A 72,089-nucleotide genomic window follows, 5' to 3' on the forward strand; every position below is an offset into this window, starting at 1 on the left:
CAGTCCTATAAGATGTTTTCCTAAGATTGGTCACTACAGTTACCTTTGTCCCATGGGGGCGGTCAGGTCTTGAGATTCTTGGTAGTCAACCACAGCAAAGAATTCCCTGCCACGATTGGGTATCCCTAAGGAGAATTGCTTGCACGATGACCTAGCGTAACCTTCTCTGAATTGGGTTTTTGACGCACTCTAGCTTTGACTGTGGGATAGTGAAGGCTTTTAAGCTCCCTAATATGTCAACTTCTATGTCTCAATGAAAAGTGACCAATGGTTGTTATTGGAAGCCTATCCCACAGACCCTACACCTACACTACAAAGATTGTTTGGTCCTAATGCCCAAGTGGTTTTAATCTATGTGTGTTGATTTATTAACGTGTAGAGTTTAAATTCTTGGCTTGGCAGTGTTAACCAAGGTCACATTTTCTTTAAGGCGTGAGTGTGTGAAAATGATGTGTCAAGTGGATGAGTTAATTAATCATGTTTCATGATGCCATATGTTGCTGAAAGTAAAATGTTGAAATATTGTAAATAAATCTGAAAATGACAGAAAAATAAACATCCAATCAAGCACGCAAAAACCCACCCACAACTGCCATTAAGAAGTTAAGAAAGAGGAGGAAAAACAAGAAACTCAAAGACAAAAATAAGAGGCGAAAAATATCTAATGTTAAGGACTTGAGATCTAAAGGCTCTATTTTGTTGTAAATGATGAAGACAAACAACAAAAATCAAAAGTACAAAATGCTGCAAAGGATAGGTGTTAATCTCAAAGACCCAGGATGCTCAAGTGGATCCTAATGGGAAAAAGGCAAACCCAAACTCTAAAGTGAGAGAAGGTAAAATAAACATATCCGAGAGATATGAAAAGTAATGGATCACATCTAAAACATAGTGGATGAAAATGCAGAAAACTCTAGACTCCTCACTCAAAAAATCTCTTCCTAATAATGTGAAGGTGTACTCTAAACCCTAGGGGGATTTTTCCTACATCAAAGAGTCTCATGAATTCGTTTATATTAGAAGAAAAATGAAATATAATATGAAAGTTTCTCCAAAATAGAGCATTACAAGAATGAATTCTATTTATTATCTTAGGAAACAAGCACATGAAACATGGAAATGGAAATGAAAGATATAATACATTCAAACTTATCATCATAGAAGGAAAAACACTGCTAAAACACATAGCATAGGAACCCCACTATAATAACTGCAAATTCTGTCTATTAGTTGTGCCAAGTTCTCAATTACGCTAGCATCCAAGACTCAGTTCCACTGCATCCAACCTTTGAAAATGATTACAAAAGGCCTCATATAGGCTTTAAAGTCGAAATCCTCCCCGAGAGGTTGAATTTCTAGCAAGTAAAGTCAAATACATGCACGTATCTGATCATTGCTACATACTAGGGAGGTTACTCAACCATTTCCTCTTTTATCTAATTATCAAAAGATATTTATCCAAAGAATTAAATGGAGGATAAGACACCTATTCACCCCTAATTTTACCCATTTACATTTAATTTTACGCATCACATTCATTTACTTTAACCTTTTTACCTTTACCAAAGTCAAACTAGAAACTCTAAAAAATTACACAATGAAATTTTTAATTAAAATCTCAGAAAAATGTAGAAGCACAATGCCAGTTTGAGGCCATATTTAGGTGCCTATCTGAAGTCAAAATTGAAATATGAAAGTATGGTAAACTATCCATGTCTATCTAGTTTCCAGAACATCTTTAATTTTTGAAAATCACCCATGGGAAGGCCTCCAAAAATGCATTCTCCCAAGGTGTCTAGAGAAGCGCAAAAACCGTAAAAAAAGAGGGGAAAAATGTTGATTTTTGACCCCTTTTTCTTATTTTTATTAAAATTTGAGGCTTGTTTGAAAAATACAAGGGAATGGTTTTTTAGAGGAGGCCATAAGCTTTCTAAAAATTTAAACCATTTTTCATTTATATCTCTGAGGAAAAAGTGCAGTGGCAAGGCTCTGCGTTTTTGAAATTAGTGAATTTTCTTGAATTTACACCAATTTCACCAGAAACCAAAAATGTTTAAAAAACTCCCACAATTGGTCCAAAAGTGCCAAATTAGGTGTATTATGCTATCATGGATGTCTCAACAAGTAAATTCCAAGTTTTCCTTCTCATCTTTGTCTTTTAGGGTTTCCTTAAGCTTGCTTTGCATTTTTTTGACCTTGATGTCGCAATTCTTGTTTCTGGTTTGGTAGTGGTGGGCCATGTGCCTCAACATCTAGCTATCCATATGGAAAGATAGATGGAATAAATTGAGAATGTGAATAAATCCCTGAAATGGTGGCCTTCTCTCCTTTCTGATTGGTGGAAATCAATCAGTGAGCTGCTCATGAAAACTTACCTCTCCCACTCTTTGACAAAACCTTATGTAGTTGACATCTACAAAGAATTGTCTTATGAATGGTTAAGAATTGATGTCATTGCAATTTTTGGGCTCATACCTTAGAATATTCCCCCCTTTATGAGGTTTAATTTTCTCTGATGGTAAAGAGTCTCCTTCCACTTTTGAAACCCCAGATGATATGAAAGGGTAAAAAACAATGAAAAGTGATTGAAGTGGTGAAATGAGGGAGTTAGGGAAGGAAGATGGGAGTAGGGAAATTTCGAGATATGGTTAGGGGTTTTAGGAATCCTTAGGAATTTAAATGAAGGGAAATGAATGAGGGAGATGAGATATGAAATTTAAACACAATCCTAGCTAGGGAAACTAGCCAATTTAATAGATTAAGGCTAGGGTTTATAAGGAGGTGAAGTGGAATGAAGGGAAATGGTTTGTTGGTGAATGGGGATGATAAGTTGCATGAAAATAGAGGTATAGAGATAGTGATTTTAGGGTTTAAAATCCCCAACTGATCATTTGCAATCTCAAAAATTGAAACTCATAGAAAACCCTAGAGGACCTACCTCACAATCATTTTGTTTGTTTTGCCAAAGGAAGAGGGGATGCAAAGGAGTGTACTTACCTATTACTTACCTATTATGAAGCTTAAAGGATAAAAAAATGGGTTTAGAGGCTTGAAAACTCAATTTTGAGTGATTTTTTGCAATTCTAGGAGACCATGTCCTATGTGTAGTGCAGTTCACTGGTGCGTAGTGCCACCTCCAAAAATGTAGCGCAAGCTTTCTATGCGCAACGACTATCTTCCAAACTACATTTGGAGGCCTTAAAATTCTCCAAATTTCGAAATTTATAGGTCTTTGGAAATATCTTGAATTTTTGTACAAGATGGACACCTAAAGAATGTAGTTTGGACACTCCAGTAGGGAGAAAAAATTATTTTCCCAAGGTCACTCCAAAAACGTAGGGTGTCTCTAACAAAAGCGCAACGCCAACTTGCAGAGAACTTTTGACTGCCTTGCTAGAGGAGCTTTTGGCTGAAAGTGGTATGGTTAGAAATATTATGATTTTTTCCACACAATAGAGTCCTTAAGCACTGACAACACCTACTCCAAATCCCTAAAAAATTGTCTTGAAGTCAAGTTGTCCAAAAGTGCAACAACTCTCTCGTAGCAAGTGTAGTTTGGGAATTTCTCTCAAATCACAATCCCTGTGCATAAACTGAAGGCGGATTTTGTTCCTTTGCCTATAATTGACAAAAACCTCTTTCACATTTGTAAAATTCTTCTCCATTTGGTCAGAAACATATTTTGAAGAAAAAGTTTCCTTATGAGAAATGATGAGATGAGGTAGTGTACTGCAACATTGTCTTATTTGAAATAAAACATTACTTTTACCTTTATTTTGTTTTCCCTAAGATACTAACTCCATTTACCCACTGACTCACATGATGGACATTCTTTTGTTTTGACATATGGTATCATGATGACACATGGAGTGAAACCCTAGACCATGACCTAAAATGAGGAATTTAACCATTTCATGACCAAATACACTTAAATGAATATATGATACCTCGAAAAAGACAATGACCATGATGAGTGATGAAGACCATGAATAAGTTAAGGGAGTAGCAGTGACCTAGACACAATAGTTAGTGACCAAATTTTACTTTGAAACCTAATGAAATGATAAAATTTTACCTCGAGACCCTAACAAACCTTGTAAGAGCATATTTGGTAATTGGTGATAGGCTGAACTGACTGACTCTAACACACATTAGAGGGTTCGATAGGGACTTGGTGATAACCTAAATTCAAGTCAATCTTGTTGAAATATTTGGGCCCCTTGAGCTAGTCAAGAAGGTCATTAATCCATGGGATAGGGTACCTATTCCGGAGAGTGATCTTTTTTAACGCCTGATAGCCAATATAGAGCCTCCAAGTCACATCCTTCTTCTGTAACAATACAATCGAGCTCCCACATGGTGATGAGCTTGGCCTTATGTGCCATTTCTGCAGTAGTTCCTGAATCTGCCTCCTGATCTCATTGTTCTCTAGAATAGAGCACCGATAGATCGGCCCATTGGGAAACAGCATGCCCGGGATCAGATCGATGGACTGCTGGACCTGGTAGTGCAGAGGTACCACTGTAGGTGAGGCAAAAATATGCTTGTACCCCTCCACAACCTTGTCCACATGTTATTGTTGTGCAGAGGAGCCCTTCTTGGAAGCCGTGATCACAACCTTCTTCTTGCCCTGAGGGCGAATCATAAGGAAAACAAATTTCCTGGTCTAGGAAATGATCTTACTGCATTTCTTTGTAGTGATCAAAGAAATGGCAGTAGGAGGGGATACCTTTGGTATCCTGTACAACTTGTTGGCCAAGGTAATAATCACAAATCAAGGCCTAGACTCATATACAACATGTCGCTTCTACAAGTATGGTTGTCCTAAAAATACATAACAAACTTCAAGAGGAGAAACATCACACAGTACCTCACCCGTGAAGGGTTTGATGCTGTAGGGAAGGCAGCACTGTTGGCTGATGCGAAGATCTCATCCTTGGTGAAGCTACCCAATGGTGTACAACTGTGGATGTGTTGTAGTATTTAGGCCCAGTCGCTTCATTACCTCTACTAAAATGAGGTTATTTTGGCTTCTGCTATCGACAATGAACTGCAACAGAGAACCCTTCATACATGATGGCACTGGGCTCTGCATCAATGATCTTCTTCCCTTTGTCAGTTCCCTTATCGGGTTATGATTCAGAGTCCGAGCATGTGTTTGAATCAGAAGCCTTTAGCTTGGCCACTAGTGACTGCTTGGCCCGAAACTCACTTGCATTGTGAGTGGATCTCTTATGGAACTCATACCATTTTCCCATGTCCTTGTTTGCCTTCATGGTGTTACTCTTTTCTTGCGGCTTTGACGGGATTTCTTCAGTAGCCCCTCATTAGCTTGGTCCTTTTTTCTATGGTTTGGGGGCGCCTTTTCCTTGCGTTGGACTCAGAGATCCAAAGTCCCACTTCTTTTGTTTAAACTTCTGCTCAATCTTGACAGCGTACCGGTACACCGTGCTGAGCGAGGAAATGTCCAGGAACTCCATCTCGTCCTCGATGTAATTGTGTAGACAATCGTAGTACCTGAGATCCAAATTCCATTGAGTATCCTTGATACCCATCTTCATGCGAAGGGTATGGAAAATATTTGTGAACTCCGACACATCTTGCTCCCTTCCTTGCCATAGCTTGGTCCACTTTATGTATCTATCTTCATAGCTCCCAATAGGGTAATATTGTCCCTTGATGGCGTCTCAGAAAGAATCCCAAGTGGGTGTCGCTGAAAATAGCGAGGGTTCACTCTTGTCCTTTTGTTCACAGTATGTTTCCCACCAGTCCTTGACGTGTGGGGCAACTTTAAGAAGTACAAAAATAATATTTTCCTAATTGGAAAAGTCATGAACTAAAAAATATCCTTCCGATAGATTTAACCATTTATCTAGACATCTGCACCTATCAGGCCTTCAAATATGGTAATATTGAAGTCAAATTGTAGCTTAAAAGGAGTGGTGCATCTAGAGTGGTTGTTGGATAAAGATGCATCACATGTGGGCAGCCGTCGAAGGATCTGGGTAAAGTTATCCATCATCGCATCCCTCTATCCCTCAAGGGCTTCCTCGAGAAACATTTTGGAAGGATCTCCTGCACCCTTATCTTTCTTTTCTTGCACCATGGGAGGTCGTTGGGTTTTGTGAGGCTAATCTTGCAACAATTAAGCTAGATTGAGCCCTAACTCCTTATACCCTGACCTCGTTGGGGACATGCAACTAAAAATAGAGAAAGAGAAAACCTCTCTGATACCACTGATCCAGACTTAAATAGGAACGTAGAACCTTATTGATATAATCATAAATATAGAGATGCAACAGAAAAACACTTCATTTCATTAATAGAAAAATACTGAACTATGCTTACAAATAGAATGGAAATAAGATAGCTCGGGTGATGGTAGCTTGTCTTTGAGAAGAGATGTGGCAACTACGTGCCTCTGAACTATTTTACAATGAGGCTCAAAGGCCTATTTATTATTAAGAAACAATGGAAAACCCTAAAAATCCAAAAACCTAACCTTAGGAGATGAAGTGGCAAAACTGTGGGCCCCGTTTGGGTAAATTGGTACATCAACTTCCTGACATCGTAACTTTGGCATACGATCTCCATTTGGCTATCATAATACCTCGAAGAGAAGGCCGAAATTTGGGACATTTCTAGTTTCCCCATTTTCCCTAAAAACGTCATTTACGGCCTCAAAATGGCTTCGGAAGTTCAAGACCTGAAAAGCTGCCAAAAATAGTAAACTGTGCTACAATTAAGGAAACCAAAAACCTGGAAGATGCAGTGTTGGGGGTCCAAGTGGAATAGTCGGGTGGCTAACAATATCCACTTGGATCACAAACACAATGGGTCAAGTGGTTAACTCTCGCTGAATGCTGCTATAACACTTCTGTTAGTGTGAAAGGTCTTGGAAGGTGTCCCAAAAATACTTCACTTAAGCCACTAGGTGACAAGTGACCCTAACAACAATTTCATAGTTTTTTTCATCTTAGATCTCAAACACAAATAGAAAACCTACAGTAAAAGAAGATATAACCAAAAACAGAAAGCTACAATATAAAGAATCTAGTATAATAACCCAATTGGAAAGAAATTTTGAATGAACAATTTTTTTTTTTTGATAACACATGGTGAAGGAGATCTACATATTGGTTTGTAAGTCCACCTCTGTGGGATGGGTCCTTTGATATCTTTGACGGTTTAGAAAATTGATCTTCTCTCTCAATGTGAAAGACCCAAACAAAAGTGAAGAACTCAAAATGGGAGCTCAAGAAAAATGACAATAATGTTGACGATGATTATGATCATGGTGAAGAATGAATGAAAACCCTCTTTTATACAGAAAAGAATGGACTTAATCTCAAAAAAAGGAGAATAATAAAATATTATTAACCAACTTCAAATCTAACTACTTGGAATACTTTATTATATTTATTGGAGAGAGAAAATGAATTTAAAATGGTTAAGTACCTTTATTTAGAAATAATTAACAAACAAAATGATTTATTAATTATTTCACAAGAAACAAGAAAGGTGTGAAATCTAATTAATTATTAAATAGTGATTTAATACTTATTCTAATAAAAAAAAATAAAAAAATTCAAATAAATAATGATTTATCTAATTATTCTCATGGGTTTTTTTTATTTAAATTGGAAAATAATTTAATAAAAGTGGTTTACTAAATTATTTTCCACACTGAAAGTTACTTTACTATGGTAAAATTAAATCTACATGGTGTATTTCGATCCACCTAGTTAGAAATGGCTAGGTGATCATTTTTTGGTGATAACAGATTTCCCCCACATGTATGAGTGTTAGGAACAAATCGTATGACCAAAATATGTTGTAGATTACACTTACAAGAGACAATAAAAGGGGAATCAGAGAGAGAGAGGGAGATCTGAAGAAAGTCAAGGACAAACAAATAATGAAGGGGGCGAGACCTATGAAATTGATAGAATTCTCCTTTTATGTGGTAGTACATGATCTCAAATGAGGCGGGGGAGGCATACCCATACCCGCCGAGATAATTGCGTACAAAGAATAATGGTGAGCCCAACAATGTGGGTTTGAGATACAAAGTACATGATATATGATGCATGATACAATGGCATCAATGGGTTAGAAAATAATACAATGAATCCCATATACAGGATGTGCCTAGAAAACATAGGCCAAGATTGAATACAATCACATCTGAGTACATGAGATATAATGCCCCTAAAGCTGACATGGGGATGGGGGATCACAACCAAGGAAGCCCTGTTGAATAGGAAAGGGCTATGAAGATATGAATGGATTGTCTGAAGGAGACATGCATGCTTTAGGGGCTCCAAGCGGTGGAAATCCAACCCATCAAATATGTGGAACTCCATTGGAGGATGGATCAACATTTGGGGTCATTTGGGAATGTGGGGCGCTACCTGATGGGCCACCCCCTCATGACATTTTAAACCTTTCACACACACTCGAGAATCACTAGGAAAATTGTTTGGACATCGAACCGTCAAGTGTACGAATTTCAATCGTGTAATAAGGAGATAATGTCGAGCACGTGAGAAAAAACCAAGGCAAAGGGAAACAATGAGTCCCTTTGCTTGATCTGAGGCACTCAAAAAATATGGAAGCTGGAACCAAGGTACAACACCCTATAGACCACTCTTCTAGAATAAATTTGCTGAGGTTGATAGAAGAGAGCTTGCCAGAGTTAAGGCAATGAGGAAGCCTCAACAAAGGCATGAGGAAATATAATAGAATGACTGATGGAATGACACCAGTGGTAATGATGGAAGGAAACAAGATGGCTAGCGGACTAAATACTTATCTTATTAGAGCATAATAAAAATGGTTGACCAGGTAGCAACTGACTCGATTCCAAAGAGGATGGTCGATGACTCAAACGAGGGTTCAACGAAGATGGAGAAAAAGGACTGGAGGCCAAAGATGAGTAAAATGGGAGAAATGTGATACGAAAATGAATGATAAAATGTAATTGGACTCAAATGGGGGCTCAGAACAGACTCCATAAGTACAAGGGTGACACATCTCTGATGCTCTAAACAAGGGTGACTCGATGATGCTATGACATGGGGGAGGCCTGGTGGGGACCATGAAAACATCACTATGGTTACTCATGACAAAAATTGACACGTGAGTCAACTAGTGTAAAGGTATAGTGCTACCAAAGTACGGGTGGCTCAGATGAAGAGATTCGGTTTTAAGAGGCAGAAAAGTGAGACCTCATGGAAAAAATGGTTTCTGGGTGAAGTTTCAAATTACCAAAACAAAGAGAGACCCATTATATAACTTAGTGATAGATTTCCAATGGTGCTAACAGTTCGTCCAACAAAGCTATGGTTTGGTCGCAATGGGCGATGGAAAAAATAGGTTTTTTCTTAAAAAAGGGATTTTTGCCTCCAAATCCAATTCATTTTCATAGTGAGTTGTGGAGAATTTGGACAGGAGGAGAAGGCCCTAAACCTTGACGATATCGTAGCAGATAAACTGACCATCGGAATTAGGATATGCAAGTTGGAGGTAGGTGGCCTTACTTGTCTAAAGATGGCCTTAATGCTTCTTAGAAGAATGGTTCCTAGTGAAGAAGCAAGGTAAGTAAGGAATATAGGAATGAACTGCTAGAGAAGGTCAAGGGTCATCCCCTCCCACCTAGTAAAACTTGGGGACCAGGTGGTAAGTATGGCATCACATAGAGTAGAATTTTTGAATATGTGGTATCAATGATCTACACTATGTGATGTGTAGATGGCTCGCCAGAAAGGCTGGTAGGACAAACTATCCAAGGAAATGGAAGGATAATCAACCATACCTAGATCATTGGGGTGTATGAAGAGACTTATGTTAATCAAGTGAGAAGGGGGCTAAGGGCCATCATGCTCCCAAGCATGGGATACTTCCCCCCAACATATGTGATGGAGGGAACTAATCTGGTATGCAACGATGGAAATGATGCCCCTTAGGAGGAGGAGTTTATGGAGCAACATTGTGTTCCAAGCACTCAAATAAGGGATTCATGCATCCCAACCCTAATGGCACAATATCATGTAGAGGATCATGAGGTGAGATATAGGGGTATATATGTCCCCTAGCATGCTATGGGCATACTGGATGTATTTAGAGTAGTGGACTCAAAACACATTATGATGATGTGGTTCACCATTTGTTTATGATTTTCTTCTTATGGAAAGACTGGATAGATATAGTAAGAGAAAGGAAATGGTGGATTACCAATGTCATTTGGCATACATGAAATGGACTGAATTTATGGTTTCATATACATGGTGTCACTATACCAAAGAGTGACTTCAGAGATAATGAACTGATGCTCATTTAGAAAACATGGTGGTTAAACAACAATAATGTCTAATGGAATGGGTTGTTGAGGTCATATGGAGGAATGAGTAAGTGGATCATCCCAAGTGTAATCTAAAGTGATATGAAACTCTATAGGTTCTTCTAAATGGGGAAGAATAATAGTACTAGAGACAGATGCACTAGGAGGGTTGGGGATAATTGCTTCTCCTTGACATTTAAAATTGGATGCCCCCTTACGCAAACATTGAGTGGTAATGTAATGGCCAACAAGGTGGATGTGGTTCGAATTCATAGGTTCGAACTAAGGGGTGATTGAATCAATCAACCTCACAATGAATGAATTCTTTGCACTCCATTGCATATTGGTCATGGTTTGTTGCGGAAGGAAGTACACATGATGGTGTATATCATCCCATGGATAATTAGGGGTGGTCATAGCTTCCATGATGTCTTCATCAGTATGGAAGATAGGTGGACTAGAGGAGTAAAGACCATATGATGGGAAGGAGTTACCTGAAGCCTCTTCATGAGAGATAGGGTTCACATACTCGTCATCAAATGTGGGAGACATATGACTAGTAGATGGAATATCTTCATATGTTGAGAACAATGCGTCTGATGAAGAAGGTTCAAAATAATCACAAATGGCGACATCAGGGGGAGGGATCACAATGGGTGTTGTAGAAACCTCCTGTTCTGGTGTAGAACTGGGAGCAGAATTTGTAGGTAAAGGAGAAGTGGACTCATTATGAGCGGCCTCCAATTTGCGAATCACTTGAAGTGTATCTTGAAAATATTTGAGATGGGGAAAGTGATGGGAATAGTGGCCATAGTTATCAGACAAAGCGCAAGGGTAGTTTGTGCATAACGATAAGATATTCTTAGCTGACTCAGGTCACATGACATGGACCTCAGGAATGGTAGAATCAGGGAAGGTATCAGTGACCAAATCCTTAGCATGAGGGAGTTCAGGACAATTATTGGTGGAATGACCAACAACATCACACAGAGCACAAGGAGGAAGAGGCTTCGATGGCTTAAGAGGAGATGGAGTTGCAGGGGGAGCCTTGTCTTGAGTTCCCTTCTTTCAGTCTTTTCCCCCCTCGCTAGATGCTTTCATAATAGGAGTAGGCTCCTATTGAGGTTGTTGAGGAACTAAAGTGAAGGCATGGGTGGGAACAACTGGTTGGACCGAGGTCAAAGCAGTGTAAGGTTTCAATTGATTAGGTGGAGTATTTGTGGGGGGATCGATGTACCAGACTGGGATCCCTGGGATGATATCGGGTAGACTCAACGTAGCCATGACAGATGTAGAATAAACTCTGGGAGGTGGAAATAGGAAGGGTATTTGACCAAAAGGAAAATGGCCTGGAGGAACTGCTCCACAATAGTTAAGGCCACGGGGAATAATTCTAGGTAGAAATGGATTAGGAGAGATACTAGAAGAAGGAAGTAATCCTTGAGGAGTTGTACTGGTAGGTAGGGTTGAGTCAGGCACAACAAGTTGTGAAGGTGAAGACTATCGTGAAGCCATATCACACCATTTGTGGGAGTCCCGTGTTTCTTGGAGCATGCAAACACTCGATGAGCTAGGTTCAAAAGGAGTAGGTAGTGGCTCATAGTAAGAAACAAGCAAAGAGGGATATTTATAGACTCTTGGAGAAACAAACGAGACACTCTTATTGTAAGCCACAGAAGAAATGTTGGTATGAGGTGAAGTCTAGGATTTTGGATCATAGTACATCAAATGATCTATTGTGATGATCTTTCCATTATGGGGAAAGCACATCTTACGATGGACTGCAGATGCGACATTTGACATGGCGTAATTATAGCTATGACCCAAAATGATGTTATAGTCTAAGGGAACATCAATGACTTCGATATCAATACAAACGGTCTTGCCAGCAAATATGACTGGGCACTTGCGGTTTAAGCCAAGGGGATATGAAGGATGACCGTCCCATGCACACAGAGTGATGGTGGATGGGGATAGGTCAGGGGATCCAAGTTGTTTCCAAATGTTGGAAGCCATCACAAAAGTGGATGTGCCTTCTTCAATGATACACCGTTGCACAGTGGCATTTCAAATGGAGACAAGAATTTAGAAAGAAACAAATGAAGGTAAGGGAGGGTTATCCGACTTGTTAACATGAAAGACAATATTTTGTTCATCTTGATGACCCATAGTGCCTAGAGAAAATAATAGAACTTTTCATTTTGATGGGCACATTTGGAGAACTTCCAGCATTGACATGGCAATAGGAGCTTGTGCCAAGTCATCTACTATGATCTATGTATGTGCGACTTTGGCAGAAGAACTATTTCGATGTAACAGACCTTTGGGGATATTGGGTATGACCTCAAACTTAGGCTAAGGGATACGTAAGGTACTGTTGGGTGATGATAGAGGCTCAGTAGAGCCTTTGGGTTGGGACTCAGTCACAGACTTAGAAGGTGGCTTGTCATATTGGCGCAATCGAGTTTGGAGCTTGACTTGCTTGATATTTACCTCATTAGAATTCATCATGAGAATTTGATAATCACATTTACCAGGTTATGGAGTTGGATTGGCTGCTTGACCTTATGTAGGTTGAGTAGCTATGTATCCTTATTGAGGAAAATGGTTGGTAAGCACAGTCGGTTGGGATGAAGCAAGAGGAGGAGGAGCGATGGGCTGTGGTCCTTGAGAAGCTACTTGAGCTTCCCATGCTTGTCGCATCTAAGGTAAAAGAGGACACTCATGGGTATAATAACCATAGACTCCGCAAAAAGCACAAGGTTTTCTTGTACGAATATTCTTGTTCTGTTGGACTAACCCCCTTGTTGCAGGGTTGCGGGATTAGGTTGAGTACCATGAGGGGCATTGGGTGGAGGACCCTGGTTGCCTTGATTACCTTGAGACTATTGATTCCTATTACCCTTCCCCTTATTCCTTTTATTTGGGTTAGGGGGATTAGGTCCACTCTAATGAGAATATACTTGTCCTTGTGGAGGATGTGGTTGTTGCGGCAGAGGGGGAGCAGGCATGGGAGTTGGCACACTAGTGCCAAAGGGGTTGGAGCACTAGGCTATGCATAGTGATAATAAGGATATGGGGCAACATTTGTATAATCATAAGGAGGAACAATTGGTCTTGGTATCAGTTGATGCGAAGGGGGATACACGTATGGCATGCTAGGACCTGGATAAGGATTGTCGTGTGCAAGATTAGGGGAGGGATAATTGTACAAGGAACTAGTCCCTCCCTGGAGGTGACCATAACTCATCTGAGGTGGAGCATATGGCTGAGGGTGTGATATGGTTCCAACTATTCCATCTACAACATGAGAAGCCCCAATGCATTAGCAACACCAGGTCGATGCAAATTGGGGGTGATAGTGTAAACATAACTTGACTATGTGTAAATTAGATCAAATTTGAGAACTATTTGGAGTTTTTCTTCCTCAAATTAAGGAAAGTGTGATGCGACATATTTTTCAATGGGGTCCAATAGAGATCTAAGAAACCAATCCATATAGACATGGTCTTTGAAGTCAGGAGCTCTACATATACTCCTTCTACACCATTCTTGAACATGATCAGAAAGGCAGGTGGAAGAAGTTTGACAGAAATAAGTAAAAAGTTCAGTACTAGTATCATAACAGAGAGGTAACTGGAAATATGAAATAAAGGTTATGGAAAGTGTTGCTAAAGTGGAATGGGTTGCTCTGGGGTGGTCGACATACCACTTAGAAGCAGCTTCAGTGAGCATGTGTTGGAACAATCAAAGATGAATGGAGTCTTCAATAATAAAATTGGATGAACACTGCATACAAAAGGAGCAAACATGATTAGTTGGACCTTCTCTAGGATTACCTTCAAACTTTGGGATGTCTGAAGGGAGTTTAGTAGGAATTGTTAGCCATGTAGGATTGTGGAGAAGAGGATCATTGATAAGCTACTGAAAATATGGGAGACGTAAAACAACAGAAGGAAGTATGGGAGTAGGAATTATCACAATAGTTGGGGTTTTGCTAGTGGGGGGAACCCTGGTTAGCACCTGGGTTACTGCCTGGGTTCCTGCACCTGCATTAGTTCCTGGCATGATGACGAATGGGGTTGAGAAGATGCAGAATCAGAGGATGAATGAGATGAATCTATAGAATCATAATCAGAATCAGAATGATGAATATATGGAGTACTGGGAGGATGACCTCGAACTCAATGGGGAGGGGTAATATGGCCTAATGAGAACTAAGGGTGAAGCCCTTGAACTCGATGTGACAAACGCCTTGGAGGTGCTATGGTGTCTAGACTAAAAGATAATGATATAAATAAAAGAGCAACTAGCAACAAGAAAAATAACTATTTTAATGATGTTAATCTAACACAAGAAAACATGTCCTATCAAAGAAAAATACCTCTAGCCTATAGGTGATTAAAATAATCAAGTAATCCTAGATCTAATGTTTTAGATGGTCTTCCGAAGAAATTCTTGCTTGGCAGAATCTCATCCCCACAAGAAGAGCTATCTAGAAAAAGGTGGGGTAGAGGACGAACTACTTCCCACAACCAATCCTATAAGGTGTTTTCCTAAGATTTGTCACTACAGTTACCTTCATCCCAGGGGGGTGGTCAAGTCTTGAGATTCTTGGTAGCCAGCCACCGCAAAGAATTCCTTGTCACGGGTTGGGTAGCCCTGAGGAGAACTTCTCACATGATGACCTAGCCTAACCTCCTCTAAATTAGGTTTCTAACACACTCCAACTTTGACCGTGGGATGGTGAATGATTTTAAGCTCCCTAATATGTCAACTTCTATGTTTCAATGAAAAGTGACCGATGGTTGTTATTGGAAGCCTATCCCACCGACCCTACACCTACACTACAAAGATGGTTTGGTCCTAATGCCCAAGTGGGATTAATATATGTGTGTTGATTTATTAAGGTGTAGTGTTTCAAGTCTTGGCTTGGTGGTGTTAACCAAGCTCATGTTCGCTTTAAGGCATGAGTTTGTGAAAATGATGTGTCAAGTGGATGAGCTAATTAATCATGTTTCAGATGCCATATGCTGCTGAAAGTAAAGCGCTGAAATACTATAAATAAATCAGAAAATGACATAAAAATAAACATCCAATCAAGCACACAAAAGCCCACCCACAAGGGCTACTAAGGAGCTAAGCAAGAAAAGGAAAAACAAGCAACTCAAAGACACAAAGAAGAGTCGAAAAATATCTAATGTCAAGGGACTGGGATCTAACGGCACTAATTTGTTGTAAATGATGTAGATAAACAACAAAAATCAGAAGTAAAAAATGCTGCAAAGGACAAGTGTTAAGCTCAAAGACCTAGGATGCTCAAGCATATCCTAAGGGGAAAAAGAAAACCCAAACTCTAAAGGGAGAGAAGTTAAAATAAACCTATTCAAGAGATTTGAAAAGTAATGCATCAAATCTAAAAAATAGTGGCTGAAAATGCTGAAAACCCTAGACTCCTCACTCAACAAATCTCTTCCTAATAATGTGAAGGTGTACTCTAAACCCTAGGGGGATTTTTCCTACGTCAAAGAGACAAATCAAGTGGATCCAGGCCTAAGGGAGACTAAAAACAAATATGAAGTACCCAAACGTTTCTGTAGACAACACTCTCACCATATCTAAAAAGAAATTGAAAAATTTCTGGAAAAGTTCCAGAACATAGGTAATAACCTCGAATCGAGGAAAACAAATTTTTTGAGCTAAAAAGTGCGCTATGTTCCTAGGAGTCTTGGTTTGTATATCTCACATATATTTTATCATCTCCTCCTCGGATGGTACTTGTGACTTGCGGAAAATGCCGAAAGCCCAACATAATCTGAAAAATTGAAAAAATAGGGTTTAATACTATAAATAGAAATTGAGAGAAAAAATAGCTGAAGAAAACCTTGAAATTTTCTGAAACTTCAGTCACCCAAGAACCTCGTTATTACACTAGTTGAGTCACCATTTGTTGGATGAGAAATGTGTAACTAAATACCTAGGGGAGTCTCCATTTGTTATTGTGAAAATTCTTGGAAGGTGTACCAAAAATACTTCACTTAAGTCACTAGGTGACAAGTGACCCTAAAAACAAGTTGATAGATGATGTCGTCTTAGATGTGAAACAAAAATAGAAAATCTAGAGTAAAAGAAGATATAACCCAAACCAGAAAGAAACAATATAAAGAATCTAGTATAATAACCCAATTGGAAAGACCTTTTCAATGAACAAATATTTTATTGATAGCACCTGGTGAAGGAGATCAACTAATTGGTCTATAAGTCCCCCTCTATGGGATTGGATCTTTGATATCCTTGATGCTTCAAAAAAATGATCTTCTCTCTCAATGTGAAAACCAAAACAAAAGTGAAGAACTCAACAATGGGAGCTCAAGTTAAATGACGATAATGTTGATGATTGTTATAGACATTTTTGGGCCCTATAACCCCAAGCATGAAATGTCCATAAACCAAGGGCTCCTAAGTCCCTAAAATTGTTGTTCTAACCCCTAAAGGAACAAGGTCAATAGATTACAACTTCTCCCAGAAGTTCTCAAAGAAAAACTGCTCAGAATTGGTTAAAAGAGGATGATTTCAGCTGCTCCACTGGCCAAGTGCGTTGCATCTCACCTAAATACACTGTGTGGGTGCGTTGCATTTCAAAAATCCCTTCTATGGGGTGCGATGGGTGAGAAATGACAAATGGCAGTGTCATTCCGCGAGGTGGAGAGGCAATGGAAGCTTCTAGAAACTTCTCCTGTGACACTTGCCTTTCTGAATTCGACCAAGGATGAGTAAGAGATCATCAATCTCCAAGTGGAAGCAAGAACTATCAGAGAGAAGACACTAATCAAATCATAAGCTGACTCATCTCCATTACAGATATCTATATATGGATCCCTCATCCCAGAGATCTAGAGGCTGGAATTTTTCATATGGTAAGGAATTACTGTTGGTTTCTTGAGACAAACATCAGATTGTTGGGTGATCTAAGCTTTGTATGAGGTGAAGAGGGGCTTCTTTGCCGAGAGGTTGATGTTGGGTCAAAACAACTGGTTTAACTCTTCTTGGCTCTTTCTTGTTTATCAATAAAAGCTATTCAAGTTTTCCTCCATGCTCTTGTGTAATTGATGTTTGCTACATTTGTATGGTCAATTTACATCTGATCCTAGATTGTTTATGATTATAGATCCATGTCTTTGTATAGTGCTATGCTACTGTGATCTTACAGGTACTTTGTGAAGCTGGGTGTGCAAGGGAGCAGGTAGCTAAAGACTATCAAAGAAGAGAGGAATCAAATCAGGAGATTAGCGCAAGATAGAGGTTGGTCTTTCTATTCCTCTCTATCTATAATTCATAAAGGAAAAACAAAAGTAGTTTTTCTCTGTTTGTTTCTGAGGCAACTGTCACACCTTAGTGGGATAGAGTAGTTCTATATAGACACTTTTACCTGTAACAAAATGGCGACTCCACTGGGGAAGAATTAGTTTGTTTGTTTATCATTCTTTGTTGCCTGTTTCATAAACTTACAGGTAGTATTCAAACTGCATTTGCCATAACAAATGCAAAGTAGATAAATGCTACTTCAATCCATCTACTAGATCTGTTTATGATTTGAAAAACTGATTCACAAGCTATCTGATTGCCCTTGTGATAGCTCTTAGATCCTCCTTAGATCTACCCCTGATTGTTGCATTACTGATTGGTTTTTGCTCGGCCAAAACCCAAGAACTGAACTGCAAACTGTGACCCAGAACCCAAACAGAGTCTCGTTTCTGGCCCAGTGTAGGTACTGTTCAGAGAATCTGAACTTCAACGCACTTCCCGAGTGGACAAGGTGCACTGCATTTCAAATTCTTTGTGTTATAGGTGTGCTGATCAGACTAGGCTCTGTGCAGTTTTGGTTTCTGTGATTCATTCTTTCTAGTTCTATTCCTGAATTTTGCTACCTGTGATCAGTATATGTCTGTTTGAAACCCCTTTTCCTTGCTGTTATTCCGCCTCCTTTGTACAAAAGAATTGTAGATGTTTTTGTGTGTTTGTTGAGTCATTTTCAGTTCTCCTTTGCAAAAGTAGCATAATCGTACTGTCGTCCTTTGATTCGAAACTGTCGCAAGTGTCGATTTCAATCGTAAGAAAGAGTTTGATTGCTGTTGATGGTCGATTATCCTGCTACTGTTTTTTTTGGTATGAATTTGTAATTTTCTAGTGTCAAGAACAAGTACTCATTTCAAAATCATAAGGTGTTGTGATCGTCTCCATTTTTGATTTCGAAAAGAAACTTGTTGATATTTGTCACTTGAAAAGAAATTCAGATTTGTGCATCAACTTTCTTTTTAGCATTCATATACTAAGAAAGTCGAAAACAAATACATGCATGTGCATTTGCATATAGACAGTCTGATTGGCTTGATTTAGGAAAGTGCATTTAGAGTGTGTTCTTTGCTCTTTGTGAAAAGATTCTATCTTTCTTTTCCTTAGTAGCTAGGATTTTCATTGCACAAAGAAGATAAAAAGTTTGTTTATCATCTTAGATTGCATTTTAGGAATTACATCTACATCTCGCGGTGAACCTGAAAGGAAAACTTCATAAACAAGATGAACTTAAAATAAATTCAATGAATCTAACAATGCTTTGGAACTCAATGCACAACATTAGAAGTCTAGGCTAGAGACGTATTCCGGCGTCGTAAAGCCTGGTAACTATTGTTCTGACTGATGGTTGGGTGATTCCTCCACTTTGAGACTATAAGTGCCAGTATGGACTTGTGCTCCCATGTACCGTCGAGTATATTTTGGGAGACCCCAATAGGCTTAATCCTTTATCCATAGGAAGCCGTGTCTGCTGCCCTATCGATCGCAATGCACTTAACACAACATTCAGGAAGATTGACTGTCGTACCGTAAAAGGTATTCTGAAGTTTTGCAATTGGTTTGGTAATCCCTCTACCTAGATTTCCAGAGAAGTCCCTTTCATTCCTTTTCAGACTCCTTAATAGAAAAGGTCCATATGAGCACTTGTCACTTTAGGCTCATTAAAAATCGAAGGAGACTAGAATCATCTTTTGTTTTTTCTCGACTCTTAAAAATTTAAAAAACAAGTTGTGTCAAAGCGTCTAAAATTCATTTAATTCGGAAACATACTTCCCCTTTATTTTTAGTTGATCGAGTAATCCACAATCATGGAAGAAATTCAATTGAAACCCCGTCGTTCGTGGAGGCTTACGAGTCAGCCGTCTTTGTCTCCGGAATCGAAGCTAGTACGGACAAAGCGAACTCATTTAACCAGTTCCAAATCTCCTGTTAAAGTTAGAACAAGTGTTCCAACAACATCAGAGACTCCGGTTACTCCAAACATTTCTGGAATCCCTGCCTCTACAGAAGAAGTTCAGCAGCCACAGAAGGACAGTAGTACTGATCCTAGTCTGAGGATAAGCACTTGTGTTACCGAACCAGTTCCATTTACAACCGGTTCGGAGAGCCTTGCTCCTCAAACATCTGTCACTGCTGATTCCATACCTTCTTCGGCACCAGAAATATTCTACGGACCTGATGGTCTTCCCCTTTCACCTGGTCTGATCGCCATAGAAGAGATTGTGGAAGATCCTCCAACTAGTACTCCATCGCAAGTTGGAGTCGGGATCACTCTATATCCTTCTTCATCAGAAGTTAGTCTACCGCCAGCGGAAGCTCCTGTAGAATCTCTAGGTAACCTTTTGGATAGACTAGAAATGTCTGAACAACCGTCAACATCTAGGATTGTGTCGTCTGACACAGCGACGACAGAACTCCCTGCTATCACTCCAACAATGTTCGCCGGTATACCATTTGTCCCAACTAGCTCTCAACTGCTAGAAGGAGCCCACTCAGGGGCCATTTTGACAATATAGTCTGTTCCTGTTTGTTCATCCGGAATAGTATCTGGAAACTCTTATGTTGAGTCTCAACAAATTGATCCATTTGGAGGTCAATTTGGGCAGTCTGGCCCTCAAGGGCAAACCATTCCCTTGAGTTCTAGATTACCACCGTATGGGGGGTAGTATACCCTTTCATTATCCCCTCCGGGAGGATATCCATACGGGAGTTCACAACAACATTGGGGTTATACTGGAATTACCTCAAGCGGTTGGATACCGATACTACCTCAACAACCAAGAGTTGTATATTCGATGCAACAATGCTTACCTATGTCAAATGTAACAACTACGCCAACTATTGTGATGGTGTCGCAAGTTCAAGCACTACCTGTTGTATGCCAACCTCAGGTTTCTCAGATTATGATGGTGTCGCAAGTTCAAGCGCTACCTGTTGTATGCCAACCTCAGGTTTCTCAGGTTGTAATGAAACAACCCCTTGACCCTGCGACTCAACCATAATCGCAGACTGGTGGAATGACACAGGTTCAGACGGGTAAAATTACCCCTCATCTTGGTCAAACTGTTAGTATCGGGCAACAACACATGGCTTCACAACCATGGCTGGTACAATACCAACAACCGCAATTCCAACAAGTATACCAAGGTTCTGAGCGACAAATCTTTGCAAATAGTGGACAGTCGTATATTCATAACGGTCAAAATCAACCATTTTACAATGGTCATGCCCACCAACCTTACCAAAGTTACCAGCATCAAATGCATTATGCCGATATGCAAAGACCAACTGCTCAAGCAATCCCATCTTATCCTGGGTATGCTTCACCTAACCTGAATCAGCAGTTACCCTTTGTGGCAACTTTAGAGTTACCTGATTTAAATCAGTTAACAAACGATCCAATCACTTATGCCCCTTTGTGGCCAACGATTCCGCATAAGCTTCCATCATATATTCCTAAATTTAATGGAAATCTAGGTGAAGATCCATCGAATCATGTGATGACCTTTCATCTATGGTGTTCATCAAACACCCTAAATGATGATTCGATAAGGCTTCACCGTTTTTAGAGGACGTTAATTGGTCCAGCAGAAAAATGGTACATCAAATTGCCTAGAGCTTCATTTGACAACTTCAGTACCTTAGCCACAACCTTTTTAACCCATTTTCAATTACCAATAAGGTACGAAACGGGAACAGAACTCCTCACCAACTTCAAACAGACGACAGCCACTCACATATCTGATCATATACATGAGTGGGGACATCGTCGTGGAATGGTAAAAACGTATGTTCCCGATCAGCTCTTAGCTCAATGGTTTATCAAGTCATTACTACCTTCCATCACGGAAGATGTGGCAAATGGGGGAGTCATAACAAAAGAGCAAGTTATCGCTCGTGCGTAATATTTGGACTTGATTTACACTCAGTCCGGCACGCTCTACGATAAAATACCTGATGCTCCTAGACCGGAATTCTCAGTTCCTCCTCCCCCTAAATCGAACAACAACTCTCATGTCGGCGATGGCGTGATTGGCAAAACAGACACGAAATCGACAAAGGCTACATCCAAAAAGGCCCATAAGATTTCAGGTCAAAATGCAAAAGATGAAATTCTTGCCTCAGAAGTAAATGCTGTATCGACAGATAAAGGCAATGAAACCAAACAACCAGGGGGCAAGAAGAAAGGCAAAGGGAAGAAGAAGAAACAGGAAAAATTGTCACCTGAAAAATCTTTTGCAAACCCTCCTGGAAATAGGAAACCAAAAAATCCATGCTTTATATGCGATGAGGATCATTGGACCGAAAATTGTCCACACAGAGCTGAGCTTAAAAAATTCTTCAAGAATTCAAAAACCTTCGCAGTGTTAACTGATCCGTTCCCAAATCCAGGAACAAATCTGGTTGAAAGTGGAAATGCTTCCCCATCTCATGTGCTAATGTTGTCGGTTTCAAAACAGCAAAATGATGCTTTGATATCGACAAGGAACAAAGATTATGGGAATCCACAGCTGTTGAACAACAAGGATAAAGATCAACCTAGTAGTTCGACAACAACTTTGACAGAAGTTACACCACCCATCATTCCTGAATTGACAATAAAACCGCCAAAGGGAGTAGTACATAAGTCGACGTTTCATCCCCACGCTAGAGCGGCAAAACATTATAATATAGTGGAAGATTTGGCCCAATCGCCATCCGCTATGTCGACTCTTGAAGTACTACAAAATTGCCCATCCCAAAAGCAGGCTTTATTATTAGCCATTGGTGGGATAGGCCCAAAGGATTTCAATCTTGTATCCTTCAATTATAAAGGATACGATCCTCAATTACCAGCTCAACTAGCTTTCCTTGTTCAAGTGAAAGCCCTCAACAAAACTGTTCATCGAACAATTATTGATGAGGGGGCATATACATGCATTATGTCGATGAGTTGCTGGAAAACTTTAGGATCTCCAACCTTGTTGCGATCTTCGATGACATTAAAAGCATTCGACGGAAGGACATATAACCCATATGGTATTCTAAGTAACTTGAAAGTTGAACTAGGAGGGAAAACAGTAGAAATAGATGTTGAAGTAATTGATGGAAATCTTGATTACAACATCCTACTAGGAAGACCATGGATATATGCCATGGTTGCTGTTATGTCGACCTATTTTAGGAAGATTGCATTTCCCTTTCAAGGAGGGATTACAATCGTCGATCAACAAAACTTCCTACCCAATGGTTCTCAAGTTACAGGAAGCATTCCTATGATCCATGGAAGCCCCCATTTGCTTCAAAATATCGGATTAGGCCTACTAAAAGATCCTATATTAATGGGAACTTTCGCCCTTCCACCACCAATCAACCTGGCGGAAGTAGCGTCGGTAGAAACCTGCAATATGATATCTTCTAAAAAGATCTCAGAAAACGATATCAACATGGATCATGCAATGGTTTTGCCCCCAAGCCCAACGGAAATATTGTAGCAATCAATGTCCCTAGCATGGGAGGCAAACCCAAATCAACGCTCATTAAGCGTTTGGATCGATAGGTCTAAAGAATATGGTACCCCTTCAGATCCTTGGTCGCAAGTGCATGTCACCGACGAAGGAATTGTCCAATCAATGGTAATTGAAGGGGCACCATGGAATGATTCCCACCATCATTCCCTTCTTCTGGATTGTAGAGAAGATACTTCTGATGACCTTTATCATCCTTCAATTTTTTATTTTCTATCAAATACTGTAAACACGGTGGATTCCAAGCGAAACTTGTCCAACATTGAAGAGACTATCGCCATAAATATCTCGACCAAAACAGATGTTGTAGAGAATATTTATGTTGGAAAATGTTGTTCTCCTTCAGAACTGGAAATATATGACGCTCTTTTTCATGAATTCAGAGATGTCTTTGCTTGGTCATATAGTGAAATGCCAGGCATTGACTCGAGTATCGTTGAACACGAAATTAAGATGTATCCAAATGTCAAACCAGTACGACAATGGCTACGACAGGTGCACCCCAAGAAAGCCACTGCCATTAAGGTAGAAGTTGAGAAACTTCTCCATGCTGGTTTCATTTACCTGGTTCCTCTAACTGATTGGGTATCGAATATTGTCCCTGTTATGAAAAAACAAGGAACAATTAGAGTGTGTGTTGATTATAGGGATGTAAATCAAGCTTGTGCATAAGACAACTACCCTACACCCTTCATCGACCAGATAATTGATGAATGCACCAGATGCGAAATATTTTCGTTCATGGATGGATTCTCCGGGAATAATCAAATAAATATCCGCACATAGGACCAGTCAAAGATTGCATTTATTTGTCCATGGGGCACATTTGCATATCGAAAATTACCCTTTGGCTTAAAGAACGCAGGGGCGACGTTTCAGAGGGCAATGAATTATGCCTTCCATGACATCAAAAACATTGTTCAACCATACCTCGATGACCTTCCGGCTCATTCTCGAAAGCGGAATGATCACCCACAACATTTAAGAGCGATATTTCTACGTTGCTGACACTACAAGATACGACTCAATCCACACAACTGTGTATTTTGCGTTAGTTCTGGTCGTTTGCTTGGTTTTGTAGTCTCGAAGGACGGGATTCGTCTCGACCCATGTAAGGTCCAGGCAATCGTAAATTTACCTCCACCTTCGAATTTGCTTCAGATTCAAAAACTCCAAGGGAAAGCAAACTTTCTGAGGAGGTTCATTCCAAATTATGCCGAACTTGCTAAAGGTTATACGCGTCTTTTGAAAAAGGGAGTACCCTTTGTCTGGGATCAGGTTGCGCAAGCTTTCTTTGATGCTTTAAAAGAATCCCTAATGAAAGCATCATTAATGTACACTCCTGATTATCAAAAAGATTTTAACCTGTATCTGGCTGCAGCAGATACGACCATTGCAATGGTTTTAGTTCAAGAATTCAATGGAATAGAACATCCTATATATTATTTAATTAAAACTTAAATGATACAGAAAGAAAATATTCTTATATTGAAAAGCTAGCGCTCGCAGCTGTTCAAGCGATACAGAGAGTTTGACACTATGTCCTCTTTCGAAAAACTACCATTCTGTCAGATTGCAACCCCATGACTTATATATTGTCGCGATAGTTGCTGGGGGGCAAATATTCAAAATGGATAGCAATCCTATAAGAGTTTGATCTGGAATTTGTAAAATCCAAGTCAAAGAAAGCTCTGGTTTTCACAGAATTATTATGCGATCTCCCATCATTGTCCAACGATGAAACATCCGAAGAAACAATCGTGGACGAAAGTTTGTTTCTGATATCTTCAAGAAATGAATGGTATGGAGATATAATAATTTATCTCCAAACCCAAAAATACAGGCCAAACACCTCCCACTCCGAACAAAAATGTATCTAATACCAAGCAAAAGACTACATGATCGTCGGTGATACACTTTACCGTCGCGGTATCGATACAGTTCTAAGAAGGTGCCTCACGCATGAGGAGGTCGAAAAAGTCCTAAATGATTGCCATTCAGGCGCGTGTGGGGGGCATCAATTCGGTTATGCTACAACGCAAACAATCTTACGAGCAGGATACTTCTGGCCAACAATGTTCAAAGATTGCGTAACCGCAGTTAGAAGTTGCCATGCTTGTCAAATTTTCGATAGCAAAACCAGAAGACCACCCGCATCTCTACAACCAATAGTTGTTGTTGGGCCATTTTCCAAATGGGGCATCGATTTCATGACATGTAACCCCACCTCAACTGGGGGGCATGGGTCTATCATAGTCGCAGTTAACTATTTTACCAAATGGGCCGAGGCGATGCCTAAATTAGATAATACTGGTGAAACAGTTGCCCTCTTCTTTTTCAATCATGTAGTCGCCAGATTCGACGTACCACAAGCTATAGTTACATATCATGGATCACATTTTCGCAATCACATGATGGTTGAATTAGCTGCCAAACTAGGGTTGTCTCACGACAACTCTACTCCATATTATCCGCAAGCCAACGGACAAGTTGAAGCAATCAAAAAAGTCCTGAAACACATGCTGCAAAGGATGATTGGAGTTCACAAAATAAGCTGGCACCTAATCCTGTACTCAGCTTTGTGGGCTTGCCGAACATTCGTAAGGAATGCAACCGGGTTTACACCTTTCCAACTGGTATATGGCCTGGAAGCAGTCTTACCAATCCAGTGCGAAATCTCATCTCTCAAACTCGCAATTGATCTCCTCCCCGGAACTTCAGAAGAAGAAGCTCATTTCTTGGAACTAATCCAATTGGATGAAACCTGTCATGATGCCACTTTGGCTAATGAAGCCCATAAGAAATGAGTCAAAGCGTAGTTTGACAAAAGTGTCAAACCCCGTGTCTTCTCAGAAGGTGACTTGGTCTTGCTTTATGACCAAGAATCCGATAAATTGGGAGCAGGTAAATTCAAGTCTTTATGGATGGGCCCCTATATTGTTAAATGAGTGTTAGCAAAAGGAGCCTACGAGTTAATGGATTATGAAGGAATTCCACTGGTGCAACCTCGTAATGGGTTATACCTCAAGCGTTACTATGCGTAATGGTAACATGTATGCTTTTGTTATGTTTTTGTTTTCACTAAAGTGTTTATTTTCGTCAAGTAATCCACTTTTTACATTTTTTGCAGATGTCAAACCTATTGGAGTCATGTGTTGGATATGCCGACGGAGCGAGTCGTAGTTCGCGGAACCTATCTTCTGCAGCCTGGGCCATTTTTGGTCCAAGCGGCGAGTTAGTAAGTTTCAGAGGGGTATGTATTGGTCGATCAACAAATAACATTGCCGAATATAGCGCGTTGATAGAACTTCTCTCTGATGCCATCACACATGGTATACGCCGACTGATTGTTAGGCTAGACTCACAACTCGTAATACTACAACTCACTAGTATCTATTCTTTCCGAAATCCAGCTATTTATCGCATGTTCCTGAGGGTTAAGATTTTGGAAAGACAATTTGATTTTATTCAATATCAATATATTTCCAGAAAATTAAACACATTAACTGACTCATTGGAAAATTATGTGTTAGATAGACATTTGCAACATTTATAAAAAGAAACATACCATCAATGTTTGCATTTGGATCATGTAACTTAACCAAAATAAAACCCCGAAAATCAAAAATATATATAACTGTTTATGGTTTACACATAATGTTCTGTAACCAAGACAAAATCGGTCAATTGACCAAAAACTCAAAATGCTAGGGGGCACCCTAGTCTAATGATGCTCGTGATAACAAGTCCAGCCTGTGCAATCATGCGTAAGAGACGAGTCCATCATCTTGGCACACCAGTAGTATGCTACTGCAACCTCAAGGGCAGCTCGTCAATCCTCACATCTGGAATACCAAGAGTGAGGCCCTCAACCTGCTCTTATAATGCTGTGAGAGTCTCGGCCACATCGAGGTCACGAAGGATAGCCCTTCCAACAGCCTCTCCTGCTGGGGCGGCATGCGGCACTCTCAGGCGTGCTATGGTCCGACCAAGACCAACATCTGCATGTACACATGAGTTTGATTAAAGTCTTGATAGAATAAAGCACAAGGACATTATAAATAAAAAACGATAAACGAGAATATGGTCAAAGGATTTACCAATGGCACCCCACTGTTCGCCATCCGGCAGTACTAAATCTGGATCACCCTGGAAGTCCATGCTAGCATATGGAAACTCGGAATAAACCATCTCCTGATGATCAAACCACCTGAAGAAGGTATCAGAAAATGAAATCTGAGATTGACCAGCATGCCTAGACATATGGTCAACCCATCTCTGCATACGTGGTTCAGTAGGTGAAGGTAAATCGAGTGCAATATACTACGGCTGCATCAGTGGTATCTTCTCCAAGGCAAAGGCGGTCAAAATAGAACCATACCCAAAGTTCTTCAACCTCCCGCTCTTTATCTTGGTCAACTGTTCTTTCATCACAAGAAGTAATGAGTCGCACTAGTTGAACACCTTCGGTTGGGGGAATTCCAAGGCATACTGCATATAAGATCGGTTGGCTACATGAAAAGCCACACCACCAGCCATCCTACCAAAAGTAAACAGAATAGTCCTGAGGGACCTGTCAGTGACATCATGGATGATGATCTTGCCGTCCTTACTTCGCTGAGATTCCTCTCTGCAATACCGGCGAACATAATCTCTCATAGAGTCACCTTCTCGGGCTGAACCCAATAAAGAGATGGGGGCACCCCGCCTCGACAAGCCAGTCAAGAAATAGATGTCTACTACAGTCAAGGGGATAGATTTGCCCCTAATATGGAACACCTGGTTGGTAGGATCCCAAGCATCGAGCAAATACTGCAGCAAGGATAATTTTAGGGGCGAATGTTCGCCCTTTGGCGAAATTAAGGGGTTTTAAATTTTTAGTGGGCGAATATTTTGTATCAGAGTACATTTTTACAAATCACCTCAAATAGCCCACCTTATTTTAAGGGAGAGGGTAAAAAAGGTAAATTTAGCCCTTGAAATTAGGACTTACAACCTTCCATTCGCCCATTTTCAAGAATAGGTTTTATTTAAGTGAATCCATTCGCCCATTTTCAAGAATGGGTTTTATTTAAGTGAATCCTATGGGCCAAATACCATATTTATAAAAGAGGTATGGTAAATTAATAAAAATATAAATAAATGAGAGGTATGGTAAATACATAAAACATTTTTTATATTTACTCCATAAGTCACCTTATATACATGTAAGGGTTTAAACAAATAAAAATATAAGTAAAGTGGAGGTATGGTAAATAAATAAAACGTCTTTTTATACTTACTCAAAAGGTATGGTAAATAAATAAAAATATAAATAAACTAACGTATCGTAAATAAATAAAACCTCTTTTTATATTTAGTCCATAACCCTCATTCTATTTATGAAGGCTCAAGAAATAGGTTTTATTTAAGTGAATCCTATGGGCCAAATACCGTATTTGTAAAAGAGGTATGGTAAATTAATAAAAATATAAATAAACGAGAGGTATGGTAAACAAATAAAACATTTTTTTATATTTACTCCATAAGTCACCTTATATTTACGAACACTCAAAAAATGGGTTATATTTAGGTGAAACCTATGGCCAAAATACTATGGGACAAATACCATGGACTAGATTGTTATTAATACCATGCAAAAAACCATTATTAACCCTAATATTAGAATTAATAAAAATAAAAATGGCACATGGTATTGACCCATGGTATTCACCAAAATGGCACATGGTATTGACCCATGGTATTCACCTGGAATGTAGCCTATTTAAATGTGGGAATTAAACCAGCATGTAGCCTATGCTAAGATTCACTAGGACTTTACAAAGTTTTATTATTTAGTGAAAGACTCACCAAGATCTTATAAGGTTTTATAATTGAGTAAAATATTCACCATGCCTGGTAAGAGATTCGCCAAAAAATTATATATACATATTATATTATTGATAAAATCGCCTTCCATTTTTCCTATATACCATGGAGATTCGCCCATTTATTATATTTATAAATTTAGGGGGGATTCATAAAATTTTCCCTGTACTGCAGTAAGTTGATCTATTGTCTCATGCTAGAAATGCGGAAAAACTTCAGCAAGCCACAGTTCCGTAATGCGTTTACTGTAACCGGATCATGTAGGCCAAGCATGTCCTCTTCTTCATGCTCATGATCTCGCCATGTAATAGTCATCTTACTCCAAAGATCTCTGAAAAACAAACAAGAGAAGAGTTAGATCCTGATTTTGGTAAGAAACAGGTAAAATTTCCATCAAAAAACTGTGCATAAAATTCCTTCTCTGTGCCCATCGCACCTACAGTAGCGCTCTGGGTGCGTTGCATGTCAGATGGCCATTAGACAGGCCAACATCCAATGCACCTTTCGATACACAGAGGGTGCGCTGAAGGCAGAACGAGTTTTTCAAACCCCAGAGGCTCAGAAAAACTAGGAATCAAGCTGAGAATGTAAAATGGAAAGCATGAAATGAAAGAGCTCAAGTTTGGCTCTTACCTGGTCCAGACAGCGCCGAGAATCGTCCATAGAATCTCCCGAAATCAGCTGATGAAAATCAAAGGGGGAAAACACCTCCAAAGCTCCAACAAACCAAAGTTCAAATGAAATGGTAAAATGAGAGGTAAAAACACTTTTTCATTACTTTTTACGTAGTTCAAAGTAAAATATTAGTGTTCTAACTCGTTTTTCAAGCATATATTGTTCATTTCTGACTAGTTTGATGAAGCATTTGAAAATACAGTACAATCTTTGAAAGAACGAAGCTATTTATGGTAAAGTCAAAAAGATACCATTCAATTGTGCAGTTTTAGCACATAGTTCAAGCTCGTTAAAAAATAAACATAAGACATGAGCAAATGTTTCCCCCCGCATTTAAGCTCATTAAAAAATGAACTATTCACCGGTAAATAACCATCGTGAATGTAGTACTTCAGCCATTAAAGCCTTGGTCGTGTTTGCACCATCACCTCCACTTTTGCATTGGCCGATCATTCACCTCCATTTGATTGTTTACCCATTTTGAGGAACAGCTACGAAGAGTGATCTCACTAGCCATCCTTGTAACACTGCCGTGATTGGAAAATTCCAAACCTTACTTGGAATCAGTTGCTACCCATTTTATCACTCGTTCCTCAAAATATGAGTCTCCTTTAAGCTCTTTTCAACTGACTCATAAAATATGAAAAGATTGCCGAGCCATTGGCCTCTCCAGCTCATTAAAGGGACCGGAAGTGCTATCTCTCCTCCAAACTTTAATCTTTTTGGACCTGAGAGATTATTACACAAAAAGATCGAGCGCTTGTTTTGTTCGACTCGTTAAAAGTATCAAAAATTCATGCCTTCTGTATTGTTTTATACTTTTTCGGACTTAAGGGATTAGATGACGAAAAAGGAATTTTGGAGTTACCTTTATGTTCCTTTTCAGACTCTCTAAAATTGAAAAGGACCGACTTATCTTTGTCGTTAAACTCGTTAAAAGTGTAATAGCGACAAACTTGTCTATAGACGAGAACGAGTTTCACTATCGCTAGGCTCGTTAAAACATAGCGATGGGTTTGCCCGAAGGGAAAATTATAGAACAAGCATATGTTATCCTCCTCAAGCTTGAGAAAAATAAAGAGGTACTAGTCAGTAATGACTGGGGAAAATTGGGAAGAAAACTTGAAGAAACTTTGTTGGTAGCAAGTCACTCTTGAACATGACACTTCCACTCCATGTCCGAGTCGGGTTGGGTTGTTTCATTCACTAGTCACATCACCATGGTCCCATCATACCATCCACATTTGGGGTTAACGCTATCAATCCATCACATCAGTGTCGCCGATATGTTCAAGAGAAGTCATTCAGAGAATTCACCTGTGTCTCACCCACTACCATACATTTATACTCCATTCTTTCATGACCGCCACCCTGAACCTTATATCACCAGATCATTTTCACCTCCATTAAAATCATTTTCTCTGTTCCATGTCATTGATGTGGGATTCATTAAGACCCTCCTGTGATGGATCGCTTCTTGTTGACATCAGCTCATTATCCAAGAACTTGATCTAGGAACACCCCATTCAGTACTTTGAAGCTTGCATGCCTCAATGGCAAGTTTCTCACTTTCGGCGGCAGGTTTACATCAATGACCTTCGACCGAAAGATTTTGCGTGGTGTTCGACTCCAAGTCCTTTATTCACACCACGTGAATTGTACTGCAGTACCTTGAGGGTCATTATCATTATCGGTGATTCCTCTCGCGCCTGTTAACAACTTACATCATTGGCTGGTAATCAGGTGATGTGTTTCCATGTTCGACTCCAGAACATCCTTCACATGGATCGACTTGTACTTTGAGTGAAGATCAAATGAGATTGAAGACCCCGGATCTAGTTTCATCCATCCGGGCTTCAATATATATTTAGGGAAATAAAGACATCAAATGTACATCATTGCTGCATAGATAATCATCCAATCAAAGGGATGATGGCTCTACCAGAATCATCAGTCTACACTCAGACGATTGTCTATCCTATGTACATGAAAATGAATTTATAAAGCTGAGCATGGGAATGCCCGCCTCAGCTAGATCATGAAAATATTATGAAGATAATGTATTGTATTGTATCTTATTACAGGTCTCCTCCCAGCTTGAAAGAACTTCGGATCCTCATAATAAAACATTTCACCCGACATCAAAAGATATGACCTCATGCTTTAGGGGGCAACTGTTATAGACATTTTTGGGCCCTACAACCCCAAGCATGAAATGTCCATAAACCAAGGGCTCCTAAGTCCCTAAAAGTGTTGTTCTAACCCCTAAAGGAACAAGGTCAACAGATTACAACTTCTCCCAGAAGTTCTCCATGAAAAACTGCTCAGAATTGGTCAAAAGAGGATCATTTCAGCTGCTCCACTGGCCAAGTGCATTGTATCTCACCTAAATACACTATGTTGGTGCGTTTCATTTCAAAAATCCCTTCTATGGGGTGCGATGGGCGAGAAATGACAAATGGCAGTGTCATTCCGCGAGGTACGCGAGGTGGAGAGGCAATGGAAGCTTCCAGAAACTTCTCCTGTGACACTTGCATCTCTAAATTCGACCAAGGATGAGTAAGAGATCATCAATCTCCAAGTGGAAGCAAGAACTATCAGAGAGAAGACACTAATCAAATCATAAGCTGACTCATCTCCATTACAGATATCTATATATGGATCCCTCATCCCAGAGATCTAGAGGCTGGAATTTTGCATATGGTAAGGAATTGTTGTTGGTTTCTTGAGACAAACATCAGATTTTTGGGTGATCTAAGTTTTGTATGAGGTGAAGAGGGGCTTCTTTGCCGAGAGGTTTATGCTGGGTCAGAACAATTGGTTGTAACTCTTCTTGGCTCTTTCTTGTTTATCAATAAAAGCTATTCAAGTTTTCCTCCATGCTCTTGTGTCGTTGATGTTTGCTACATTTGTATGGTCAATTTACATCGGATCCCAGATTGTTTATGATTATAGATCCATGTCTTTGTATAGTGCTATGCTACTGTGATCTTACAGGTACTTTGTGAAGCTGGGCATGCAAGGGAGTAGGTAGCTAAAGACTATCAAAGAAGAGAGGAATCAAATCAAGAGATTAGCGCAAGACATAGGTTGGTATTTCTATTCCTCTCTATCTATAATTGATAAAGGAAAAACGAAAGTATATTTTCTCTGTTTGTTTCTAAGGCAGCTGTCACACCTTAGTGGGATAGAGTAGTTCTATATAGACACTTTTCCCTGTAACAACGATGATTATGATTATGGTGAAGAATGAATGAAAAACCCTCCTTTATACAACAAAGTATGGAGTTAATCTCGAAAATGGAGAATAATAAAATATTATTAACCAAATTTAGATCTAACTACTTGGAATACTTTATTATATTTATCGAAGAGGGAAAAAGGATTTAAAATGGTTAAATACCTTTACTTAGAAATAATTAAAAAATAAAATGATTTATTAATTATTTCACAAGAAACAAGAAAGGTGCGAAATCAAATTAATTATTAAATAGTGATTTAATAATTATTCTAATAACATAAATATGGAAATTGAAATAAATAATGATTTATTTAAATATTCCTAAGGGATTTAGTCAAATCTGACAAGGAATAATTATTACATAATGATTTATCTAATTATTCTCATGGGGTTTTTTATTGAAATCAAAAAATAATTTAATAAAAGTGGTTTACTAAATTATTTACCACAATGAAAGTGATTCTACTATGGTAAAATTATATCTACATGGTGTATTTCGATCCACCTAGTTTGAAATGGCTAGGTGATCATTTTCTGGTGATAACAACTTCCTTCCATACTGTAGCAAAAATGACCCCATTTATGGCACTTTATGGATATCATCCACCGTCCATCACATCATATTTAAGAGAAAATTCTAAGGTTCAAGTAGTGGAGGATCAAATCGAGCATCCAAATAAGTTCTCCAACTATTAAAGGATAACCTCACTCTCGCGCATAATCTAACGAAACGAAAAGAAAATCAGCATTGCGTCGAAATAAGTTTCGATGTAGGATATTGGGTATTTTTATGGCCACAACCATACAAACAAGTGTCCCTCAAGCAAGCTAAGAGGGATCATAAATTATGACCAAAGTACTATGTTCGTTACAACATGTTGCAAAATATTGGTACTATAGCATACAAATTGGAGGTTCCTACATCTTCTCGAGTGGGCCCAATTTTCCATGTTTCATGCTTAAAGAAGTTTATAGGTGATAAGCTCCCACTTTAAAACATATTTCCAAAACATGAAGAGGAAGGAAAAATCATATTGGAACGTGAAGAAGTCATGGAAACAAGAACCAGACAACTACGAAATTGATCAATTTTATAGTATCTCATTAAGTGGAATAACTTACCCACTGAAGATTCCACATGGGAGGATGAGAATTTTTTACAGAAGAATTCAAAACTACTCAAGTGTTGAGGACAACACTTTTTTGAAGGAGAGGGGCATGTAGTCCCCTCATTGTTATTGTTGTGCCCATGTAGTCCCCATATTGTTGTTATTGTTCCCTATAGAAGCTCACTATTGATATTGTTATGCCTTTACATTATTATTTTTATGTAGGCTCATATTATATTTTTACCCCTTAGACTCTTATATGTACAAAGGAGGTACTGTCATCTGTATCATTTAATAATTGTTAATTAATTTGATGTAAAGGAGGTTGCCCCCTTGAAGAGGCTGATTTTGAAGTCATTGACCTATCTCTTTTGTGATTTGGTTACATAACATGGAATAAATTATGCAAGGTAAATGATCCATAATAAAAAAAACAATCATGTGGATTGATTTTAGAAATAAGTATTTAACTTTCGAAGTCCAATATAAGATGGCTAAAAGGGACCTATATTATGATTTCTATGTGGAGAAAGAAGTGATGAGGGACAAATACCTCTTGCAGACAAGAGCAATATCCCTCTAAGCCTACATAATGTCAATTGGCTCACTCTGCTTCCTACACACACTTTGATCCACGTGCTCTTCAAAGTATCTCTAAAGCCATGTTGATTTTTCCTTAGTCCCTAGATTTAGTATATGGCTAACTAGGCATACAAACACACTAGGAACCCCCAACTTACAAGAACTTTGCACAACATAAATATACAACATTGAAATCAATAAAGTACATAGAGATATTTATCCCAAAGCTCATTTTTTTAGAGATCACTAGTATAGTTACTAAACATTGTATACAAAAGATCAAGGCTTGAGGTCAATTCCATTAGATCCTTGATATGCTAATTGAAACATAGAGATAAATAAGATACCTTACTTGTTGTAGAAGTCCTTCTCCTTTAGCCCTTTCAATCTTCGTTATCCACTATTCTCGTAGTCCTTTGCCTCCTTCACACAATGATTAGGGTCCTTTCTAATCTCTATCTAATCAACTATTGATAGTGCATTTAATCTTTAAAATACATTGCATATGTCTGCTTCAAATACTTTAACTACACACAATAAATTTATTCCTTCAAACTTATTACATATTAGCCCTTTATCCATTCAAGGCTCCTTTCTTGAATAGAATTCAGCTCACATATTCAACAACCCTAGCCTCATTCACTCACCACCCATAGGCTTTGGATACTAAAATGAGGTCACACGGCTACTACACTAGCCTCCTAAGCTCTTCGTCCCCCCTCTTTTTTTTGTGGGCTCCTTGGACAAACCTCAACCTAGTCTACTAGGAATCCTAAGGCCTTTTAGTCTTGTTTCTAGTGTGCTGAGATATTTCATCCCTATGCTACAGCTTCTGTGAAACCTCCACAATGGGAAAAAATTGGCCCTATCATAGATTCCTCCAATAGAACCTCACAAAGCCTTCCTCTAATCAACCAATAGAAAAATATTAACTTGAAAAACTTCTTTTGACCCTCCAACTCATAGACAAGTAACTCATCCTTGTTTCTCTAACACATAAATTTTAGACTACATTTAACCCATCCCTCTTTGAGGGTATGTGACTCTGCTCCCTGGCTTGCTTGTTTACAGTGGTATTTATTTCCATAATTTAACACTATTCATGTTCATGGAAAGCATTCTATTTTTCCCTTGGTCCTCCTTCAAAAATTATTTTCACTCGGCATCCTTCAAAGCTTCAACAACATGGATGGATCTTCTTCATTGGCCTAAATCAATCCCTAAACAAAACTCAATCTGATCTCCACCCTTCTAAAACTTTTGCCCTCTTACTCCTTAGTTGATATTTGACTCGGCTCTCTCATAATAGGAGCTATGATCTTCTCTCAAGGGTAATCTTAACTTCTATGATTAGAACTTGGCCCTCCACTAGAGCACACCTTGAACAAGAGAAGTCACATCTCTCTTACACACAGTGAGCCTCTCCTTTGGCTCCATTTATATTCTTGTTTGGCATCATTCAGGAAAACTCTAGATCTTAGGGTTTTAGCATTTCAACCCATTAGAATAAATAATTAATTTATTTTAGGTCCTAAACCCACTCCTTTGGGTCCAAACCCCCATATTTGGGTAAATTTCCCAACCAATTCCTTTAGATGGGTTTTCACTTCTCAGAAATACCTTTCAGGCTACCCAAAATTCTAACATGTGTCTCCAAGACAATTTTCATGTCATCAATATATTCAAGAGAAGTTCAACCACCATGAAAGAAAAGTTTTGTCAATTACAAATAAGATGTGGCACATGCAAGGATAGATATGATTACATAAGGGAAATTCATGACTCATGTGAGGATAGTTATCGATATGCAAGGAAATTCATGAAGCTATAAGTGTGAAGGCAATAACTTCCACACTTAGAGGGAGTGTTAGAATTTTGGGTAGCTCGGAAGGTTTTTATGAGAAGTGAAAACCAGCTTAAAGGAAGTGGTTGGGAAATTTATCCAAATATGGGGTTTTGGACCCAAAGCAGTGGGTCTAAGACTATAAAGAAATTAATTATCTAGTATAATGGGTAAAGAGGCTAAAACCATAAAATATAGAGTTTTCCTAAATGACCCAAAAGAAAAATATAAATGGAGCCAAAGGAGAGGTTCATTGTGTGCAAGAGATATGCAACTTCTCTTGTGCAAGGTGTGCCCCAGTCGAGGGTCATGCTCTTCTCATGGAGGTTGATATTACCCTTGAGAGAAGATTTAAAATCATGTTCTAAGAGGGTCGAAGTTTTGGAAGGCTGGAGATTAGGCCGAGTTTTGTTTAGCGCTTGATCTAGCTCAATGAAGAAGATCCTTCCATGTTATTGAAGCTTTGAAGGAGGTTGAGTGTGAACATAAGTACTGAAGGAGGGTCAAGGGAAAAATATAAGGGTTTCCATGAACATGAATATAGTTAAATTATGCAAATCAATCCTAGTGTGAAAAATAAATCGAAGGAGGAGAGCCACATACCTTCAAAGAGGGAAGGTTAAAGCTCGTATGAAATTTTTGAGTTAAATAAATAAGGCTAAGTTAATTTTCTATGAGATGGAGGGACAAAATAAGTATGTTGAGTTAGTATTTATATTTCTATTGATTAGGGGAAGGTTGTATGAGGTTCTGTTGGAGGCATATGTGATAGGGCCGAGTTTTTCCCATTGTGTAGGGTGCACATAAGCCTTAGTATAGGGCCGAAATACCTCAAAAAACAAGAAATAGGGCCGAAAGACCTGAGGTATCTTGGCAGACTAGGCTGAGGCTTTTCTAAGGAGGATACAGAAAAAAGAAGGGGGGTTGAAGGGCTTAGGAGGCTAGTGCAACAGTTGTGTGACCTAAATTTGGTATCAAAGGTCTATGTGTGGCTAGTGAATGAGGTTAAGTTTGTTTTTCTAAGCAAAGGAGGGTTGTTAAGTATGTGATCTGAAGTCTGTTCAAGAAAGGATCTTTGAACAACAAGGGTAAATAGTTAATATATAATAAGTTTAAAAAACTAAATTTACTGTGTAGCTAAAGTATTTGAAGAAGACACATGCAATGTATTTGAAGGAGCAAATGCACTATGAGTATCTAATTAGGCATAGATTAGAAAGTACCCTAATAATTGCGTGAAGGAGGAAGAAGACTACGAGAAAAATGGATAAAGAGGATTGAAAGGGCTGAAGGAGAAGGAATTCTATAGAAATTAAGCCATGTCATTTATCTTTATGTTTTGATTGATAGATTGAGGATCTAATGGATATGACCTCAAGCCCTAATATTTTGTACACTATGTATACTATTTATAAAATGGCCATGATATCTAGGAAAAGAGACCCATGATTCTTTTGTTCATAGAATAATAAAAAAATTCGAGCTTTCAGCTCAATATGTCTTTGTACTTTATTGATTTCACTATTGTAGATTTTCACTATGCAAAGTGCTTTCAAGTTGGGGGTTCCTAGTGTGTTTGTGTGCCTTGTTAACCATAAAATAGATCTAGGGCCTAAGTAAAATTGAACAACACTAACTCAAAAATTATATCACTGAAAAATGTGTAATACTTTCAAAAGGGGTATGATCAATGAGAGACAAATGGATTTCCTAACCTTGACACAAGGAGTGAAAAGGTGTCATGTTTAAGAGATACTTGCTGCCATACAAAGGATATACATGTTCCCTTCCTAAATTTCCCCCACCATTTTTGGCAAATACCTCTTTATTTTTATGCAAGCTAGAGGAGGATAACATATTCTCGAATTATAAGCTCATTCTTGGAATGCATCCTTAAGAGTATTTTTGACAAACCTTAGGAAGGCGTGGTTCGGTACCAATTCACGGATGAGTCCTTCATTCTTTATTTTTTATGAGTATAATGAATGCATAATTCGATGTATTTTTCATACTTAGAGAGTTTGGAAAATAAATAAAAAGGAAAATCCAAGATGACCTTTTTTGTTTAGGTTTAACGAGTTTGAGAAGAGGAGAAAAGATAACCAATTCAATTCTTTCAATGTAAATTTTTAACGAGCCTAAGGAAAGAAAATCTCGGTAATTTTTCGTATTGAGGGAGTCTGTAAAGAGCATAAGGAAGACTCCAAGGGAGTTATTTTTTGTAAATTTAGTTTCCTAGGTCCGAAAAGGGATAAATAAATAAAAAGGAGAACTCTTTCAGCCATGATTGACTAGAGTATACTTTTTTCGTAATTAGTTTATCTGGTCCTAAAAAAGGGTAAAATTACACTGAATCATTATTCCCTTTCTAATAATTTCAACAAGCGTGAAGGAAATAATTTCACTCAAAAAACCTTTCATGCTTAGCGAGTTTGAAAAGAGATTAAAGGAAACTCCACAAAATTCTTTTTTCGTATCCATTTTATGAGCTTGAAAATTTGATAAAAGTATGCTCAATAACTTATTCTCATGTGTTTACCAGCAAAAGAAGGAACATATACTAAGTGCATGATAGGTTTAATTTTTACACAAGCTTGGAATAGAGAAAAAACATGCTTGAGATAGGTTTTATTTTTACACGAGATTGAAACTGAGAAAAAACTATGCTTGAGATAGGTTTCATTTTTACACAAGCTTGAAACATAGAAAAAACTATGCTTGAGAGTTTCATTTTTAAACGAGCTTGAAACAAAAAATAACTATGCTCAAAGTTTTGTACCATGCCCTTATCATAATGGTAGAGGTTATTGGATTAATTCCAGGATGATTGTTGGGCTCCAGTATTGCAGCAATGATGCTACAACTCCTGGGACTCCCTTCTTTACTTTTACCAACCCGGTAGTTCGTAACAAACTTGCAAGCGACGGTGTTGTATGCACAACTACTAGCTCTTACTGCAAGCTGGCACTTGATCAGCTGGCACAAGTCCACTAGGAGCGTAAGCCAACTTCTATGAGCTCTTAAAATAAGCTTTTAACTGTGATGGATGAAAGCTAACTCAAAAGGGACTAGTCTACTTGCAGAAAGAAGCTGAAAGCTGAAAGGAAATGCAAACCCTAACAAACCCTAGTTTTACCAACTAACCCTACTAGTGCGAAAAAAGAGATGAAAGCGGTGGAAATGGATGCGATTGACTCTTGGAAAGGTAAGATGCACGTGACTAAGCTACTTCTAAAGTAAAATTTGGAAAAAGCATCTTTTTATATTTTTGAGTAAGTTAGCAGAATTATTATGCATGTGCTTTAACTGTTTTTGACTGTGTATAGGTTGATTGGCGAAAGGAAATGGAGTAGGTGCTTGTAGGAGGTTGGGAAGGTGATAAGAGGGCCTAAGGGGTCCCTAGCACCCTTCCAGAGAGTTTAATAGTGATTAGATCTTGAAAAAATACTCATGTGAACTTCTACAGGAAGTCTGCAGAGGTTCTACACGATGTCCTACAGGAAGAGCTGAGAGAGGATTTTGGAGGGTTAATGGTGGAAAAATGGTGGGAAAGTGGAAATGGAGGATGGATGAGGATGTGAAGGTGTCTAAGACCTGGTAGATGAAGCTAAGAAGTGATTAAGGTGGATGGATTCATTCAATGATGGAAGGAGCAAGGTTGCACAAAGATATGGAAATTAGGTCAAGTTGGAAAAGGGTGGAGACTAAAGGGAAGGAATCTGGAATTAGGGGTTGGAGCAGGTGGTATGATGGAGGAAGGATAGACATGGAGGTATTATAGATGCTTTGCACACTATTTCTCAAAACTGATTGAAGAAAGACTAGAAAAACAAAAGATCTAGCTATTTTGACCTACTTTGACCTACAAACCAGAAATATGATGAAAAAAAGTTTATTGGCAGAAAATCATGCAAGATAAATATGGAAACTAAGCAAGAATAGATTCTAAACATGCAATTACAACTGGTATCAACTTTCCTAACTAAAAATCTAACGCTAGCAATTGCATTGAAAGGCAAAATCGGTGTTTTTGTGGCAGCAAGTATGCCTTGGTCTTAGCTCATGGTCCCAAGGAGGGAGAGAGGAGATCAAGAATTGCATGATGGCCTTTTTGCAGATATTTTCTATTACCAAACTTTCCAATCAACCTGAAGCATGAAAATCTATATTAATCATCAAGAACAACCTAAGTAACAAAGCAAGATTTTAACCTAAATAATAAAAATTATTCTATGAATGCAGCAAAGACACATAAAAGTACACAAAGGAGGTATTGGCACTTGGGTTGAGCCCAAACCCAAGAGCTACAACCTCCTAAGAAAGATCAGAGTTGGTGCAAAGTTGGATTCATCTTTATTGATAAAAAAAATAATAGTTACATACCAAAAACTGTCTATAAGAAAAAGCTCGAAAATGTGTTGAAATGCAGAGCTAACCTACTGACTAAAATCTGACTAACTGAAATGAGGCCCTAAGCCTTCTTATTTATACAAATTGAGGACCCCAACAATCCTCCTAAACTTTAGGAACTTGGTTGTCAAAACTTGCAGTTAACAACAGTCCTATGTGACTTGCTTGGCTACCCCTTGTGCTCTGAGTTTTTGATGGAGAATTCAAGGTAAGGGCTCATAAATGAAGGGGACACCTTCCTACAAATCCTCTCCCTTGTTCTTCCACAAATTTGGCTACCAAGTACTCATTAAACCTTTGATTTTGTCTCAAAATTGACCAAATATATGCATAAAGCACGCATTAGACTTTTTGGCATAATGACTAACCCAATTCACTCTATTAGCATAAATATAATAAAAAACATGCAATAAACTAATGAGAATGGTGGATTAAGTCGATTTAGGAGGTTGAATGAGCCCATATAATTACCCATTTTTGGGGCTCATCATCACCCCCTACTTAAGGTGTTGCTCATCCTCTGAGCAACTAATCTATCTCTTCATTCTTGATGGCCCTGGTGGCCTCCCTCTCATCCCAAGCTTTTGAAGTGGTCTGCTCATGTGTGCCATAAAATTCTGCCTTCTTGTCCATGTCCTTCCACTGCTCCTCCTATTCTTCTTGTTTGAATTCTTGTATTTTTCCTAGCCTTAAAATACATGGAGGTTTGCCTTTTTCTTTTTCCTTCTTTTGTTTTGTAGGTGTGCTTAATGCAACAAGCATAGCTGCTGCTTCCCTTGCCAACATTGTAGGGGATTTCTCTTTTTGTTGTTCTTTTCCTTCACGTCTTGTAGAAATATCTATGCCATATGTTTCTGCTTGTGTCCCTGATATTTTAGGGTGTGTCTCTTCTTCCTTTTTTTCCTCTTCTTTCGTCTTCTCTGCCTCTGTTAGCTTTACTTCCTCACGCTCTATTTTGGTTTTCTTCTCATCTTGTCTAGTTTTTGCCTTCTCTACTTTAGTCTTTTTCTTTTTTGTTCTAGGTCTTCCTTCTCATCATCTATTTTGATTTCCTCCTCTGTTTCAAGTTCTTCTTTATCCATTTTGGTCTTTTCCTCTTTTTCTATTTCCTCCTCATCTTCCGCTACCATATTTCTAAAAATCTCCCTGTCATGATGTGTAGTGACTACTGGAAATGTTCAGGTGAGGAGGGAGGAAACAAACTTTCAAAACCAGAAATAGAGAAATGGCCGAGGTTTGTCTTTTTGGAATCAAGAATTTCTCATGTTCTTCTTTTTCACAACATCAATTTGCAATTTTTTCTTCACGCTGTTTCCAACTTGAATTTGCTTCTCAGTTTTTGAGAAAAATCAATACTTTTGACATAACAAAGAATATTTATAACACAGTGTTTTCTCTTTAGAGAGTGCACAGTCTTGCAAATTTGGCTTTTCACAGGTTGGCTTCTATGGTTGCATCCATTATTTTAGAAGAATGTGAGAAGGAAAAAGACAGATTTTGGATGTAGAGCAGAAAAACAGAGAGACTGTGTAGAACTCAGAGAAGGAAAAAAACATAGGTCGGCTTTTAAGCTTCACTTTGCTTTATTTCAACCCAATACTATGTTTTTAATCCTCCACCTTATATAAATATATCATATGTAGAGCAGTTTCCGAAGCCTACCTCTTTTCAAGCTTGAATTTTGACAAAAATCTCAAATTTTATGGCTGCAGAAGTGCTCTCTGCCCTTCCTATAGAAATCTTCCTATAGACAGTGTTCTAGTAGAATAAAATTGTGCTTCCTATAGAGCCCGATAGGCAGGAGATTTTCAAAAAATAGGCAGAAATCTGGCGGAGGACAACTGGTTAGTTGCTCTGGAAGTGGTAGATGCGTACTCTAGTCGAGAACATCGTGAAGGCACAGTGAACAAAGAGTGGTGAATGTGTTAACTGAGCTATATTTTAACTACTGGCATGATTCATGGTGAGGCGATGAGTTGGCCAGATATACGTTGGCCCCATGCAGACTGCAGTGCTGTTATGAAACTGTATGCTACTTTCTCGTAATCACTTCCATCAATTACGTTGGAGTTTAAACAGCCACAACTACCTGTTTTCAGTTTTCTTCCCGAGATGGTTGAGCACACGTGCCGCTTGCACCCACTGAGCGTTGTTTGAGCTAGAGGAGGCACTGTCTGAACTAGATGAGGGTGACTAGTTAGCTGGCCACCGATCTTGTTTAATCACAACCATCTCACTATCCATGCAGTTCTTAAATTACATTCATGCAATAGAGGAATGGGTTTAGTCACGTCCCTGGAAGTCGAATGCGTTTGTTGTGAGGTGTTGTGGCCTTTCCTTCTACTACATGCCTTTGTTTCTATGGATGCATGCTGATGTGGTTGCTGATACATGGCTATTTTTCTTGTGCAGGTATCCTCTGGCTAGATTTAAGCTGTAGGAATATGTTTCAATGTTCAGATTTGCACCCTCATGCTACTGACGCTGGATTTTTGTAGGACAACAACTTGTTTCTTCCATAGCTCCCAAACGATAGACCAGATTGACCTGAAACTTTCTGAGCATGTTTCTATCATCGTTATCAACCTACCATAGCAAAATTGTGGTCAATGGATGAACAGATTTTGAGAAAAACTGAAAATGGGTGAAGGTGACAAAGGTCAATTTCTCAAAAACCGTGCATTGGAATTCACTAAAATTTCATGGGTAGGTTACGATCACCCATGAGCATCTCCCCATGAAGTAGGTTTTGAAATGGATGCACGAATATGGAGAAAATGAAAAAATGGCTGAAGGTGATGGAGGCTGATTTCTTGGAAACTGTGCACTGGAATTCGCTTAAATTGCTTGGGCATGTTGCCATCATCCCTATGCAACTCCTCATAAAACATTTTTTTAAATGGATGCATGGTTTTCAAGTTAGGGAAAAAACAAATTTCTGCTTTATGTATTTTTGTATTAGAGCATTCTGTAGTTTTTGCACAGTAAGGAAAAAATGAGCTTGGGCTGTAATGCAGACTTAGGTCTCAGCTGATGAGGAATATAGATAGAGGGTAACAGGTATGGTGAGTGAAAAATTGCTGCTTTATTTGTCATTAAGGAGTTTTTGCTAGCAGTATGAACAAAACAGGATTTCTGTGTGTGACTGTGCAGGAACATAAAAAAAATGAGTGCAATGGAGGTGTAAAGAGATGGAAAAAGGTGACATATGGAAATGGATGGAAGCAGGGATGTTTACAAGCCTCATGGATAGATTCTCAACCTTTAGGTCCTCCTCAGAGATTGATCTTGGCTTGTTTGTAGGCTCTAAAAGATCTTCCTGTAGAAGACACAGAACTTCGTGTAGAAGGTGGAATCTCAGTGCGAATGAGACCAAAACTTGGGAAAGGGTAGTGGTCATGGAGGAATGGATTGTAAGGGATTCTTGTATTCTAGTGCTAACCTCTATCATTGTTTTGTGTGATCCTCATAACATGCAATGTTCTTCCTGCAACTTGCAATTTATTCACCAGAAATTAGGTTTATTTTTCTTTTTCTCTTTTTTTTTTTTTTTTGAAAACAACTAGGGTGCCTCAAGGGGGTTTTCACCCTAATTGTCTGCCCTGGGCACCTCCAAGGGAGGTTTTCACCCAGGGATCTTATTCCCTTTTTCTTTTCTCTTCTTTCTAACCCATTGACTGCCTTATGGAGGTTTTCAATCAATAAGCCAACTTGAGGCGCCTCCAAGAAGGTTTTCACCTTAGATTTTTATTTTTTCTCTTATTTTTCATTTTTTCTTTTTCTTTTTTTCTTTTTTTCTACCCTACCCTAGTTGAGAAACAAAATCATTTTCAAGTATAAGAATACTTCCAATGGAGCCATGTGCAAATCGAGATGATAGACAAAATGATGTGGAGGCTTGAAATACATGCTTTGACAGGTATCCAGATTTTAGAGACCAAATGATTTGACTTTGAAGGGATCAAACATAGCTGAGGAAGAGAGTACTGCTGAACCTTAGTGACCGTCTGGAACCATATCTCAATATAGCTCTAATATCCTTGATCCTTTTGCTGATCTGGATCATTCTTCATGTCACCTTCTACCATGACCTTCTCATCTTCCTCTTTTCACTGATTTTTCTCTTGAATACATGGAGGATTTGATGGTAACCATGAGGGAGCTCTCTCGATTTCTAATTCTGTTGTCTTCTCTTTATCAAGTGTAGCCCATGGTCTTTTGATCTCCTCTTTTGAGTCTTCTTTTGCTGGATGTGGTCCTTCAATGATGTCAATATAATCTCTTTCTTGCAATGCTCTTCTTGAGCTATGGTGAATATCATTGAGCTCAATAGGAGTTGTTTGGACATGTGCCTCAGCATTGTAATTGGTTGAGCTACTCCAATGTGTGGGGTTGGAAATGGTGGTATGGGAAGTTCAGTGGGGGTGTATATTTGAGATGGATGTGATGGGGTTGTGGTTAGGCAGGTGGTGGAGGAAAAGGAGCGAGATGAGTGTTGTACTGGGGCCTCCACCCCTAATGAGGTGCATTCCACTGAGGCTATGGCTAAGGGTAGGGGTGAACTGGATGAGCAGCTGGTTGGGCATAATATTGAGATGGATACAACCAAGGAGGGGGCGTGAACTAGGAAGGATGAGCAGGGGGACCCCAAGAAGGCATAGAAGTGGCTTTATAGGGGTTGTAATAAGCCTGGGATGTCCCTTCCATTCCCTGCTAGTAAGGTATGGGTCAATGTGGCCTCCTTTGGTTCATATAATAGAGTGGTTCAGTGGCTCTTTTGGCCCTTTAATATGCAGCTTTAAGTCCGAGCAAGGAAGGGCACTGATTCGTAGGATGATATTTTTCACAGACAAAAGACACTTCTATAGAGTGCAATGGAAATTCATTCCTAGGATGCTTTCTAGTGCACCTAGGACAAAAGATGGCCAAAGACCTCTCTGCTTCCTCTCGATATCTTTTGATATGCATGGCAAACATTTGCATCACCTCGCTTTTGCAATTTTCCCACCTGTCTCCAATTTCACCCTCAATGGATGAGTTGGAAGAAAAGGTACTGCTCCCAACATTTCTATTTTTAGCCATTTTCTTTAGAGGAATGGTTGCTTCTTCCTCTCCCCTAGAGGTTCTTCAAAATATGTCTTGTTGTCTACCTAGGGGTTCTTCTTAATCACAACCATTGAAGGAGTGAGAAGGTTGGCTGTGTGAAGTAGTGGTGGTGTTGTGCAAACATTTTTCTGACTTATCTATACTCCTACAAGGCATGAAAGGAAATATTTTTGGTTGATTTTTGTTTTTTTTTTCTTGTACCTGCAAAACTGAAATAGATTGAACTGCAACTAACTAAAATATATCTTGCTGAAATGAAAAGGTAGAATTGAAATGAAAGCGACAAATTACTAATATATGTTGCTGAAATGAAATTGCAGAATTGAGATGCTAATCTACGCTTGCAGAATTCAAATTGTAGAATTGAAATGCTAATCTACGGTTGCAGAATTGAAATTACAGAATTGAAATGCTAATCTACACTTGCAGAATTGAAATTGCGGAATTGAAATTCTAATCTACGCTTGCAGAATTGAGATTGTGGAATTGAAATGGTAATCTGCGCTTGCTGAAATGAAATTAAAGCAGGAAATGTCTAATATACTTTTGCGGAAATGAAATTGTAGAATGGAAATGAAACAACTACTCTACTCTTGCTAAAATAAAATACTTAGCAGAAGGTTATACTAGAAAATAGAAGAAAAGCAGCAATCATTAATACTCTGACGCTTCCCCGACAACAGGGGCCAAAAATATAGTGGGCTCCAGTATTGTAGCAATGATGTTGCAACTCTTGGGACTCCCTTCTTTACTTTTATCAACGTGGTGGTTTGTAACAAACTTGGAAGCAACGTGCTGTATGCACAAGTACTAGCTCTTACTGCAGGCTGTCACTTGATTAGCTAGCACAAGTCTGCGAGGAGCTTAAGCCAACTTCTATGAGCTCTTAGAAGAATATTTTAACTTTGATGGATGAAAGCTAACTCAAAAGAGGCTAGTCTACTTGCAGAAAGAAGTTGAAAGCTTAAAGGAAATGCAAACCCTAGGAAACCCTAGTTTTACTGACTAACAACAATGGTTCAAGAAAAAAGATGAAAGCGGTGGAAATGGATGCCATTGACTCTTGGAAAGGTAAAATGCATGTGACTAAGCTACTTCTGAATTAAAATCTGGAAAAAGAAACTTTTTGTATTTTTTAGTAAGTTTGCATAATTATTATGCATGTACTTTAACTGTTTTTTATTGTGTAGGGGTTGATTGGCGAAAGGAAATGGAGTGGGCACTTGAAAGAGGTTGGGAAGGTGAGAAGAGGGCCTAAGGGGTCCCTAGCACCCTTCAAGAGAGTTTCACAGTGATCAGATCTCGAAAAACGGCTCACGTGAACTTCTACAGGAAGTCTGCAGGGGTTCTATAGGATGTTCTACAGGAAGAGCCAAGAGAGGATTTTGGAGGGTTAATGGTGGAAAAATAGTGGGAAAGTGGAAATGAAGGATGGATAAGGATGTGAAGGGGTGTAAGACCTAGTAGATGAAGCCAAGAAGTGATTAAGGTGGTTGGATTCATTCAGTGATGGAAGGAGCAAGGTTGCACAAAGATATGGAAATTAGGTCAAGTTGGAAAAGGGTGGCAACTGAAGGGAAGGAATATGGAATTAGGGGTTAGATCAAGTGGTATGATGGAGGAAGGATAGATAGGGAGGTATTATAGATTCCCTGCACACTATTTCTCAAAACTGATCGAAGAAAGACTAGAAAAACCAGAGATCTAGCTATTTTGACCTACTTTGACCTACAAACCAGAAATATGATGAACATAAGTTTATTGGCAGAAAATCATGCAAGATAACTATGGAGACTAAGAAATAATAGATTTTAAACATGAAAGTACAACTGGTATCAAATTTCCTAACTAAAAATCTAACACTAGCAGTTTCATTGAAAGGCAAAATCATTGTTTTTGTGGAAGAAAGTATGCCTTGGTCTTAGCTCATGGTCCTAAGGAGGGAGAGAGGAGATCAAGGATTTCTTGATGGCCTTTTTGTAGATCTTTTCTGTTACCAAACTTTCAAATCAACCTGAAGAATGAAAATCTATATTAATCATCAAAAACAACCTAAGTAACAAAGCAAGATTTTTACCTAAATAATAGAAATTATTCTATGAATGCAGCAGAGACACATAAAAGTACACAAAGGAGGTACTGGCACTTGGGTTGAGCCCAACCCCAAGAGCTACAACCTCCTAAGAAATATCAGAGCTGGTGCAAAGCTGGATTCATCTTTATTGATAAAAAAAATAATAGTTACATAACAAAAACTGTCTATAAGAAAAAGCTCGAAAATGTGCTGAAATGCAGAGCTAACCTACTGACTAAAATCTAACTAACATCTGACTAAAATTTGACTAACTGAACTGAGGCCCTAAGCCTTCTTATCTATACAAATTGAGGACCCCAACAATCCTCCTAAACTTTAGGAACTTGGCTGTCAAAACTTGCAGTTAACAACAATCCTACTTGACTTGCTTGGCTACCCCTTCTGCTCCGAGTTTTTGATGGAGAATTCAAGGTAAGGGATCATAAATGAAGGGGATACCTTCCTACAAATCCTCTCCCTTGTTCTTCCATGAATTTCGCTGCCAAGTACTCATTAAACCTTTGATTTTGTCTCAAAATTGACCAAAAATATGCATAAAGCACACATTAGAATTTTTGGCATAATGACTAACCCAATTCACTCTATTAGCATAAATATAATAAAAAACATGCAATAAACTAATGAGAATGGTGGATTAAGTCGATTTAGGAGGTTGAATGAGCCCATATAATTACCCATTTTTGGGGCTCATCATCACCCCCCTACTGAAGGTGTTGCTCATCCTCTGAGAAACTAATCTATCTCTTCATTCTTGATGGCCCTGGTGGCCTCCCTCTCATCCCAAGCTTTTGAAGTGGTCTGCTCATGTGTTCCATAAAATTCTACCTTCTTGTCCATGTCCTTCCACTGCTCCTCCTATTTTGCTTGTTTGAATTCTTCTGCTTTTCCTAGCCTTAAAATACATGGAGGTTTGCCTTTTTCTTTTTCCATCTTTTGTTTTGTAGGTGTGCTTAATGCAACAAGCATAGTTGCTGCTTCCCTTGCCAACATTGCAGGGGATTTCTCTTTCTGTTGTTCTTTTCCTTCACTTCCTGTAGAAATCTCTATGCCATCTATTTCTGCTTGTGTCCCTGATATTTTAGGGTGTGTCTCTTCTTCCTTTTTTTCCTCTTCTTTTATCTTCTCTACCTATGTTAGCTTTACTTCCTCACGCTCTATTTTGGTTTTCTTCTCATCTTGTTTAGTTTTTGTCTTCTCTACTTTAGTCTTTTTCTTTTTTGTTCTGGGTCTTCCTTCTCATCTTATATTTTGATTTCCTCCTCTGTTTCAAGTTCTTCTTTCTCCATTTTGGTCCTTTCCTATTTTTCTATTTCCTCCTCATCTTCCCCTGCCATATTTCTAAAACTTTCCCTTTCATGATGTGTAGTGACTACTGGAAATGTTCAGGTGAGGAGGGAGGAAACAAACTTTCAAAACCAGAAATAGAGAAATGGCTAAGGTTTGTATTTTTGGAATCAAGAATTTCTCGTGTTCTTCTTTTTCACAACATCAATTTGCAATTTTTTCTTCAAACTGTTTCCAACTTGAATTTGCTTCTCGGTTTTTGAGAAAAATCAATACTTTTGACAGAACAGAGAATATTTATAACAGTGTTTTCTCTTTAGAGAGTGCACAGTCTTGCAAATTTGGCTTTTCACAGGTTGGCTTCTATGGTTGCATCCATTTTTTTAGAAGAATGTGAGAAGGAAAAAGACAGATTTTGGATGTAGAGCAGAAAAATAGAGAGACAGTGTAGAATTCAAAGAAGGAAAAAAACATAGGTAGGCTTTTAAGCTTCACTTTTCTTTCTTTCAACCCAATACTATGTTTTTAATCCCCCACTTATATAAATATATCATATGCAGAGCAGTTTCCCGAGCCTACCTCTTTTCAAGCTCGAATTTTGACAAAAATCTCAAATTTTATGGCTGCAGAACTGATCTCTGCTCTTCCTGTAGAAATCTTCCTATAGACAGTGTTCCGGTAGAATGAAACTATGCTTCCTGTAGAGCTCGATAGGCAGGAGATTTTCAAAAAATAGGCGGAAATCTAGTGGATGACAATTGGTTAGTTGCTCTGGAAGTGGTAGATGCGTACTCTAGTCGAGAACATCGTGAAGGCGCTGTGAAAAAAGAGTGGTGAATGCATTAACTGAGCTATCTTTTAACTGCTAGCGTGATTCGTGTTGAGGAGATGAGGTGGCTAGATATATGTTGGCCCCATGCAGACTGCAGTGCTATTATGAAATTGTATGCTACTTTCCCGTAATCACTTCCATAAATTACGTTGGAGGTTAAACAACCACCACTACCTGTTTTCAGTTTTCTTTCGAGATGGCTGAGCACACGTCCCGCTTGCACCCACCGAGCGTTGTTTGAACTAGATGAGGCACTGTTTGAACTAGATGAGGGTGACCAGTTAGCTGGCCACCGATCTTGTTTAATCACAACCATCTCACTACCCATGCAGTTCTTAAATTACATTCATGCAACAGAGGAATGGGTTTAGTCACGTCCCTGGAAGTCGAATGTGTTTACTGTGAGGTGTTGTGGCCTTTCCTTCTACTGCATGCCTTTGTTTCTATGGATGCATGCTAGTCTGGTTGCTGATACATGGCTATTTTTCTTGTGCAGGTATCCTCTGGCTAGATCTAAGCTGCAGGAGTCTGTTTCAATGTTCAGATTTGCACCCTCATGCTGCTGATGCTAGATTTTTGCAGGACAACAACTTGTTTTGTCCATAGCTCCCAAACGATAGACCAGATTGACCTGAAACTTTCTCAGCATGTTTCTATCATCGTTATAAACCTCCCATAGCAAAATTGTGGTTAATGGATGAACATATTTCGAGAAAAAATAAAATGGTTGAAGGTGACAGAGGTCAATTCCTAAAAAATCGTGCATTGGAATTCGCTGAAATTGCTTGGGTAGGTTACTATCACCCATAAGCATCTCCCCATGAAACAAGTTTTGAAATGGATGCACGGATATGGAGAAAATGCAAAAATGGCTGAAGGTGATGGAGGCTAATTTCTTGGAAACCATGCACTAGAATTGGATAAAATTGCTTGGGCATGTTGCCATCATCCCTATACAACTCCTCATAAAATAGTTTTTTAAATGGATGCACGATTTTCAAGTTAGGGAAAAAACAAATTTTTTCTCTATGTATTTTTGTATCAGAGCATTCTGTAGTTTTTGCACAGTAAGGAAAAAATGAGCTTGGGCTGTAATGCAGACTTAGGTCTCGGCTGATGAGGAATCTAGATAGAGGGTAGCGGGTATGGTGAGTGAAAAATTGCTACTTTATTTGTCATTAAGGAGTTTTTGTTGGCAGTATGAAGAAAACAGGGTTTCCGTGTGCGACTGTGCAGGAACATAAAAAAAATGAGTGCAATGGAGGTGTACGGAGATGGAAAAAGGTGACATATGGTAATGGATGGAAGCAGGGATGTTTACAAGCCTCATGGACAGATTCCCAACCTTCAGGTCCTCCTCGGAGATTGATCTTGGCTTGTTTGTAGGCTCTAAAAGATCTTCCTGTAGAAGACACAGAATTTCTTGTAGAAGGTGAAATCTCAGTCCGAATGAGACCAAATCTTGGGAAAGGGTAGTGGTCGTGGAGGAATGGATTGTAAGGGATTCTTGCAGCCTGGTGCTAACCTCTATCTTTGTTTTGTGCGATCCTCCTAACCTGCAATGCTCTTCCTGCAACCTGCAATTTATTCACCAGAAATTAGGTTTATTTTTCTTTTTCTCTTTGTTTTTTTTTTTGAAAAAAACTAGGGTGCCTCAAGGAGGTTTTAACCCTAATTGTTTGCCCTGGGCACCTCCAAGGGAGGTTTTCACCCAGGGATCTTATTCCCTTTTTCTTTTCTCTTCTTTCTAACCCATTGAATGCCTCATGGAGGTTTTCAATCAATAAGCCAACCTGAGGCGCCTCCAAGAAGGTTTTCACCTTAGATTTTTATTTTTTTTCTTATTTTTCTTTTTCTTTTTTTCTTTTTTTCTACCCTACCTTACTAGAAAAACAAAATCATTTTCAAGTATAAGAATACTTCTAATGGAGCCATGTGCACATCGAGATGATAGACAAAATGATGTGGAGGCTTGAAATACATGCTTTGATAGGTATCCAGATTTTAGAGACCAAATGGTTTGACTTTGAAGGGATCAAACATAGCTGAGGGTGCCTCCTTTTGCTGATTTGGATCATTCTTCATGTCACCTTCTACCATGACCTTCTCATCTTCCTCTCTTCGCTGATTTTTCTCTTGAATACATGGAGGATTTGATGGTAACCATGAGGGAGCTCTCTCGATCTCTAATTATGTTGTCTTCTCTTTATCAAGTGCAGCCCATGGTCTTTTGATCTCCTCTTTTGAATCTTCTTTTGTTGGATGTGGTCCTTCAATGATGTCAATATAATCTCTTTCTTGCAATGCTCTTCTTGAGCTATGGTGAATATCATTGAGCGCAATAGGAGTTGTTTGGACATGTGCCTTAGCATTGTAATTAGGTTGAGCTACTCCAATGTGTGGGTTTGGAAATGGTGGTACGGGTAGTTGAGTGGGGGTGTATATTTGAGATGGATGTGGATGGGGTTGTGGTTGGGCAGGTGGTGGAGGAAAAGGAGCGGGACAAGTGTTGTACTGGGGCCTCCACCTCTGATGAGGTGCATTCCACTGAGGCTGTGGCTGAGCGTAGGGGTGAACTGGATGAGCAGCTGGTTAGGCATAATATTGAGATGGATACAACCAAGGAGGGGGCGTGAACTAGGAAGGATGAGCAGGGGGATCCCAAGAAGGCATAGAAGTGGTTTGATAGGGGTTGTGATAAGCCTGGGATGTCCCTTGCATTCCCTGCTGGTAAGTTATGGGTCCATGTGGCCTCCCTTGGTTCATATAATAGAGTGGTTCATTGACTCTTTTGGCCCTATGATATGCAGATTTAAGTCTGGGCAAGGAAGGGCACTGGTTCATATGATGATCTTTTTCACAGACAAAAGACACTTCTATAGAGTGTAATGGACATTCAGTCCTAGGATGCTTTCTAGTGCACCTAGGACAAAAGATGGCCAAAGCCCTCTTTGCTTCCTCTCGATATCTTTTGATATGCTTGGCAAGCATCTGCATCAACTCGCTTTTGCAATCTTCCCACCTGTCTCCAATTTCACCCTCAATGGATGAGTTGGAAGAAAAGGTACTGCTCCCAACATTTCTGTTTTTAGCCATTTGCTCTAGAGGAATGGTTTCTTCTTCTTCTCCCCTAGAGGTTCTTCAAAATATGTCTTGTTGTCCACCTAGGGGTTCTTCTTAATCACAACCATTGAAGAAGAGAGAAGGTTGGCTGTGTGAAGCAGTGGGGGTGTTGTGCAAACATTTTTCTAACTTATCTATACTCCTACAAGGCATGAAAGGAAATATTTTTGGTTGATTTTTTTTTTTTTTTGCTTGTACTTGCAAAACGGAAATAGATTGAATTGCAACTCACTAAAATCTATCTTGCTGAAATGAAAATGTAGAATTGAAATGAAAGCGAGAAGTTACTAATCTATGTTGCTAAAATGAAATTTCAGAATTGAGATGCTAATCTACGGTTGCAGAATTGAAATTGCAGAATTGAAATGCTAATCTACGCTTGCAGAATTGAAATTGCAGAATTGAAATTGCGGAATTGAAATTCTAATCTACGCTTGCAGAATTGAAATTGTGGAATTGAAATACTAATCTACGCTTGATGAAATGAAATGAAAGCAGGAAATGTCTAATCTACTTTTGCGGAAATGAAATTGCAGAATGGAAATGAAACAACTACTCTACTCTTGCTAAAATAAACTACTTAGCAGAAGGTTGTAGTAGAAAATAGAAGAAAAGCAGCAATCACTAATACTCTGACGCTTCCCCAAAAACAAGGGCCAAAAATATGGTGGGCTCCAGTATTGCATCAATGATGTTGCAACTCTTGGGACTCCTTTCTTTACTTTTATCAACCTGGTGGTTCGTAACAAACGTGGAAGCAATGGTGCTGTATGCACAAGTACTAGCTCTTACTTGATTAGCTAGCACAAGTCTGCGAGGAGTTTAAGCCAACTTCTATGAGCTCTTAGAAGAAGCTTTTAACTATGATGTATGAAAGCTAACTAAAAAGAGGTTAGTCTACTTGTAGAAAGAAGCTGAAAGCTGAAAGGAAATGCAAACCCTAGGAAACCTTAGTTTTACCGACTAACCCTTCTGGTGCAAGAAAAGAGATGAAAGCGGTGGAAATGGATGCCATTGATTCTTGGAAAGGTAAAATGCATGTGACTAAACTAATTCTGAATTAAAATCTGGAAAAGGCATCTTTTTGTATTTTTGAGTAAGTTGGCAGAATTATTATGCATGTACTTTAACTGTTTTTGACTATGTAGAGGTTGATTGGCGAAATGAAATGGAGTGGGCACTTGCAGGAGGTTGGGAAGGTGAGAGGAGGGCCTAAGAGGTCCCTAGCACCCTTCAAGAGAGTTTCACAGTGATCAGATCTCGAAAAATTGCTCACGTGAAATTCTACAGGAAGTCTACAGGGGTTCTACATGATGTTCTACAGGAAGAGCCAAGAGAGGATTTTGGAGGGTTAATGGTGGAAAAATGGTGGGAAAGTGGAAATGGAGGATGGATAAGGATGTGAATGGGTGTAATACCTGGTAGATGAAGCTAAGAACTGATTAAGGTGATTGGATTCATTCAATGATGGAAGGAGCAAGGTTGCACAAAGATATGGAAATTATGTCAAATTGGAAAAGGGTGGTGACTGAAGGGAAGGAATCTGGAATTAGGGGTTGGAGGAGGTGGTATGATGGAGGAAGGATAGACATGGAGGTATTACAGATTCTCTGCACACTATTTTTCAAAACTGATCGAAGAAAGACTAGAAAAACAAGAGATCTAGCTATTTTGACCTATTTTGACCTACAAACCAGAAATATGATGAATAGAAGTTTATTGGAAGAAAATCATGCAAGATAACTATGGAAAATAAGCAAGAACAAATTCTAAACATGAAAGTACAACTGGTATCAACTTTCCTCACTAAAAATCTAACACTAGCAATTGCATTTAAAGGCAAAATTAGTGTTTTTGTGGCAGCAAGTATGCCCTAGTCTCATCTCATGGTCCCAAGGAGGGAGAGAGGAGATCAAGAATTTATTGATGGCGTTTTTGTAGATCTCTTCTGTTACCAAACTTTCAAATCAACCTGAAGCATGAAAAGCTATCTTAATCATCAAAAACAACCTAAGTAACAAAGCAAGATTTTAACCTAAATAATAGAAATTATTCTATGAATGCAACAAAGACACATAAAAGTACACAAAGGAGCTACTGGCGCTTGGGTTGTGCCCAAACCCAAGAGCTACAACCTCCTAAGAAAGATCAGAGTTGGTGCAAAGTTGGATTCATCTTTATTGATAAAAAAAATAATAGTTACATCCCAAAAATTGTCTACAAGAAAAAGCTCGAAAATGTGCTGAAATGCAGAGCTAACCTACTGAATAAAATCTAACTAACATCTGAATGAAATTTGACTAATTGAACTGAGGCCCTAAGCCTTCTTATTTATACAAATTGAGTACCCGAATAGTCCTCCTAAACTTTAGGAACTCGACTGCCAAAACTTGTAGTTAACAGTAGTCCTACTTGACTTGTTTGGCTGCCCCTTGTGCTCCGAGTTTTTGATGGAGAATTCAAGGTAAGGGCTCATAAATGAAGGGGATACCTTCCTACAAATCCTCTCCCTTGATGGAGAATTCAAGGTAAGGGCTCATAAATGAAGGGGATACCTTCCTACAAATCCTCTCCCTTGTTCTTCCACAAATTTGGTTGCCAAGTACTCATTAAACCTTTGATTTTGTCTCAAAATTGACCAAAAATCTGCATAAAGCACACATTAGACTTTTTGGCATAATGACTAACCCAATTCACCCTATTAGCATAAATATAATAAAAAACATGCAATAAACTAATGATAATGGTGGATTAAGTCGAATTAGGAGGCTGAATGAGCCCATATAATTACCCATTTCTGGGTCTCATCAATGATGACTAAAGACACATACCCCCAGATTTTATCGAGGGAGATGTTTTAATGAGCTTCACACAGAAAATGACATATGCTCATCTCACTACAAGGAAAAGGCCCTGTAGCGGAGGTTTTTGAAGAAACCTCTATAAAAATGGCCCAAAAATGCATTTTTAGTGGAGGTCACTAATGAAGTTGGGTAGGGTGGCTGTTTTAGCGAATTGTTTTTAACAGTGCATTTATAATACACTAAGGCACTGGTGCGCTATTATAACTATACAGACTGGTGCTTATAGCATATGGTGAACCATAGTAGAGTTATCTTTTATAAAAATGAAAAATAAATGGTGCACTAAGTACATAATGCACACTGGTCTGTATACTACTCGATAACATTGAAACAGGTATAAATTTAAAAAATTGTCTATCGTAAAAATCATTTTGCCTAATCCAATGTTATACTCTCATGATGCACCAATGTTAAACCCGTATAATAATTCCCTAGTGCATAAACAATATGGTTCACCATTGTGGGGTTTTTAATTTAAAAATGGCAGTGCATTGATTATATTATATGCACTGGTGCCATTAATTGAACTTAAGGCCATGATGCTTAATGTAAAATGGTGCACTGTTGCAGGGTTATTTTTTATAAAAATAAAAACAATGGTTTGTTACATATATAAGGCACACATGTGCATATACTATTGGATAGCACCAGATAAGGGCTAAATTTAAAAAAATGTATGCCGATTCATTTTCACCATTTTAGTGCTATACGCATGTAACGCACTGATGCTTTCCTATTTTATGAAAGCCTCGGTGCATAAAATCATGATGCACCGAGGGAAGGCTTTTAATTTTAAAAACATCGATGCACTACTAATATAATAAACATCGATGCCATTAATAGAATTGTACGTCTCAGTGCTTAATATATAATGGTGGACCGTTCGAGGGTTATTCTTTTAAAATAAACAATAATAATGTGGTAGGTAACTCTGGAGAACCGATGTGTATACTACTCGATAGCACTAAACTAGTGTAAATTTAAAAAAATGTTACTCGTAAAATTAATTTTCACCATTTCGGTGATATACTCACACAAATCCCTGATACTTTGACCTTCTTAGAACACCCTAGTGTGTATAGAACATGGTGCATCGTTGTAGGTTTTTAAATTAAAAATAGAGGTGTCCTAGGTGAATCCGGAGCACCAGTGTGTATACTACTTGATAGCACTGGAAAAAGGTTCAATTTAAAAAATGTCAGTTGTAAAATTCATTTTCACCATTTTGGTGCTTTACTCTTATGAAGCGCCATTTCTCCTCTTGTTTTGACATGTCCTGGTGCATAAATATCATGGTGCACCGTGGTAGGGTTTTTAATTTAAAAAGTTGCGGTGCACTTCATAAATCCTCTAGATTGGTGTATCGATTAGTCGAGCACACCATAACAAGGTCAAATAAAGAAAAACATACCAGCCGTAAAATACATTTTTACCATTTCTAGTGTTGTAGAGCTATCAAGCAATGGTGAAAAATTTGCATCTCTGAAGTGCCCTGCCATTGGTGCTTCCCCTGATTGCCATCCTTCCACCCATTGCTCATTGCATACATTTCAAATTTTTTAAAATGGTGGCCAATTTTTTTACTAATTTACATAGAAACCATGTTGATCCGGATCTTGGGGAGGAGACCCCTAAGATCTAGAAAATTGAAATACTAAAAGAAAAGAGGAGAACACATACTAAATAAAACCACAAAGGATTTTTTTATATTAAAACATAGAACAATTGTAAAAGCTACATTGTGGTGGAGAATCTATCTTTTTACAAAATGTGACTTGTTACTTATAGCATTTTTTAGTTACAGTACCACTAGTAAATTCCACGGGTGGGTAAATACCATGGGTGAATGAATACCATGGGTGGATGTCACTTATAATACCATGGGTAAATTCCATGAGTGGATAAATACCATGGGAGGATGAATACGAAGGGTGGATGCGACCTATAATACCATGGGTGAATGCCACTTACAATAGCATGTATTGTGCCACTTACAATGCCACGGGTAAATTCCATGCATGGATGAATACCATGGGTGGATTCCATTTTTCATTTGGATCATTCCTCCCTCCTTAAGAAGTAATGGTCCCCATTGCATGAAGTTCCCTCCTGAGAAGACTTTGTTGAATATGAAGAGCCATTGAAGAGAAGGGTTTTCTGTGGCTAACCCATAACCATGATGAATGAATCCGAGAATAGAGATACCCTGTAACCCTTGTGACAAACTTTGATAATAATAGTGTGCGGCCTAAAAAATGGACTTCGATGAAGCATGGGTTTGTGGATGACCCATAGCCATGAAAAATAAAGATCCGAGGATAGAGATACCCTGTAATGCTTATGACCAATTGTGATACTAATAGTGTGCAACCTAGCAAATGGAATTCGATGACAATGAGTTTTGTGCGGTTGAACCATAACCTTAGGTTTGTGGGTGAACCATAACCATGATGTTTTCCATTTTTCTTGGTAAAAGCATGGTGGATTCTCTGTAGATTCTCCTATCCAATGAGATGTTGTAAATACTTCTTTCACATTATAGACCTCTTGCTGCAACTTTGCTAATAGATGATGCTATAGGTGATGAAATCAAATTCCATCAAAGACCCATTTGAGGTATTGAAAATATATTTACATTGATATAATACACTTGAAATTTTATGACCTATGGAGTGGGAAAACATTTGCACAAACTCATGATACATGAGGCCATGCAACGTTTAAGACATGTAACGCCAATTGCTCATATCTCTCAAATTGGGAAAGGAAATCAAATTTCAGAAAAACCCATTTGAGCTAACAAAAGATATTTTAAAATGAGATATTATTAACCTTTTAGAATGATCTTTGAAGGTTGTAGCACTTGCATGAAGTTTGTTGAAGATCGTTGTACAACTTTGAAACTGAAACATTCTTCAAACCCTCATTCCCATCGAGTCGTAACTTGAATCTGATACCACTAATCTGGATCTGGGGGGAGGCCCACAAGATATACAAAATTTAAATGCTAAAATAAAAGAGGAGAAAACACGGTAAATAAAACCATAAAGAACTTGTTTTATTAAAAGAGAGAATACTTGTAAAATCTACATTATGGTGGACAATCTGTCCTTTTACAAAATGTGACTTTTTACTTATAACATTGTTTCGTTACAATACCACAGGTAAATTCCATGGGTGGGTAAATACCATAGGTGAATGAATACCATGGGTGGATGTCACTTATAATACTATGGGTAAATTCCATGAGTGGATAAATACCATGAGAGGATGAATACTAAGGGTGGATTCCACTTACAACACCATGGGAAAATACCATGGGTTATGCTACTTACAATACCATGGGTAGATGTCACTCACAATACCATGGGAAAATTCCATGGGTGGATGCCATTTTCCATTCGGATCACATGCCTCCTTGATGAGAAAATATCTAGGTAATGTCAATGTTTCTCCCTAACTTAAATTTTTAGCAAAGCATAATTAAAAATTAAGTTAAAAAATGCTTTATTTTTGAATTTTTTTTCTTCACGGTGCATTCAAGACGTTCGGCTTGCAACATTCATGGTGCATCTTGTAAATTTATAGGGTGCACCGCAAATAAACGCAGAAAATTAACATTGTCAGTGGTTCGATGCATTTGCTAAATGGAAACACATTGGGCCATGAAGTTGCACGACGCACCACTTTAAAAATTCTAAATTTTATGGTGGTGATTTTGGTAAAGTTAACTTCCCAATGCATTTATTTTTTCCAAATTCACAAAATAATATTAAAAACTATATCTCAGTGTTTTCATTAACCTAAACATTTCAGTGTGGTGCATGGACATAAAATTAAAACACATCGGTGTGAAATGTTATGTCGATGCACCACATTGAAAAAAAATATCAATGTCATGTATGTATTTGAACTGAAAGTGGTGCATCGAGTCAGCGTACAGACCATTTTCGGTGTATTCTTTTTGTTGGGGCGCACTGTGCTTGGTGCATTCCTATTTTTTTGGAGCACCGAGGTTGATTTTCTTTTAATTGAAAGTTATATGTTCATATTTATGAACACATTTTTCATTTAATAAAATAAAATATGTTTTATGTATGAGGTTGATGTATTTTATATGTCAATCATGCAGAGACGTCAAAGGAGAGAGGAGAAACAACAACAAGAGCAAAGAGTTGACCAATACAATATGGTACAAGGGTGGGAGGCATAAGAGAGAGAGATATTTGTACCCTCGCCCTACAACCACAAAAACCCAAGGCCTCTTGAGAAATGTAGGCCCCCTTAAGTACTATAAGGAGGCTATATCCCTGAAGGAGAACTCTGAGTTGTTGGCACAACTGATCTGTCGGTAGGATTTTCACCAAAACACTTTCCATGTCAGTCCTAACATGTGGTTTTAGTCAATTGAGGAGGAAATTTATTTTATCACTGCCCTATACAGGAAAGGGGAGTAATTTACATAGTTCCCCATGGTGTTGCAGCAAAGATTCAACTTGTCTACTCTTAAGGACATGTTAGGGAGCATGTAGTTTCTCCAACATATTTTCAGGTGTCTAGTGGACATCGATGGATCACTTATTTTGGTGCAGAGGAGGTTAGGTCCCTCTCACTATTAATGAGTGCAATTTCACACTATACTAGTGATGGGTAACACATTAGTTTCCCTCTTTGTTTTATGTTGATTTTTTGGTGCAAATGCCACGATGTATTAGATGGTCTGCAGTTTTTTTGTGTAAGGTGTGTGTGGGTTTAGATAGATCCTGTGCTATGATACATGGGAGGGAGAGGTTCCCTTTTGATTAAAATTTGTTTTGTTTAATTATTTAGAGTTTTCTAGAGATGAGGCCTACTTTTGACCGTCACCCTCCCAAGTCGATGACTGAGGTGTGGATGTGCATGTGGGGTGAGGTGATGCCCAAGAGGGGCCAACCGGAGTATTCGACTAGGATTTTTGTCGACACACTGAGGATACTAGCTAGTGAGATGACGACATGTTTGTCTTGGTGTTGTGTCCTTACATGGGGATGGGTTGGAGATAGTGTACTAAAATCCTCTTCACATAGGATGAGCCAATAGATGATATAGGTAATATTAATGTTTTCTTTAAAATAATCTACTTTCATTTTATTGTATTAATTAGTTAGAATAAAATTTAATCTAACATGTTCTTTAACTTGTTTTATTAAATTATTTAATGAAATTGCATAATTATTTTTGTGTACTATATATTATGTAGATATCGGCACATTCAATGGGAACATGGCTCCTCCCCCACCAGATGGAGATGCAGAAAAGTCCGAGGCTGTGGAGGGCGAGGTACATCCTGATTGAATACACACAGGCATGTGGAAGTGTTGTAGGCTTGATATTGAATTCAGGATGGAGTTGGGAGATTGACTCCCTAGAATATTGGTTGAAGCAGGAGTCCATCTTGCGACGAATCGATACATCAATGTAGATCCTAGGCTCCTAGAGCTTTGGACAGACTTGTCGCACGATATGATGAGTCTTATGTGTCATATCATTGGAGCTACTAGGTTTATACTAACATTTAGGAGGGATGACCTAATGCAACATATACTTAGTCTTCAACCAGTACTACCCCATCAGATCATGATGATTAGTGTGGCCATCCTTCTAGTAGTACTCCACCTCCTTAGGTCGGCCATGCATCAGATACATAGTCTTCACCTAGACATACTACTCCATCAGATGATGATCAGGGTATTGATGATCCTCCTGGTAGTAATTTACCACCCCCTCCTCATTCACCTCATGATAACGCACTACCTTATGTTTCTCCTTAGAGAGAAAATCAACTTCTTCCTCCTCCACCTCATAGTTTGACTCTTGATCAAGTAGTTGACCATCCATCAACATCTTCTACAAACCATGCTTCCACTACAACTATTGTATTAGATATTTTATAGTAGTTATTTGACTTATATATATATATATATATCTATCTATATATATATATATATATATATATATATATATATATATATATATATATATATATATATCCATTACATTTTTTATGTTCATGTTGATGTACTTAATTTATATGTTAGTGTTGATGTGTATATTGTTAGGTCATGTTAGATATATTAATTTAATGTGCTTGTAGATAGATGTGTATGTTATAGCAATTATTTGACAATATGAGAAGTATATTTGAGGATGTGTGTGGTTATGATGTCCAATAATGCTTTTGTTCTTTTAGATGTGATCACGATGATGATTCCCTATTAGATTATTAGATTTGTGTGCTAGCTAATGACGTTTATATGTGCTAGAGATGTATATAATTAGATGGTGTTAGTGAATTTGAATGTGTATTTTAGATGATGTTTATGTTTGTTAGATGATTATCATCACGATGTTTATTTGTATGAAATGATATTTATTATAGATTATGTATTTGTGAACTTATATCAAAATTTTATATATTAAATTACATGTAAAACAACTTACTTTAAATAAAAAATGCAAAAATATTTTTATAAATTACAAAGTTTAATATGGCCGGCACTATACTTGTAAAATTACCATAAATATGTTTCTATTGCATATATTGTTCATACTATTCATTCTAACTAAATTCTTATTCAAACAAGGGTTGCGGAGAACATAGTCCCTACCTAAAAAAAAAAAAATGTTTATAAAACATGTCTAAAAATAATCACTACAAAACAAAATGAATTTTACACACAATTAAATTATACAAGCCTCTAAACAAAGCTACCTTTCTAGTCACAGTCAAGCATAGAAATCAGAAATTTGAGACCTATACTTATAATACAAGAGTTAGACATTATCTAATTAATCTTTGCAATTAATTTTCAAAACATATATTGCAACATGTAATCAATAAAAAAAATTCAAAATATTTATAATAAAATTAAAATATATAATTGATTGGTCTATAAAATCAACTACAATTAATTTGATTTAATAAATTAAATTAAATAAAGTTTCTTTGTTAATAATAATTATGGATGAAGAATCATTAAAAAAAATACTTAATAATTATAATTATTATTTAAAATATATTTTTTAAATTAATATATATTTTTAAATTTAATTTTAATTATTTTTTAAATTTCTGAAGTTTAAATTCATAAATAAGAAAATGCAATCAATAAACTATTATCAATAATATTTATTTAGAAAATATAAAATTAATATTTTATGTTTATTATAAAATTAAATCTATTATTAAATTTAAAAAGTTTAAGTTATATTTTTTTGTAATTAATTTAGATTTAATATAACTTAAAAAATAATATTTTAATAAAATTGAATTTATCTCTAAAGTTACGAGTTTCAAGAAATTTAACTTTAATATTTATAGCAATTCTTACCAATTTAAATTTAAACTCAATATCTTACCAATTTAAATTAATATCTTATCAATTATATAAAATGCTAACAAGACGAATAAAAAACAATATAATTAACATGGGATCTATTAGTGTGGGATATTGGTAGATGTGATCACGATGATGACGCACTATTAAATTATTAGATTTGTGTGCTAGTTAATGACATTTATATGTGCTAGAGGTGTGTATAATTAGATGTTGTTAGTGAATTTGAACGTGTATTTTAGATTATGTTTATGTTTGTTAGATGGTTATCATCATGATGTTTATTTTTATGAAATGATATATTTTTCTTAAAGATTATATATTGGTGAAATGATATCAAAATTTATATATGGAATTACATGCAAAAAGACCCACTTTTAATAAAGAATGTAAATATATTTTTATAAATTACAAAGTTTATTATGGTTGAAACTATAACTGTAAAATTACCATAAATATTTTTCAACTGTAAATATAGAGTAACACCCTCCTCACATATTTACCCAAGTTAACTGATTTGCTAGGGTAAACATGTGATGAGAGGCTACCATTAGATGATTAAAATCCCCATGTATAGTTACGAAAGTGGAACTAGCAAAACAAAGCCAAACTAACCTTCCACACATGGTACAAAATCTCCAAGAGCCAACCAACCTTTCCAGGTGATGAACCCCTGAGGCAGCTTAACATTTTACTAACCTAGTTCCTCAATCGCTCCCATTCCCTAGGAATGCATGCAGCTGTGACCCTTTAGTCTCTCACAGCAAGGGAATTCAAGAAAATGAGGTATTTTTTAGCTAGTTTAGGCTGAATGATCCTGGATTTTGTGCCACTTTTGTAGGTCAAGACTTAGGCCACTACCCAAAACGTCATGAAACTTCTAGAAATGAAAAGTAACATCGAAAAAATGATACTAATGCAAATATTTGAACAAAGACTTGAACTAACCCCTACTATCCATGACAAACATTTCATCAAACATGTCAAAAATATGCATTTTATAGGCCATAATGACAAATATGAGCTTAGGGGTCTCATACTTATCTGAGAATCGCTAAGAAGCATTGCTTCCTTATCACATTAATTGGATTACCATCTTTTAGGTCATATATTCATTTTTCATTCATTTACAAATCAAAACATGATGTGAACCATACATCATCATTGTCATAAAACATACTCATAAACAACATATAAACAACAAAAATAATAAGGATACAACAACCAAAGAATCCACATATAAAACCATACATTTACACATGAAATATCAAGGAGAAGGAACTCTTATTAATGAATGCAATTGCTAATTAGGTTTGGGACTTCCATGAACCACTGGGCCATATGTTGGATGAACCAAATATTTCTTTCAGTCAATCACCCCTGTGCCATATTCCAAGCATGAATGTGGGACTCATAACCAAAACTCAATTAGGGATTCCCAATGCTACACCACCTCACTCTCATCAATAGAAATATGGTTTACCACAATTCCCACTAGATCACTAGGCCCTAAACAAGCATGGATGCCACCAGATTTCTCCACCTACAACGTGAGGAATTTGCGTGTCTCCTAGTCTCTAGGCTTTACTACAATCCACACTAGATCACTAGGCCCTAATCGAAACCCCACCCAACAGGATTTACCATATAACCTTCCATCCAATGGCCAAAAATTCCTAGGCCTAATCGAATGCGCCCACCTTTAGGCTTTACCATATATCTCACCATTCACAGGTCAAAGATTCCTAGGCCCACCAAGGTAACACAAAATTTGGCTTTACTGCAACCCACGGTCCAGTTCAGGGGTTACTAGGTCAAGGTTTTACCGCAATCCACAGTATGACTCAGGAATTGCTAGGCCATTTTTTTTTTTCCTTCAGAGATCACCTCACTCATTTTCAAATCCATCCGGTAATCCAGCTCAACCAAAACATGAGAATCCCATCACACCATGGCTATCCAAAAATGGAAAGGCTAGGTTGAAAAACACTGTCACACCTAGAAAAACCCATGCTAATGAAAAAAAGAGAACCAAGAAGACACATGCATAACCATGCATTCCAAAAATAGTAAGGAAATCATACATGCAAATCGATACCTGCAAATCATCATGTTATTGATGCTTGATCTCGCTCTTCCTTGCTTGATCCTTTCTTTCCTTTGCCTTCTTTGCTTTCCTTAATCCAATGCTGAAGTGCTCCAATAAAATGCTAAGTTTCCAAGAGAAAGATAGAGAGATAATAGAGAGAGAGCTCCAAATATGAATAGACAAAAGTTTACAAACTGATCCTCAGAAGCCTTTTTAATAATGGGGCCTCTATTTTATTCAATTTTCCATTATTTTCCTTCATTTCCATGATTTTCCTTCATTTTCCTCATCACATGTAACCTATGACATTTCACCTTCCTTTTATCCTAATTTCCTTTATTTTCCTAAATAAAATTCCAATTAATTCCACTTTTCCTTTCGAGAGCCTTTGCTAATTTCCTTAACCATAATAAACCAAGTGAACACCCACAATAGGATGTCTTGCCCAACATTCATCCCGAAATAAGTGTCCCATGACTCTGGTTAATATTTTTCCTTTTTCAACTTTATTACATGGAATTTTCACCAGGGCTATTAAAGGACCCTCCCCTTAGGGAAGAAACATCCCCGGTGTTTAATGACACTTACAACCAACAAGACTTTTGTAAGAAAGACATACTATCCATGGAGCTTTATAACTTAGCTCGATAGAGTATTTACAATGATAATCCTGCTGAAAATAAAACCAACATGAAAACCATAATGACATGAAATGCATACCTCTTATTGGAGTTTTATAACACAACTCATGGATTGTGTTTACATCCATATACATATGTACATATACCAAAGACATTCACTCAACCAGCGAATAATGAAGGATACATAGCCCGCATCTAACCCACCATCTCCCATGTAGCTTCATTAGTCCCAAAGTTATTCCACTACGCTTTAACCTACTCGATTGCTCAGTTATGGAGAATAAACATATTTCTTTGCAATATACACTGAGGTTCTAATTGGAATTCTCCATCTGGCTCCACCTGCAATACAAACCAGTCAATCACATGATCAACATATTTAACATACTTCTTAAGTACTTCTTAAGAAATGACACATGGAAAACATCATGGAATTTAACTGTTGGAGGTCATGCAAAATGATAGGCTACTGGGCCAATCCATTCAAGAATCTTAAAAGGTCCACAAAACCGAGGTGTTATCTTGGCTCATGATCCAACCCTGAAGGAGCTCTTCTTTGACTTGATGTTCAAATACACCTATTCCCCAACATGGAACTCCTGAAAAAACCTGTTGTGATTTGCATAAATTTTATTTATGTCCTATCTTTCATTTGTATTCTTCTTGATTACTTTCATTTCATATTCCATCTCCACCAACATATTTGGTTCAAACAATGCCTTGTTAACTGGATGACTCCAAATAATGGGAGTATTACAACTCTGCCTGTACAATGCCTCCAATAGAATTATCCTTAAAGATTTATGATACCCATTTTTGTAAGTTAACTCAACTAATGAAAGATGATCTTCCCACTTCCGCTACTGATGCATCACATATATCCTCAACATGTCCTCCAATATCCTGTTGACACTCTCTTCCTTTCCATCTTTCTACAGATGATAACCTGTATTGAAGGCAAATTCTATTCCCAAACCTCAATAAAGCCTTCCAAAACTTGGAAGTGAACTTAACATCCATGTCTGACACAATATTGTTTGGTACACCATGTAGTCTCACTACATCTCTAATGAAGAGTTGTGCTACATCACTAGCTAAATAAGTGAACTTTACTGGATTGAGGTGCACTACCTTTGTCAACCTGCCCACCACAACCATGATGGAATCATGTTGTCTAGCTTTCCTCAACAAACTTGTGACAAAATCCATGGAAATGACCTCCCATTTCCACTCTAGAATCGAAATTGGCTATAGTAGTCCACCTAGATTCTTACACTCTATCTTTACCTGCTAACAGTCCAAGCATCTAGCCACAAACTCTGCCACTCCCTTCTTCAGACTCAGCTAATAATAAAACTTCTTCACCGTTGTCAATGTCTTTTGATATCTTGGGTGACCTGAATACGATTTCGTAGGAAAAATTCTCAAGATAATATTCCTGAGCTCAATACTGACTGACACATATATCCTATCCATTAATATGATCAAGCCATCTGTTGTAAGACAATGGCCCACATCCTGTCCACCTGTACCCTGTTGTGCATAAGCTCCATGTACCTGTCATCCTGCTGACCTGCCTGAAAGATCTGATCCTGTAAGTCTGTCCCATAAGAACTCATAGTTATTATATGATTAACCTATATCCACCTGCTAAGAGAATATGCAACCATGTTCTCTTTACCCTTGTTGTACCTAATCTCAAAGTCGAACTCACTGATCATGGCCAACCATCTAGCTTGACTGGAATTCAAGTTTGGCTGATCAAACAAGTATCTCAACTCACTGTGATCAGTCATCAATACAAACCTCCTACCAAGAAGATAGTTCCTCCACATATTCAATGCATGGATGATCGCTGCCAGCTCAAGATCATGTGTCGGATAATTATTCTCGATCTCATTCATTTTTCATGACTCATAGCACACTACCTGTACTTCCTACATAAGGACTCCACCAAGTCCTCTCTTGCAAGAATTTGTGCATACCACAAACTCTTTGTTTGGATTTGAAATCTTTAACACTAGAGAATTTATCAATGACTGCATTAACTTCTCAAAGCTTGATACACATTCCTCTGTCCATTCAAATTTCTTACCTTTCCTTTGCAATGATGTAAAAGGATACACAATGTGAGAGAAGTTCTTGATGAGCCTCCTATAGTAACCTGTTAACCCCATAAATGATCTTACGTCATCCAAATTTCTTGGAGCTTCCAAGTCCATGATAGCTCTTATCGTTTCAGGATCCACTGTTATGCCCTGCTTGGAGACAACATGTCCCAAGTAATGTATCTCTATGTGAAAGAAACTACATTTGTTAAGCTTAAAATACAACTGATGCTCTCTTAGCAATCTCAACACTGCTGCTAAATTATTGGCATGTTATTCCTCATTTTTAGAATATATCAAGATGTAATCAATGAATACAATAACAAGTGTGTCCATATAAGGACGTAACACACTATTCATCAAGCACATAAAGGTAACTAAAGAATTAGTCAAACCAAATGGAACTACAAAAAACTTATAATTCTCATACTTGGTCTAGAAATTTGTCTTTTAAATGTCCTCTTCCTTAATGCGTACCTAATGATATCCTAATCTTAGATCAATATTTCAGAACATTATTGCTCCCTTCAACTTATCGAACAAGTCATCAATCCTCGACAACAAATACCTTTTCTTGATGGTTACCTTGTTCAACTAGTTGTAATCAATGCATAACCTAATAAGATAATCATTTTTATTCAAAAACAATACTGGTGCACCCCAAGGCAATGCACTTGGCCTAATGTATCCCTTGTCAATAATTTCCTTCAACTGCAACTTTAACTCTAATAACTACGGAGTTATCATCTTGTAGGGCGCCTTCAATGGTAGTGCTACCCCTAGTACCAACTCAATAGAAAATTCCACATCTTTGTGAGGTGACAACTATAAAATATATGCTAGAAACACATCCTGAAACTTCTACAAGATCGATACCTTCTCAATAACTCTGCATCTTTGACATCCTTACCTTTATCACTATAAATATTCATTCAAATAACACACACCCTTTTCTACAATTGCACCTTCCCTACATAACTATCACCATTCTAACTAATGTTTCCTTCTTCTTACCTTGAAAGATTATTTGTTCTCCATTGTCATCCAAGCACTCAATAACCTTTTCATAACAATATACCTTGGTTCTATGAAGATATATCCAGTCCATACCCAATATCATACTATATTGTCCAAATAGAAATACATTCAAATGTGTTGAGGAAGGCATACCATTCAACTCGAATGCATAAGCTCTTACCCAGTGATACACTCCCCTATTTGTACTTGTAGCCAACTTTACTAACCAAAATTTTGTATGCACTTAATTATTCAAACCAAACTTATCCACTAGGTCAAGACTAACATAACTATAATTAGATCTAGGGTCAATCAAAATGGAAACATCTTGATAAGAAAACTTACCATCCATCTCGATAACAGTTGCCTGGTGCTCTGCCTGCTTGTTATCTAGTGCTGCATAAATCCATGGAATTCTTTGCCCAACATCCTGAATTGTCTATGAATCCTGTGCATTGTAAATCTAAGGCCTAACACCCTAATTCAATGGAAAATCCCTCTTAATATGTTCCTTAGAACATGTCTAACACTCCAACCATCCTGTACTATCACCTCTATTTTGTTGTGGTGACGCATGTCCTTGTCTAGCTACGTTGAACTTCTTGTATGGTGCAACATTTTATTTTTCTTCTTCATTTTGAGGCCTTGTTCTTTTCGGTTTACATTTACCTTTAGCTTTATATTTATATTTCCCTTTCCATCCTTACTGATATTTTCTCTTACGCATTGAATGTTCATAGAAATGCTTCAATTTCCTAATAACTTCCTCAAGTGACTGAGGCTCATCATACTCCATCTTATCTCTAAATGCTAATGGCAATCCACTAACAAATCTGTGAACTTTGGCATTTTCATTCTTAAGATGCAATACATACCTCAATAGCTCCAGGAACTTGGTCATATGCTCCTCATCTATCATTCATCCCATATTTAGCTCATAAAACTCCTTGGCTTTGCTATCATAGTACCTTTCTAACACGTATTTCCTCTTAAAAAGTCTCTTGAATTCAGGCTAACTCAACTCTTATATCCTGATGTCTCTGACCTGCTTCACATTTCCTACCCTATTTATGCTTTCCCTTTGAGGCTAAAGATAGCTATTTTGGCCTTCATATTCTTTGTGTTCTCATGCAACTCAAATAATTTCTTCATCCCAAGCAACCAAGCCTCTACATCATCTGGCTTCTTCAAATCTCCATCAAAAGTACGTGTCTTAGCTTTATTAAACTCATCCAGAAAATATCCCCTATCGCTCCTCCTATAAGGATGATAACACTGATGATCATAGTGTATGTCAAAACTAGAACTAGAATAGTACATATGTCCATCGTCTCTCCTATCCAGAGTGTTCAAGAACCTGCCATCTCTGATCACATCATCCCTATCTGACCTGTTGCCACCATAAGATTTACTGCCATATGCCCTATTAGTTTTATTCTCCTACCCATGGCTGATTTGATGTGGTCACCATCTCTGCAATTTTGAAAAACTCTAAAGGATTACTGCATTGACTTCTGCTTATTTGTCCTATTCCTGCATGATTATGTCATTGTCTACCTTGCAACTCCTTGATTCTTCCTTCGAGCTTCTCAATGTGTCTACTAAGCCAAAAGGATTCCCAACACCACGTTTCTCATTTGATCCATAGGGAGAGTCTCATTAACTAAAATATAAACATAATCAACAAACCTCAATATAGTTCAGGGATGATATCTCATCTGCAAGATAAATTAGATTAGCCCAATACATGTATAAAAATAATCATAGCAACATATATATATCATCCTAACCATAACCTAGTTATAAATGGATGACCATATCAAAAACACATCATAAAATCATGCATGACAACTACAACCATGTCAATGTATGCATAATAACCATAAGTACGACATGCATACATACATAATACATACAAACATTGACATGCATATCCAGTGCATAACCAGCCTATATTCATGATAAACACATCCAACATCAACACCATTAACTTTCACATGGAAACACAACTGCGACCATGACCAACACCATGCATATGCAATGAGCACATAGGTCACAAGTATAAAAAACACATACGTAATTGACATGAATACATGATCAACACACCACCCATCTAGTCCAAGGGATGAACCATGCTCTGATACCACTCTATAATTCCATCCTCCCACATTTACCCAAGTTAACAATTTGTTGGGGTAAACATGTGATAAGAGGCTACTATGATCTGATTCAACTCCCCGTGTATAGTTAAGGAAGTGCAACTAGAAAAACAAAACTGAACTAACCTTACACACATGCTACATAACCTCCAGGAGCCAACCAATCTTTCTAGGTGACCAACCCCTGAGGCAACTTAACATTTTACTAACCTATAGCCTTAGTCACTCCCATGACATGGGAATGCATGTGACTAAGACCCTCCAGTCGCTCTCACAACAAGGGAATGAAAGTGTCTGGGGCCTTTTTCAGCTAGTTCAGAGCCAACGACCCCATATTCTATGCCACTTTTTCAGGCCAGGACTCAGGCCACTACCCAAAACTTCATGAAACTTCCAGAAATGAAAAGTAACATTGAAATAATGATACTAATGAAAATTATTGAAACAACACTTGAACTGATCCCT

The sequence above is a fragment of the Pinus tabuliformis genome, chromosome J (assembly GCF_031772625.1).
Source record: "Pinus tabuliformis cultivar Carrire ecotype Pingquan chromosome J, CPIR1, whole genome shotgun sequence".
Classification (NCBI taxonomy): Eukaryota; Viridiplantae; Streptophyta; class Pinopsida; order Pinales; family Pinaceae; genus Pinus; species Pinus tabuliformis.